This window comes from Peromyscus maniculatus, chromosome 5 (assembly GCF_049852395.1).
Source record: "Peromyscus maniculatus bairdii isolate BWxNUB_F1_BW_parent chromosome 5, HU_Pman_BW_mat_3.1, whole genome shotgun sequence".
Classification (NCBI taxonomy): domain Eukaryota; kingdom Metazoa; phylum Chordata; class Mammalia; order Rodentia; family Cricetidae; genus Peromyscus; species Peromyscus maniculatus.
In genome coordinates this window covers 4,820,171-4,892,259 of record NC_134856.1, presented here as the reverse complement: position 1 = coordinate 4,892,259, position 72,089 = coordinate 4,820,171, and the positions used below count along the sequence as shown (strand labels likewise).

General features: G+C 37.3%; 1 pseudogene; it reads right to left on the bottom strand.

Moving 5' to 3' along the window:
* Positions 1-32,676: 32,676 nt before the first annotated feature.
* LOC121829667 (TGF-beta receptor type-1 pseudogene) lies at positions 32,677-59,875 on the bottom strand (annotated as a pseudogene).
* Between the last annotated feature and the right edge of the window lie 12,214 nt (positions 59,876-72,089).

The following is a 72,089-nucleotide window of genomic DNA, read 5'->3' as shown; positions in this document are numbered from 1 at the left end:
CTGTTCTTAAGATTCCCTTAGCATGCTCAACACTTGTTTATTTATCTCACCTATGCTGCTTAGGTTTTCTTTTAACATACTGATATATTTGTTTAATTAATATAGTTTCATTTAAATCTTATGACAGTTGTATGAAGTGTCATCATTACTACTCTAATTTCACAGGTGAATAGCTGAGCAAAGAGAAGTTATTTTTCCACCCTGTTAAAGTATGGCAGAGATAAATTTTGAATCCAAAGAAATCATAACATGATTACCCTCTATAACATGTAAATTTGTGATAGTTCCATTGACTTCAATAATTGTTTGACTCATCTTAACCCCTTTAGTACACTTTTAGATTATTTTTCCTTTTTATTAACACTACTCATATATATATATATAACAAAATACAATACCTTTCTACAGCTTAAGTTTTTGATAGCTGCTCTTAATTCATATATAAATTCTGAACAATGTTGCACATTGTTCATGCATCTTCTTGATTTGACATGTGCCAATCTGACAGTTCAACCTTTGCAATTTCCTGTCTTTTTAAAATTTCCAAATTTTAGCAACAATAAATCACATGCAATTACCATGACACATCATGCTTTGACTAGTATTACCTGTTTCCTGGACTGGGTACAGCTGATCTCTCTTTAAAGAAACTGCACTGAAATGCTGGCCTACAGGTGAAGTCTTGAAATTACTTAGAATCTGAGTTCTTCATGTATCCAGACTATAATTGCCCCTCATATATGCTTTTCATGAATAATCACCAACCTTATGGTCTTCATAGGGAAATAGTTTAAATCCCACCTTAATTATGAGATCATAGAGGGTGAGAATTTGATATTAGAATTTTCAAATATTTTCAATTTATATCTATGTTTCAAGCATAATGGCTATTTCCTCAGGGCCCCTTCTGGTGGCATTATGGTTGTGAAATGGTTCAGTAACTAGGTACCTTTTGCTGCACATTGCCAACCATGCCCTCCATGATTGGAACAGAAAGCAACAGGATAAGGAAACAGTGTCAACATAGGAAGCCACCATTTAACATTATTAGTAATTTTAATGAATACTTATTATTTATAATTTATAAAATATTTATAATTAGCCAGACAGTGATGGCACACATAAGTAACCCCAGCACTTGGAAAGCAGAGGCAGACGAATCTCTGAGTTCCAGGCCATCCTGGTCTACAAAGCATATTCCAGGATAGCCAAACCCTGACTTGAAAAGACAAACAAACAACAAAAAAAATGAGTGTAGATTTGTAATTTATAAAAAAAAATTCCAAAGGGTCACATGTTCTCTTTAGGTTACATGATAAAGTAATTATTTGGCTTTCTAACTTCTACAATAAACATGAACTACAGAATTTTTTTTAGTGGAAACAGGAGCATGGGAAGCCAAGTTTCAATGTGTCAATGCAAAACAAAAACAAAAACAAAACAAAACATAGCTTTTATCTTAAAGGGAGTAAGAGGTCAGTCTGGAGCCATTTTACGTGACTCTGCCCTGGGAATACAAAATTAGGTTACTCCAAATTTCACGTTTCAATGTAGAAGTAGTTTCATATGCTTCTGCAGTTCTGTAGAACAAAGTCATAAACCAATGGGAAGTTAAAATACATTGGCAGTTACAGCAAAATGGGGGAAGCTATTCTATAGAGCTAAGATGCTGTAGGATGGTGTTCATAGCTTTTGGATTGGGGAAGCTAGTAATCAGCTAAGTTAATTGATCTCAATTTTGAAAAACAGTTGAATTATGCTTTGGCAGAGTCTTAGTAGTATGGATACTGCCTTGATTTCCTCACTTTAATAGAGACATGTTCCACGAAAACTATATGTTCAGAATGTAGCACCAAATTACTTAAGATAACTACTGATTTTTGTTTGTTTGTTTTGAATGGACATTTTAAATCACAATGACTATTTTTACTTAAGTATCTCACAAAACATAATGTAGACATTCAGTTTTAATCAAAACTCATTCAATTTTAGAGTATTTTATATAGGTAACTATACTATCAGAAAGTAAGTAAAATGAGCATTTCCATAAATTCTGTGGTATCCAGATTATCAAATTATAGAATATGTATTGCCATCATTTACATACAAATCATATGAATTATTTCTTAAATTACTCTAAAACATCATAGCATATGCCCTGGTTTATTATTTCTTTTGTTGAGTAACCCACTCACCTTTTGTCAACACTATCTCTGGCTTCCTGTCACTCATCTATCATTTCTCCCTCTTGTTAAAGTATCTGTGAAATATAGAATGCTATGAAATCCTATTCAGTCCATCAAATGTTTCACTTGCATAATTGGGATAAAAAAGATTCAGAGCTTATGATTAAAATAAATATTCTGAGTATTCTGTGAATTTTAAAAAGTTGAATTAATCATAGGACTTTCAAATGTGACAAAGATAATTTACTATAAATATCAAATTTTAAAACTGCATTTCCTATGAGATATTGCCTGTATTGAATAGGTTACAGATCTATAACTGAATCTTGACATTTATAGTTATGTCCACATCTTATGCTATTTCTTTTTAAAGATTATTAATGAGGCATTTCCCTGCATTGTAGCCAGGTTGAAATCACTATTTAAATTAATTATGACAGCCATATCAATTAGACATAAGAGATTTCTAAAGCTAATTAGAGTCTGAGAGTTTTTAATTTGACGTCTGTCTCTGTGTAATATGTGCTTTATGCATTAAATTAATGAAATTAAGCCTGCATCATTATAAATTTCCACTTTCATAGTTCCATAAGTTTCACAATTACATGCCATATTTGAATGATAATTAAATGAAACTAAGTAATTAAGTGCACATCAGTATTCGTAGAATTTTAAGAATATATTTTTGACTTCTCAGTCTCAAGTCTTTCCAAAGAAGAGTCAGCAGGATACAAGTATTTGATACAAAACCTTTTTCAAAATAAGGACCTTAAGAGCTGTGAAGGAGGTCAGGCACAGGCAGAAGAAACATACTGCTTTATTGTAAAAGAGAGTAAGACACCAATTCCAAAAGATACGTTAAACCTAGTTAATATACTGTATATGATTTTATAAACACTTCTGTTTAAAGGAGTTAAAATTAACCTAAAATGATTGCATGAGGTTATACTGAATAAAAACATAAAATAAGTTTTAATTTTTAAAATTTAAAGTTGATTATTTGGCTTTTCTGCAAATGTATGTACATCTATTTATTTATATTCTGGTTGTCTCATATAATGTTTTGAAATAAAGCTTTAATATATTCTGGGAAAAACATATTTAAAATGAAGAAAAGAATTAATTTGCATGCAAATTAGAATAAAGCATGATCTATGAAAGGACTGCAACCCTGCCTTTAAGATTTGCTTTTGACATTTGTGTTTTAACAGGCAATTAAAATTTAATTTGTCCTGTGATGAAAAGCAAATCCCTTTATCCTGTTTCAGCAGTCTGAAGAGGTACAGACTCTATTACAAAATGAGACTGTGGCTGAAGGTTTCTTGTGCCCCATGACCCTGTGGTGTAAAATTGACGATAATCCAATCAAGGAATTGACATGAAAATAAGTCTGCATATAAATGATTATGAGAACAAAGACAATATTTTGGACAAAGAGAGTCACTAGTCACATGCTAAGGACACATTTTGATTAAAGGTTATTATTTTTATTTTTATCTATTTATTTACTTATTGCAATGGACAAAGTATCATATTAGCTTAGCATTATTTGTTGATAAACCTAACCAGAGTTTCTGCCACAGTAAGATACATGCAGGAACTAAGATGGGATTCAATAAGCCATCACCATTGAGGTAAAAGATAAAGTGAAAAGGAGCACCGATAGACCAAGGAGTAGAAGTCAGGAGGATGGGAGCCCATGTCATAGCAGAGATGCAGGGTTTCTAAATAATATTTTGTTACCTGGAATTCATCTGCTGTCCATAGTTGTGTATACTGGTTTCTTTACACAGTGTATACAATTTTGTAGTATTTAAAGTTGATCCAAATAACCAATAAGGGATGAGCCATGCATCTAGTCTAAATGCATAGTTGATTAGTTTGGCCTCATGATTTCTCAAGAAACACCAAAGATTTGACTTAGACATGTGAATCAAGGCTAACTGCAAACTAAATTTATAGGACTTCAAATACGGAAGGTTAAATTTTAGAGTGGGTGTTCAAAAACATGTTAGTTTTTCTTTTTTTTTTTTTATGTGTAGTGATTGTCAGGAAGAGCTGTTTAAAATATTTATTTACATGTTCAACAAAACTTGGAAATGTCTTGCTGAACATTCATTTGAGGACTACATATCTGAGTTGTAAAATGAATTTGTTTTATATGTAAAGAAAATACTTTTGCGTGGGTTCATATAAGCCAAATTTCAGACCAGTTTCAAGAATCCTATATTCTTTCTGGAAGAAAGCAACCTGATAAGTTTTAGGCCTCCTGAAGGCCTCTCTGCCTTCGCAACAAACCTAATCAGACCAAATTGGAAAGCCCAGATTTAATGGGTAAAGTGCTCCTGGGCGATCCCCGCCCCCTGCAGAAAGGAGACCAGGACACAAGACTGGAAGAAACATGTGTCTGTTTTCCAGGATGCCGCTTATATACTCTGTGGAAGTGTGGGCGTGGTCTTGAACCTCTCTGAGGGAGGAGTTGTGTTTAGCGGGCTTTGAAGGGGCAGGTTTAAGGAAAGAGATAGGGGAGAGGAATTGAGGTGGATCTTCTACCAGACTTCTTCCAAATATTTTAAACTCTTTGGGTATAGGGATACCAAGGTGCCAAGGTGCCAGGGGTTGAGGTGGAGCTCCCACCCAAAAATAACCCAGAAGAGAATTCTGCTTCCTGGATCCTCATTATCTCTTACTCTTTCATGGATTATTATTATTATTATTATTATTACTATTATTATTATTATTATTATTTTGGTAAAGACTTATCTGAACATGAGTGGTGGCAACTGGACCCCTGTTATTATACCAGCCATGTAAGGATTTTGTCCTTAATTTCATCATCAGCCTGCGACGGCGTCCCAGCCTAAAAAGCAGGTGGGCCCTCTGTGTCCCTCCCTTTCCTTTCTGCTCCTTTCTTACATCTGGACTTCCTTCTTCTCTTCTCTCTCTCTCTCTCTCTCTCTCTCTCTCTCTCTCTCTCTCTCTCTCTCTCTCTCTCTCTCTCTCTCCTCTCTCTCTCTCCCTCTCTCTCTCTCTCTCTCCCTCTCTCCCTCTCTCTCTCCCCCCAATAAAGCTCTTAAAAGGTAACCATGGGGGGGGGGGGAAAGGTAACCATGGCTGTGATCCTTCCAACCCAGCACTCTCCTCCACCAGCATGGCCACTGCGGCCACAAGCAGTGCCATTTAACCAACATTGGTGCTGAAACGTGGGATGACCATGGAGGACCTGCTGACTACTGCCGCTTGCCACCTCCTCTCCCATCCAGCGAGACCGCGGTACCGCGAGGGGGCGCACATCCCTCGCCTCCCTTGGACCCCTACACAACTACTACTACTGCTACCGCCAAGATTCTTCCCCACAGTGAGTGAGTCCACCGTTCTCACAACTGTAGTCTGAGCTATATTCTTTGCGATGGAATCCCCGGGGGTTGTTCTCAGGCTGTGCTGGCAATGGGAGGCACATTTTTGCTCCTGAGGAGGGGTTCAATGCTGTCTAGGGTTCAATGGTGGACCAACTGCAGTGCAGCCACAGCCCTTCCCATCCCTTGAAGAAGAGGATGGCGAACTTGAGCTGATTCATAGCTTTCTCTCTACTCTTTGGGGATGCCCAAGATTATAGTCTGATCCCGGTTTGTTATTTTATTTTTTATTTTTCTCTTGGCTACAGCCATAAGACAAAGGGGCAGATACATTTACCACCTACATTAGTGGACAGGGGCAGGGGGAATAACAGCAGCGTAAACCTGGCCACATAACAGTGTCGCCCGGGAACTTCTGCCAGCAAACGGGCAAATAAGAGTTATTTTATCTCCAAGCTTTCTACTAAAGCTCTAAACCCTTCTCCCTCCCCACTTCTGCGTCTGCCACGTGCAACCTTTTCTGTCTGACTTCTGCCGGCAGTAGGCGGGCTCAAATGGGTGGGCTTGGGCAGTTTCTATGACTCGCCCTAACTCACCTTAACTCCACCCACTCATTTTCAAACTACCTGTGCTTCTCACGTGCATACAGACAGGGCCCTGATCTTTGCCTTGTCCCTAATTCCAAAAAAATAAAAATAAATTCTCATGCACCACAAGCTTTTCTCTTCCCAGTTCTCTGTTCTCACTGTTCAGCCAATGATACAGGACCACCAGAGAACCAGAGTCCAGAGATCATCAACTTTTTTCCGTGTCACCAGCATCCTGTCAAACAAAAAGTTCCCAGCCACAGCCAAGAGGGATACATGTCTCCAGAGCAAACGGATGACAGACAGCATTCCACAACGCCTGTCTACCTTGGAAAAATCCCCTTCTTTGTTTTCCCCAGAGCCAACCAACATCCAAAAGTCAGCTGGAAGCAGTTTTTGAGAGGAATGATGCCCCTATTTCCATCTACCTGCTATTTTTTATAATAAGCAAAAATCTGGGATGTAAGGATTCTGTCCTTAATTATGTCATCAGCCTGCGATGGCATCCCCCCCCTAAAAAGTGGGTGGGCCCTCTGTGCATTCCCCTCTTTCCTTTCTACTCCTTCCTTCCATCAGCCCCATCTCTCCCTCTCCCTCTCTTCCCCCCTCCCCCTCTCTCCCTCTCTCCTTCCTCCCAATAAAGCTCTAAAAAGGTAACCAAGGCTGTGATTCTTCCTCCAGCACTCTCCTCCACTGGCATGGCTACCACAGAATGAGGAGCAGCACCACATAACCAACAGAGCTCCCACCCAAACACAACCCAGGAGAGAATTCTGCTTCCTGGATCCTCATTATCTCACTTACTCTTTTATGGATTATTATTATGATGATTTTTTTTTTTTTTTGGTGAGACTTATCTGAACGTGAGTGGTGGCAACTGGACCCCTGTTGTTGTGCCAGCCAAGATGACTAACTCACCCAGGCCTTCTCTCAAGCTACTACAATGGCATCTGTAATATGCTCCTAAAACTGTCGTAAGATAGCTCAAAACAAGAATTTGAGAACCATGAACTGGCATGGGGTAGTTTGGGTGGGCAGATTTTTCCAGTGCCTTAGTTATTCAATCTAAGTTTGGCTAAAACAATTTATATACTTTGAAGCTGCCTCTTAGGAAAGTCTCAAGTAGTTCTGAAAACTCAAATGTTAGCTGAAATTTGAGTAAATGTAACAGACACTGTACAGGATTAGTCCTTGAGTTTGTCAGTCAAATAGATCCCCTACATGAGACACTTGCATCAGTATTTTCAAGGATGTGAAATCTGTAACTGCTCTTTATCTTTATCTGTTATTTACTGGAATTGACTCTGGGAGGTCCATAGGAGACTCATGTAAGAGATGTCTCTTCTCTTTTCATTTATCAAGGCCCAATGAAAGAGAGAAAAAGTTCTAGACATGTTTGTGATCTTGCAACATTCATTAGAGGAAAAAAAAGTGTGTGTTGGAGGAAGCAGGGGGAATGAGAACTCATATCAAAGTTCCTGGGTTACTGTGAAGGCAGGTACTGAACTGCAGGTACAGGCAGCTGTGAGCTGCCCCATGTGAACTCTGTGAACTACGCTTGGGTCCGCTGGACAAGCAGCAACTGTATTTTAACCACTGAGCTGTCTCTCCAGCTCCTATTTGAGGATACTTGATGTATTGATCATTGATGAACAAAGCAGACATCTAAGTTTCATTCATTGAAGGGGCTGAAATAAGCCTTTTCCATATGCACAGTAGTGGTACTAAAATTAATTCAATTGTAGAAGCCTTCTTTTGGGCTTTCATTTTGAGAACAACAATTTTGTTCACTGAAGTCTCCAGATTACACTTGATGTTTTCATCCTCTGATCCTTTGCATATCCAGTGAGCCTAAATGTGGCCTGTGACATTCTTTCTGAATCTCTTTTAAGGCTGTATAATGTCTAGGCTTTGCTTTCTGTTGAAGCTACAGCTTACATACATACCTGCTTGGTGTGCAGTTAACATCCAGGGGCACTCAAGGTTAATTAGAAATGGTAATAAGTTTAATCATGATGAACTCATTTGGTTTTGATGCGGATGTCACCTGTAATTCCATAAAAATTCCATTGTAATTTAACATTAATTAATGTCCACTTATCAAGAGTATTACAGCAAATTAGTACAGAAATGACAGGTTATGTGCTTAAGAAATGCTTAACAGAAAAGAAAAAAGCAGCATTCATTAGGTCATCTCAAAATACAACATAGGGAGACATCTTTATTATTTAAAATATGAGATTAAAATCAGGTAAAGTGGTAATAATTAGGCATGACGTTTGGTAACAATTTGTCTGAGAACTAATGGGGTTATAGCAAACATTAGAAGTATAGATTTGCTTGGATTACCATTTTTAACATAAATGACAGTAAAGAGATGGAGCTGTTCTTATCATTATCCTGTAATAAAAGAGCTGCTGAATTTTCAATAATGATCATCATGAAGCGATGGTCTCATTCATGTAAAATAAAAGTATTTTCTTCCTATGTAAAAAATGCTATTAGCCATATTCCAAGGCATTATGCTCAGATATCATTTTTCCATTTCTGTAAATGACAACCATTAAATGCAATCATAGCTACATGACAAGACTATTTTTATTACATCAAAAGGAAGAAAAGGATTAAAATGATTTTATTCCAAGGTGTGATTTGTCACTCTTTTTCCTCTTATCAAGGCACAGACAGGAGAGTTTCCAACCTAAACACTGAGATCTGACCTCATATTTGAATAAGTTATTGAGATCTGGGTTCTTGGAGAAGTACTAAAATCTCTCTTTTGTATCTCAAAATCCTAGAGGAATTTTTGGTTTTAGAAGGTCAGCTCAAAAATTTCATTTCTTTTCATCATTTTTCCTTTTATCATTTGGAAGTTTTTGACAGCTTAGAAGGTCTTCTGGGTGTCTGTGGTTTGCATGACAGTAGAGAGAAGGATTTATAGATTATTTCGTGTTACCTAGATATTTTAGACTCATACTGCAATTACTTGGAAAGCTTTCTTCTTAAAGATAGTCTCTGTAAATGGAAATTCAAGATGAATACTTTATGGAAAACAGAAAATCCTTACATTTTTTAGAACACTTCTTTAGTTTTCAGTTGTGAATATAAATCCATTAATTTACATATGTTACTTAGATGTTTAGAATCATCTTAAACCCAGAACAAAGACTCAGTTAAAACTTTCAGCTCACATGAACTATGAACCAATGGCTGAGGAGCCCCCAACTGGATCAGGCCCTCTGGATAAGTGAGACAGTTGATTAGCTTGATCTGTTTGGGAAGCATCCAAGCAGTGGGACCGGGACCTGTCCTCAGTGCATGTGCTGGCTGTTTGGACCCTGGAGCTTATACAGGGACACTTGGCTTAGCCTGGGAGGAGGGGACTGGACCTGGACCTGCCTGGACTGAATCTACCAAGTTGAACTCAATCCTCAGGGGAGTCTTTGCCATGGGGGGGAGATGGGAATGGGGACTGGGCTGGGGGAATGCAGGAGGGGGCGGTAGGGAGCAGGAGGGGGGAGAACAGGGGAATCTGCGGCTGATGTGTAGAATTAAATTAAATTATAAAATAAAATTAAAAAAAAAAACTTTCAGCTCATGCCGTTTGCATTTGTCCATCAACCAGTTTGCCCTTAACAAATTTATCCTTCTTGGTCTTTGAGATATATATATATATATTTTTTTTAATTATTTTTTTTTATTTTACAACACCATTCAGTTCCACATAATAGCCACAGATTCCCCTGCTCTCCCCTTCCCGCCCCCCTCCCCCTCCCCCCAGCCCACCCCCCATTCCCACCTCCTCCAGATCAAGGTCTCCCCCGAGGACTGGGATCGACCTAATAGACTCAGTCCAAGCAGGTCCAGTCCCCCCTCCCAGACCGAGCCAAGCGTCCCTGCATAAGTCCCAGGATTCAAACAGCCAACTCATGCAACGAGCCCAGGACCCTGCACCACTGCACAGCTGCCTCCCAAACAGATGAAGCCAAATGACTGTCTCACCCATTCAGAAGGCCTGATCCAGTTGGGGGCACCTCAGCCTTTGGTTTATATTTCATGTGCTTCCATTCATTTGGTTATTTGTCCCTGTGCTTTATCCAACCTTGGTTTCAACAATTCTCGCTCATATAAACCCTCCTCTTTCTCACTAATTAGACTCCCAGTGCTCCACCCGGGGCCCAGCCATGGATGTCTGCATCCAGATTCCTCAGTCCTTGGATGGGGTTTATAGCACAACTATCAGGGTGTTTGGCCATCCCATCACCAGAGTAGGTCAGTTCCGGCCGTCTCTCGACCATTGCCAGCAGTCTTTTGTGGGGGGTATCTTTGTGGATCTCCGTGGGCCTCCCTAGCTCTCCTCCACTGCTGGTAGGAATGCAAGCTTGTACAACCACTTTGGAAATCAATATGGCGCTTTCTTAGAAAATTGGGAATCAATCTCCCCCAAGATCCAGCTATACCACTCCTGGGCATATACCCAAGGAATGCTCAATCATACCACAAGAGCACTTGCTCAGCTATGTTCATATCAGCATTGTTTGTAATAGCCAAAACCTGGAAACAACCTATATGCCCTTCAACTGAAGAATGGATAAATAAATTGTGGCGCATATACACAATGGAATACTACTCAGCAGAGAAAAACAATGACATCATGAGGTTTGCAGGCAAATGGATGGATCTAGAAAAAATCATCCTGAGTGAGGTAACCCAGACTCAGAAAGACAAATATGGTATGTACTCACTCATAGGAAGATGCTAGATGTGGAACAAGGATGACTGGACTGCTACTCACATCACCAGTGAGGCTACCTGGAAAACGGGACCCCAAAAAAGACATGGAGAAATGGATGAGATCTACATGAACAGCCTGGTCATGAGTGGGAGCAAGGTAGGGCAACAGTTGAGGGAAAGAGAGCAGGAGATCCTAGCTGGATCAAGAAAAGAGAGGGAGAACAAGGAATAGGAGACCATGGTAAATGAAGACCACATGAGAAGGGGAGGAAGCAGAGATATATTTTCTGACAGAAATCTTCAACAATACTGGCTAATGTATACACAGAGAAATGAATTGTATTGGCAGAATAGTAAAATGATTCACAGTAGATACTGAGCTTTAATGGGTCATTTTTTTTCTGTGGGTATTTAAGAATGGCAGATGACAATAAACCATACTTAATTCTGTGGTAATAAAATATTAAGTTTTGACAGGATCCTGAGCAGCACATTTGGTGACTTGGAGGTTTCCCAGTTTACAGTGGCATGTCATCTCTGCTCACCTCTGAATTCTAAGCTCCTGTTCAAATGGTTGGCACCAATTAGTCAATTAGTTAAGAGAGTGCATAGATTGAATGAAGACCAGAAATGAGATATGCACCAAACGTGAAACATAACATTTAAGAATTGGATTTTCATAGTCTCTATTGTTTCTCAAGTCATCTTAATATCCCTGTGAAACCATTAGTTACCCTTTTGGTCCAATAACAATGTGTCAACATTATTTTTTCAGTATTTTGGAGGAATTTACAATTGGATAAATGAATCAGTCTCCCTAACAGCATAGTAAACTTGTTTTATAGATGAGGCATCACATAATATATGGAACTCATCTTATTCTGATAGCTTAACAAAGACTTGCATTCTTCTGCTCCTATAGACATTAAAAGCACAAGATCTAAACTACTTTCATCACACTATTTAGCTTCCTCTTTTCTCTACTCAATCAGACCCCCAAATTGTACCATCATTCTAATTATTATCATTATAGAATAATAATTAATATATATATATTTGAATTTTATGAATGAAAGTATGTATCTGATTTGATTCCTTCAGTGTTGTATTTGAGAGATTTTTTTGTGACATCATACAGAGTAGGGCAGGGCATTTTCCATCTGCATATAAATTCTATGTCATAAATAAAATGTTTCTTATCTTGCTCTGGATGATTGATTGATACATAAAACACTGATTGGCCAACAGCCAGGCAGGAAGTATAGGCGGCACTAGCAGAGAGGAGAATTGAGAGAACAGGAAGAGGGAGGGGAGGAGATGCCAGCCTGGCGTCCAGGTAGCAGCATGTAAAGGCAACAGGTAAAGCCATGGAACATATGGCGACTTATAGATTAACAGAAATGGGTTGAGTATAAGAGTAAGAGCTAGACAATGGAAGGCCTGAGCTAATGTCTGAGCAGTTTAAATAATATAAGCGTCTGTATGTTTATTTTATAAGTGGGCTTAGGGACTGCCAGGGCTTGGCAGGACCCAGAGAGAAAAACTAAAGCTACATTATCTATCTCATAATTTTTGCAGTTTAAAGTTGTTATACATAAATTTACTAAAATAAAGTTGGACATGTACAAAATGTGGCCATAAATATTGGTTTTTATGAAAAAAAAATCCCTGGTTTGTTTTAAATGTATAGGTGCATGTTTGTATCTTTGTGAGTATTGTGTTTATGTGTATAAAATTATATAAGTTTAAATTAGATATGTATATCTTTATCTATATAAATATCAATTTCTGTGCATCTGTCTATTTGCCTATCTACTTGCCTATCTATTGTAATTAGTGAATCTATAGACAGCTTCTCAAAATAATTTCAAGATTTCTATTTCCAATACTACCATTTAAGAATATTTTCCAATGTGCTGACTAATCTTTGTGCATGCACTCTTTCTAATTTTACTCAGGGTAGAGAAGGTGAATAGTACGCCATTGAAAATTGTACATATGCATGTAAGCATGAATCAATAAACATGTATTCTAAAGACTGGAAGTCTTGGCTATGTTTGAACACCACCATATATCTTTAACTAACATACTTTTTAAATTATTTTATTGTATGTAATTTTCTGGTATATTGGTATGTTTCTTTTTCAATTCTACTAGAATTTTTGTAGTTGAAATTGTACCTTTTAGCAGTTCCAAAAAGATTTAAGGTTCTCTTATTTCTTTCAGTTTGGCTTAGCTATTTTACCTCTCATATCACTTTGTACTTATATCTCCTGAGATGCTTAACACTCTGTTTTATAGTGGATTCTCTGTTTATCTTATTTCTCTACTTTAGTATCATACCTTTGTGAAGAACTGTATGTATGTTAGCCACATTTTCCATGAATGAAATTCCTAAAGGTTTTGAGTTGGGCATAGTCCCTGGTTCTTTCACCTTCTGATCCTGAACAAGGGAGATATACCTAAACTTTTGTGGTTTAATTAAATTTGCCTCAAATCATTGCAATCACAATGACTGGTAAGGTGGTCTGCAATATATCATTGAAAATAAAAGCAATCCAGAGTGAAAAAGACATATTGTGCTGACACATCCAGATAAGAGATATATATTCTGCTTTTTCAGAGGAAAGGGCACAGGTCTATGGTTTACACTTAAGTGAATATTTGTGCATCTCTATTTCTTACACAAAAAACAACCTTCTATAAAGTAAGCTTTGAATACATCTGCATCACTACTTTATTCTTTAGATACTTCAAAAGCACAATGTCACACATGGTATTTCAAGGGTAGTCTTGCTGAATATGATTGTTGAGTTTAAAAAAAATCACATAACTCAAAATCCTGACGAACAGGATTTAATGATTAGCTGGGTACCACCACTTTGAATATTCCATGGGATTAAACTGCACAGCCCACCTAAAATTTTATGTGCTCAATTTATTTAATTATTTCTACCTGAAAATTCGCACTAAGAATAAGTAATGCAAGAATCCATAAGGCCTAAGCACAGTAAATGTATAAGCTTGTCCATATGGTGTTCACCATGGTTTGGAAATAATTAAGAAAGAATTAGAGAACACAGTCAGAGTTAAGATTTTATAATTTGTGTATTTTGATAAATAATATAAATAGTAATAAAGATTTAAGTTTAAACGAAGAATACAGAGTTCATTTGGAGAAAAAAGAACTAAATGTGTTGTTAATTGTTATGCAAATTGCTTCTCATTGTACAGTCCTGTCTATTAAGTGCTTGGGGGCTCTAGAGCAGAAAACTAAGAAAAATAATGAAGTATAAAAAAGAGGTTTTCAAATAATCAGGAATGTCAAGGAGAAGAGGAAGAGAAAGAGGAAAGAAGGAAGAGAATGAGAATGAAGAAGACAGAAAGAAAGAAAAAGGAAGGAAGGAAGGAAGGAAGGAAGGAAGGAAGGAAGGAAGGAAGGAAGGAAGGAAGGAAGGAAGGAAGGAAGGAAGAAAAAGGAAGGAAGAAAGAAAAAGGAAGGAAGGAAGGAAGGAAGGAAGGAAGGAAGGAAGGAAGGAAGGAAAGGAAGGAAGGAGAAAGGAAGTCTCTGAGACAATTAGAAAACTTGGATGTCCCTACCATCATCACCTGAGTGTCAGGTGTGTTATCACTGGCTCCACACAGGATTTGTAACTGTATCTCAAACTGGTCCTTTTTTTTTTGTTCCTTGTGATCTATCAGGAACTCCTACTTGTTTTCCAATTCTTCAAAAGCCTTATTACACATTAGTTTTCCAGGTATGTTTCCTTGCTTGGCCGTATACTGTTTAGAGGGACTGTGGTAAGTATTTTATTTTTGTGCACATTTCAGTACAGGGAGAACATTAAGGACTGAAGAAATCATTGCTGAAATAATGTGAAAACAAATCAGCTCCCATTCCCAGTCTGGGTATCTGTTTGTGTTTATTATAAGGAGGGGGTAGTTTCTAAATATATCAACAATTTTTAGATTAAATATACCAATGCTCTTTAAGCAATTCTAAAAGGTATTTTCAAGGATAAAGTTACTTGCTTTGGTAAAGCATCAACATTGAAAGTGCTGTTTTCCATAGTATGTACTCACTCATAAGTGGATACAAGATGTGAGGAAAGGGATGGCCAGACTGCAACCCACAGCTCCAGAGAGGCTAGCTAACAGGGAAAGACCCTAGGAGGGACACATGGATGACCCAGGAAGGAGAAGTGGATGAGATCTACATGAGTGGACTGGGTAAGGGAGGTGGGGGTGGAGGGTGAGGAGTCGGGGATAAGAACATAGGGAAATGGGAGGGTCAAGCTGGAACAGGGACAGAGTGGGAGGGCAGGAATGGAGATACCATGATATATGAGGACATCATGGGAATAGGAAGAGGCAAAGTGCTAGGGAGGCTCTCAGGAATCCACAAGGATGACCCCACCTTGAACTGCTAGCAGTGGTCCAGAAGGTGCCTGGTCTGGTCTACTCTGGTGACTGGTCTAGCGAATACCCTAACTGTCATCCTAGAGCCCTTGACCAGGGACTGATGGAGGCAGATGCAGAGGTCCCTGGCCAGGCACCAGGCTGAGCTCCGGGAATCCAATTGATGAGAGAGAGGAGGGATTCTGAAGGCAGGGGATGAAGAGATCATGATGGGAAGACATGCAGAGATGACCGGCCACACTAGAGGAAGCCCATGAGCTGTAGACTAATGGCTGTGGGGCCCACATGGGACCGGACTAGGTCCTCTGGATATGGAAGACGGTTGTTTGGCTCGAACTGTTTTGGGGGCACACAGGCAGGGAGATCGGGAATTTTTCCCTGGTGCATGGGCAGGCTTGTGGAAATCCAGTGCCTGTGGTGTGACACCTTGCACAGCCTTGGTGCAGTGGGAAGAGGCTAGGACCTGCCTAGGCTCAGTGTGCCAGGCTCTGCTGACTCCCCATGGGAGACCTTGATCTGTAAGATGTAGGGATGTGGGGTGGCTTGGGAGAGAGGACTGGTGGTGGGAGGAGGTAGGTGGAAGGAGGTGGGATCTGTGGGTGGTATGTAGAGTGAGTAGAAAATTTCTTAATAAAGAAAAATGAAGAAAAAAAAAGAAAGAACAGTGAAAAAAGAAAGTATTTAAAATATATTGAAAACTAAGAATTGTACAAATTTATGGGCTACAGTGTAATATTTTAATACATATGTGCAGTGTATAATAATCAGGGTGGTTGGCTGTCATCTCAGTCATTATTTCCCTAAGTTGGAAACATTCCAAATGCATACTAGTTAATTTGAAATATTTAACTTATTTTTGTGAAGTTCATTTATCCTATAGTATTAGAGAATGCATCTTTGTGAAGTGTGAATTCTGTGGGGGGCATGTAACTGAATATGGGACCTGACTTGTTAGGGTGACTATTGTGATGGGACACCATGACCAAAAGTGACTTGGGGGATTTGCTGCCTAGTTTTATCTCAAATTGATAAAAGCTGGAGTCATCTGAGAAGAGGGAACCTCAGTTAGAAAAATGGCTCCAGAAGATTAGGCTGTAAGTAGCCAAGCTAGTAGGTGGGGAAGGGCCCAGTCCATTGTGGGTAGGTACACTTCTGGCCTGGTGGTCCTGGGCTTTATAAGAAAGCAGGATGAGCAGGCCATGGGGAGCAAGCCAGTAAGCCACACCCCTCCATGGCCTCTGTATGAGTTCCTGCTTCCATGTTCCTGCTCTGTTTGAGTTCCAGTCCTGTTTTCCTTTGATGATGAACTGTAGTGCAGAAGTGTCAGCTAAATAGGCCCCTCCCTCCCCAAGTTGTTTTTGGTCATAGTGTTTCATCACAGCAATAGTAACCCTAGCTAAGCTAGAAGTTGGCACCAGGGCAGTGGGGTGTCATTGTGACAGACATGACCATGTTGTTTCAGGGAGGATTATGGAAAGACTTTGCAACTTTGGACTAGAAAAGCTATTGAGTGTTGAAGCTTGGTGAACTGTTCTGTGGAAGCTTGGACGATATGAGTGTTGAGAGAAACACAGGTGATGATGAAGGCCTGGCTTGTGAAGTTCCAGAGGGAAGTATGAGAATCACTCAGAGACTCTATTGGGGCTGTTGAATATTCTAAGTTAAGAATCTGGGATGTAGTTGAAGACTAGATAGTTATAATTATGATTCCCCTGGTTATGATAAGAGATAAATTAGATATTAAACTTTAGACTCACAAATATAGGACAGATAGAATACTTGCTTTAATTTTGACAAATACAAATAGACTAGATATTGTAACTGTAATTATTGCTTGATAACTGTTCTACTATATGTAATTTTACTATGTTAAAGTTAAAAACCTTCTTTTTTGATTAGACAGAAAAGGGGAGGTGCTGTGGGATGTTCTGTATGCTGTGAATGTATTGCTCTGATTGGTTGAAAAATAAAAAGCTGATTGGCCACTAGTCAGGCATGAACTATAGGTGGAATAAACAGACAAGGAGAATTCTAAGAAGTGGAAGACCGAGTCAATAGACACCAGCGCACTGTCCAGGGAGCAGCATGTAATGGCACACAGGTAAAGGCATGGAACACATGGCAGCATATAGATTAACAGAAATGGGCTGAGTTTAAACATAAGAGATAGTCAGTGGAAAGCCTGAGCTAATGTCCAGTTTTAATTAAAAAAAAAGAAAAAGAAAGTACTGTTTTCAGTTTATGTGTTAACATCTTGTTGTTTGATATTTTGTATGTGTTCTGACAAATAAAGCTTGCCTGGAGATCAGAGGGCAGAGCTAGCCACTATTTAACCATAGAAGCTGGGCAGTGGTGGTTCATGCCTTTAATCTCAGCACTTGGGAGGCTAACACCTTTAATTCCAGTACTCAGAGGGCAGAGACAAGAAGTATTAAGGTGGGGTAGAAACAGGATCTCAGCCCTTTGGTCTGAGAATCCTGAAAGGTAAGATGTCACTGGTGGCTGCTCCTCTGCTTCTCTGGTCTTTCAGATTATTACCCTGATTTTTGACTCCTGGTTTTTGTTGATAAGACTAATTAGGTTTACACTTCAACATGTAAAACCTTAGTAGTTACAAATGAGAAATAAAGGGCTTCCTTTAAAGGAAGTATTGGTAACTGAATGGAAAATGCTGGAAAGTAGAAATTTAAATTTTAAATTTAAAAAGTTACTGATTTCAAAACAACAATTAATGAAAAATAAGCCATGCATTTGAAAAAGATAAAGTAGGAATACATAGGAATGCTTAGAGGGAGAAAAAGGAAGAGTGGGTTGATTTTTATTATATTATAATCCAAAAAATAAATAAAATAAATACTTTAAAAATGTCATTAATCAGGTTGGAGAGATGGCTCAGTGGTTAAGAGCACTGGCTGCTCTTCCAGAGGTCCTGAGTTCAATTCCCAGCAACCACATGGTGGCTCACAACCATCCATAATGAGATCTGGTGCCCTCTTCTGACCTGCAAACATATATGTAGGCAGAACACTGTATACATAATAAATAAATAAATCTTTTTTTAAAATGTCATTAATCTTGTACAATGGATAGTTTCATTTGAATAAAATGGCATCTTCAAATTCTGAGCATTTGATAGGGATTAGTGGAGCTAACATGGAAATAAAGGGAAGAGAACAGACATTTCCCAAGGCAGAATTGTTTCTTAACTGCAGGCGTCAGTCCCTGCATGAAAGTGAGAGTGTGTTCATGTGGTATAGAGATCTTGGATTTTATAGGATGGAAAAGGGAAAACTGGGGATGGAAGAGTCCATCTGTGGGTCGGTTCCCCTGAAATCTGCAGTGGTAGATGTCAGGGGTTGAGTGTGTGGATGTCCTTCCCAGAAGGTTCTACACATGTTACCTCTCTTTCACCTTCCCTGCCTACAGCTTCTTAGTCCACAAGAGGCTTTTACTTAATTAACTTTTCACTGAGCAGCAGAAGCAGCAACTTTACGAAGATATGGCGATTATTGAGATATTTGCTAATGTGCCATTTCCATGGTTTTCAAGGTTTTAAAAGAACAAAATATTTTGTAAAATTCTGCTTCCCTTGAATTATAATTATGCCATTGCAACAATTACTTTGGTTAACAGAATTACTTTGTCCAAATACATGGGTATTTTAAATTTTGGATCTTTGGATCATATTCCCAATAACTTAATAATTCCAACAAATGTTATGTCCCTGTGCAAACTATTTTAAAAATTATTAGCCTTTAACCAGATATATATATATATGTGTGTGTGTGTGTGTGTGTGTGTGTGTGTGTGTGTGTGTGTGTTAGTAATATATTTGTTATATATATATTAGTAATGTGAAACTAAAACCTTAAGTGACATAGCGAAATCAAGGACAGGTTTCTGTTGTGTATATCAAAGGATCTGACAAACCAAAGAATGATTCTTTCACAGTACTGCTTGATGAGCCAGTGCGTTTATTAGAGTTTCAAGTGCAATACCACTAAAAGGTCACACCTCTGTCAATTGTTTACTTCTTAAATAGTAGTAGCAATTGGAAATTTGGTGAGGAGGACTCATGATGATCTTGTAAAGGGATGGTAAGAGTAATGTAAGTTTCAAGAGTCACATTAGCCTTTTAATTCTTTACTTTCTTAACTTTTTTAAAATTCTTTGTGGCTTTTACATCATGTGTTTCAATCCCAATTCATCTCCCCATCCTTTTGGATACTTGTTCTGCCCTTTCAACCTCCCCCCAAAAGATTAAAATAAAATAAAATTGAGAGAAAAGAAAAAAGAGAGGGAAAAGAAAAATCTCATTGAAGAAACTGTCATGTGACACAGTGAGTCACACAGTATACCCTTTAGTCCACAGAAATCTTTGCTTGCATGTGTTCATTGCAAAGAGTCATTGGTCTAGTTCAAAGCCTCTGCTTTTTGCTAAACTATTATTGGTCCCTCACTGAGACTCCTCTTAGATATCCTGTTGTTGCCCTGTGTCATGGAGATCCTACAATGTTGGATCTACAGGACCAGCCCCTTCACATACTACAGCAGATCATAGATGGGGTAGATTTGAGGGTAGATCAATTCATCCCTGGTTATAGGCCTGGGTGGTTGCAGGGTTGGTCAGCCTGCCAGCTGTCCCCACCATCACCATCAGGGTGAGCTATTCAGCCCTGCCCCAGCTAGTTCACCTTATGCAGCAAGGAGCAAGTAAGTGGCAGGGCAGGTTCTCTTGCTTCCATGCCTCCAGGACTGGCTCACTCACACTAACACCACCAAGGCCAGTTCTACTATACCGCCCAGGAGAGCTGCAGAGCCTATGCTCCTGAGTGCTGCAGCTGGTGAGGGGCAGGTCCATCTCCTCCACTCTCATGACCAGGGGTCATCTCTCTCAACTGTTGTTGATGATGATGAGTGAGGGGGAAGGGAGGTAAGTATGTCTCCCTCACCAATGCCACTGCATGACAGACAAGTAGTAGGACAAGCTCTCCCATGCTCATGTCCTTGGGGTTGGCTCACCTGTGCCAAGGTCAGGTTTACTGCACTCCAGGAGAGGTGCAGGGCCCTTTTTCCTGAGTGCTAAAGCTGGTAAGGGGCTGGGTCAGTTCTACCCCTCTTGCTGCAGGTAGCAAGGGGCATGGAGGGTGGAGCATCTCTCCCTCACCCATTAAAACCACATGGCAGACCAGGGTGGTGAGATCAACTTTCCCAATCTCACACCCTCAAGACCATCTTGTCCAAGACCCTATGAATAGGTTCAGCTCTATTGTGTTGCATTGGGTGACTTGTGCTGCAGAGTGCTGCAGCTGGTGAGGGCAGGGCCAGTTCTCCTGTAGCTAGAGAGTTTCTCTCCAGCTCCAGCCAAACCCCAGCAGTCCCATAGCCCACTTATAAACATACAGACTCTTATCTTATTTAAAGTTTGGCCTAATGGCTCAGGCTTCTTGTTTTCTAGTTCTTATATCTTAAATTAACCCATATCTATTAATCTATACCTTGCCACATGGCTCATGGCTTACCAGTATCTTACATGTTGGTACTCATGGTGGCAGCTGGCAGCATCTCATGACTCAGCCTTTCTGTTCCCAGAATTATCTTCTCTTTTTGTCCCGCCTATATTTTCTGCCTGGCTACTGGCCAATCAACAATTTATTTTTTAACCAATCAGAACAACACATTCACAGCATAGAGAACATCCCACAGCATTTCTTTTTTTTATTTAAGGAAGGTTATAACTTTTACATAGTAATATTACATATAACAAAACAGTTATCAAGCAAGAACTACAGTTACAGTATCTAATCTATTTATAATCTCTAGTCTATTTGTATTTGACAAAATTAAAGAAGATAGCCTATCTATCCTATATATGTGAGTGTAAGGTTTTATATCTAACTTATCTTTTATCAGAACTGAGGAAATTATAACAATCTAGTCTTTAACTACATCAAAGACCCCAGAAGGATTTAATATTACCTGAGAAATGGGAGAAGGATGCAAGCAGCTTTTGGGAGTCTTGCAAAAGTAGACAGAGACAGCTGGCAGCCTGAACAGTTATCTAATTTTTTTTTTGTAAAGTTGAAGCATCTGTTTTTAGCCCACAGGCCTAGAGTCTCTCAGTCACTTTTCTCTGTATCCTGTAGAATGTCTGAAAATTTCCTCTGTGAAGCAGGAACCTGAAAGACCATTTTGCCAAGCAAAGTTTAGTGGTCACCTTCTAATGGGTCCTGCAAGTCCAGTCAATCAAGCAGTCCAGGCAAGTGGCTACTTTTGCCAAGAAGAAGATAAACTCTATATAGTGTCGTTGATGCCCGTCCTCCTCTCTGAAGTAAATCGGTGCTGCCAGGAGCAGATATGTCTCATTGTATAGAAAGTCTAAATTTAAAAAAAAAATTAAATGCCATATTCTGTAGGTCTTTGAAGTGTTTGAAGATTACCTATCTAATTGAATTATATCTATGTATACCTAGAAAATTTAACATGGATATAAGCTTGACTATCATAGAAGACTAATTGTTCCATTACAATTTAAATGAGTTGTCTAATCATAATACTTTAAACAAGAGTAAAAATACACATGCAGTATAACAAAATTAACTTTAAATTTGTATCAATAAACTAAAATCCATAGCAATGTAAAACATTTTAAGCAAGTTGTTCTTTAAAAGTAGGTTCAATAATCTACCCTTCCATCCTATCATATCTATATCATATCCCCTTTTTTTTCTTTAGAAAGATATTGTATTCATAATCAATATGTTTTAAACAAAAATATTGTTTTTTCTCTGTCCCATACCAGAGGGCTCTTTTGATATGGGACACAAGAATCTCTTAACCTTTTTTTTTAGTAATATGTCTGGGTTTAGAGGAGTGAGCCAATTTCATCTCCAAAGCCAGATTGGTATATTTTGGAATTTGGGCATAGCTTCTCTTACTACTTCCTGCTGGAAGTGGGCACTGTATCTTATGGGGACACAAAGAAAATTTTAGGATTATGGAGTAATTCCTGAGGGTGTATTGTTTGAGCCAGTTGCCTTGAAACCGTTCTGGATGTTGGGGGGTCTTGGTTAGTCAAACCTTACGTATCTTAATCTGGAACAAATCCATAGTCTCTTGCTTTCTATGGAAACAAAAGCAGAACCTCCTTTCTAAAGCAACATATCCTCAGATCCAAATTTTGAAATCAAGATACCTTTAAAATATACATATTGGCTTAATTCAACAGCTTTAACAATCAAATGTCTTTTTGTAGTTAAGAATATCAAAAACAACATAATCCAGACTCTCTCTGTGATATCCATCTTTACGTGGCTTATCTTTTATATTACTTTTGTTGTCTCTTAAAAGACTTTATTTTTTTAAACTGTCTAATTATATACAACTATATATATATATATATTCTCATTTAAGCCTATGTACATTTTTATACACATTTTAAACTATTTTAACTGAATCTGTCTTATTGTGAACCTATTGTTTTAAACTGTAGCATTTGTAAGATTGTAGTGGCCCACGTGGCAGTTGGCTCCACCTACCTTAGTTTTTCAACATGGTGGTGGTATGTTTACGGCCAACTCTGGAAACCAACTCTCAGAAACAGTGGGTCTATGGTTCTATCAAAGCAGCATATAACCCAGAAACCTCTTTTTTGTTGTTGTTTTGTGTTGTTGTTGTTTTTGTTTTTGTTTTTTGTACTAGCAAAGGCTAAATCCACCATGCAGCATAATGTGCTGCTTGCTGAAGCCTCATTCCCAACGCACACCCAGGAACCTGCCATAGAAGCTCAAACCACAGCCTGCCACTAACTTGAGAGAGACAAATAGGAAGCTGTTTTTAAGCTCTGTTTTAGAATCTTTTTTTCAGGTTTTAGGTAGAAACTCTTGCCTCATGTTGGGCACCATTTGTAGCTAGAGTTTCTCTCCAGCTCCAGCCAAGCCCCAGCAGTCTCATAGCCCACTTATAAAATAAACACACAGACTCTATATTATTTAAACTGTTTGGCCTAATGGCTCAGGCTTCTTGCTATCTAGTTCTTATATCCTAAATTAACTCATATCTATTAATCTATACCTTGCCACATAGCTCATGGCTTACCAGTATCTTACATGTTGGTACTCATGGTGGCAGCTGGCAGCATCTCCTGACTCAGCCTTCCTGTTCCCGGAATTCTCCTCTCTTTGTCCTGCCTATACTTCCTGCCTGGCTACTGGCCAATCAGCACTTTATTTATTAACCAATCAGAACAACACATTCACAGCATAGAGAACATCCCACAGCATTTTCCCTAGTGTTTCAGCCAGTGAGGGGCCAGGCCCAACTTTGTAGAGTCCCGTGCTCTTGACCTTTGGTGATTATAGGAGGCATGAACATCAATGCAGACTGGGTCTGCAACAGGGCCACAATTGCAGACATGGGCCTTGGCAATAGCCCAGGCACAGACAACACCATGGCTTTGGGTGGCAAGCAATCTACCACCTCAGCCTGTTCCTCATGGCCTTCAGCTCTCAGATCTGCCTCTCTCCACAGTATACAAACCAGCCTGTCTCTCTCTCTTTTCATATCTCACAGTATATTTGCTTACCATAATAGTGCCTGACAGCCTGGCACCTGGGCAGGCCCTCGTTTTCTCCTTGCCTACTGGGACAGACTGCCCCAGGCAGACATATGGGTCTCCTTCTCCTGCTCAGTGGTAATGGTCCTGGGCAGGGTCTTATTTTCTCCCAGCCTCCCATGGTAAGTCACCCTGGGGAAGAAATGTGCAGCCTTTTGATTCATAAGAACCTTCTCCCTCTCTCCATTCTCTCATGAGGGTTTACTGTGTTTTTGGCTGGCTGAGGACTGACAATTGCCATGGACTACTTGGAAAAATACCTACACTGTGTTCCATCTTTTTCTCTGACTCATTCCATTTTCCATGTTATTTCCAAGTCTTGGAGGGGCTGACCACTGAACCACACTTCTCTGTCTTGCAACTGTAGGGTATTGTATTTTCAGAAACAGCCATCTACCATGTAGTTCAGGAATGGAGTCTATTCCAATGGCAATGGACTAATCGTGTGTGAAGGCCACCGGAGCATGCTAGGATAAAAACTAGTTATGATGTAGCCTACTCTTGAGCAGAGATTTTCAACTAATGACCTTACTATTTCCACAAGTGACTTTCTCGAGGTTTCTTATATATTTAAACATGTTTATCAGCTGTTTTTATGATTCTTCCAGGTGCTTTTAAATCTGTAAGACATTCACAGCTTAGCATTATGTCACCTATGCAATGAAATTATTTTACAGAGAGTGGGCAAGGAAATAAAGCAAGATCCAGGGCCACTGTCTCATGATAAATTGGTATACTGTGAATGCAAAATTGGAAATGTATTCTCAAGTCCTTCTGTCCTATATTATAAGCAAAAGTCAATCTCTCCTGGAACTCAACAGCTAAGAATAACCAAGAAAAAAAATACTAGTAGGATGCAGTATTTTCTTCTTTAAGTCATACTACAGTATAGGGCATTCCTTTGTATCTTGTTCAGCTGTAACTAGCTTCTCATGGTGTCCACATATATTGTCAAGACATATCTGGATATGACATCTTTTTAATTGAAATTCATTTAAGAATAATGAAGTCAAATTATTTGGTTTGGACAACTATGGTGATATTTTATTTGTACTGAAATGTGATTTTAATTTTATGTTAATAAATAAAGTTGCCCTGGGGTCAGAGCTATTAGAGACATAGCAAGAGCATGGTGGTTAGAAGAGCTAGGTAGATTTCTGTGTGTTCAGGGATACAGCCAGTATTGGAGACATACGCCTTTAAGACCTGGAGGGCAGTACTTACAGGCAGTGATGAGGCAGTCATGTGGTTGGGTTTACAACCAATGAGAAGGCAGAACAGAAAGACTATTTAAAGACAGACAAACAGGAAGAAACTCTCTCTCGGGGAAGCTAGGAGCACTGCAGGAGGTAAGATTTTATCTCTGAGCTCTGACCTCTCGGCTTTCTCTTTTACATTGGCTCTGTGTTTCTTATTTTAATAAGACGATTGGTTACATCTACAGACAACAGGTGCAAATGCTCTTTTCAGAACTATGAAAAGCAGTCAGCACAGTTTGCTCATTTAATCACTGATTTGGACTTTATTGAACCTTCAGAACATAATACTCTCAATACACTATCTTGACAAATTTAGGCTACATCGTTGTCTTCCAAGGTTGGATATTGGGAGTACAAAGTCCCTCTTACAAGGTGGCTTTTACTTTGAAAGATGTTGAAACATCCCAGTGGATAGTGTATAATTTGTGACTTCCCCAAGTTTTTGTTTTTCACACTAGACCTACCAAGAACAGTGTATATTCTCATACTCTTCACATAGATTCCCTTTAACATTATACATACATGGGTTTTTCTATTTTAAAATAGGCAATGAAATATGTTGTTGAAATTGTAGCTCAGTTTTGCAAAGTGACTGGTCAGAGATATAAATTAAAGGTAAAATATTTCTGACATATTTAACATCTGTAACATAGTAATATATTAAAGAAACACTTATGTACCCAATACCATAATTAAATTTTAACTTGTAAAAGGTAATCAACTCCCTACAGGAACAGAACCTTTTCAGTTAAAAAGCTACTTATCATTTCTATAGCTATAATGTGTTGAATGTACTGTTTGATCTTTTAACAATTTCTTTTATAAATTATTCACAAAAGAGCAGTAATTAAATTACATCAGCACCATGGTAACTATTGCATTAAATATTCTTAGACTTTGCATTCTAGCATCGAGGAAGGAAAGGTATATTCTATTCTGTGACAATTACAAACTGGGTGTTTAGGTCAACCTTCACCAGCCTGGTCAAGGAGGCAGACATTTCTAATTATATTCAGATCATGCTGGCCAATGATGCTCAGGTAAAGAGGACTTCTCTAACTGAATAGAAGCCATGTTAGACTCAGTATCATAATGCACCTGCCACAGGAACTATCTCTGCCTTGGCCATTAAATTGCTGTGTGTTTTTGTTTGTTTATTTATTAATAAAATCGTTCATTTCTTTTTGTTGTGCGGTAAAAAGGTAAAACACACAACTTGGTGTTGGTGTCATCAACCCAATTCAGTTCTTTCCTATTGCGTGGACTACTTACAATTTAATGAAGACTACTGATTTTAAGATACACTTGTAAATATCTGAGTTATTTTCACAGAACTGCATAAAAACTATCACAAACTAAGTGGGTTAAAACAAAAAAAAAAATGTCCCATTTGATCTCTAGAGACAAGTTGTCTGAAATCAAGATGTTGGCTTCCGTTCATTCCTTGAACACTTACAGATGGCACTTTCCAGACTTTTCTAGCTGCTGGTCACCTCAGACAGTACTTAGCTTGTGGTATCATAACTTCAATCTGTCTTTCCCTTAAACAGCCACATTTCTCATTTGTTTGTGCCTTCTTTTTGCCCATGGAGTCTAATTGCTTTGGATTAAGGGCTCAACCTCCTGTAATATAGCATCTGAATTTATGTAATCATTTCTGCAATGAATGTTTCCTAGTAAGTAAATTTGGTATATAGAGGTGATGGCTTTGTTGGGGTAAATCGGTTTCTCTTGATACACCATGATTATTGGCATCATAAAGCATGTGCTGTTATAGTGACCTATAGAATTATTAGTGTGGTAATCTTCCCAATGAAATAAGCAGAACAAGTCTGTGTTAACAAGGTTTGTTATATGGAGATGGAGCTACTAATCCTCCCTATAGAGGAGAAGGGAAAGGATTACAGGGCCCTCACCTGGGATTCCTGCCTCCTCTCTCCCAGCTGCCAGTGATCTTGGAAGTGCTAGTCTGCAATTGAAATAACAAGATAACAGAAAGTGGGAATCAACTGGGTGGGAATTTTCAGAAAAATAGCTGTTTTTACATTACACATGCTCCTATAAGTAATATCCTAACATGCTCCTTTGAGGAAGCCTAAAACCTCAGTGGTTTTAGGCAGAATGGAAAGGCAGAGGAAAAATAAGGGAATATGTTGTAGAATGATGTCCTCTGTGCATGATATGGGTGATGCCCTCTTGAACTTCCAGTAGCTGTGACTACTGGAAGGAGATCTCTATAAGATCATATCAGACCTATTAACTTTCCCATGCTAAAGGAAGAGGCTCATGAGGCCAGTCCTTCATCTAGAATTTATATAGTTAAGAGTTACTTGCAGAAAGGGTTTATGAGACCCTTGAGATTCATAGGCAGTTAGTGGTTACCCATGGAGTGGCTCACCAGGCCCAACCCTCTCTTAGCATCTTGGTTGATGCAGAGTGCTTATAATGTCACCATCCTCAAAAAGATGTAGAATTAAAATTACTTCGGAAGAGAGAGAAATATTTTTTTTTCTTCATTGGTGTAGTCATTGGTAAGTTGCCCATGCCCCCTTAGTTTTCTGATTACTGATGCTTCTTCATATGATCTCAGTTAAACTTCTTGGCTCCTCAAACAATACTTGTTCAGTTTCATTGTTTCCTTCATTCATTCCTAGAGAATGGTTCACGTCTCTCATCAGGTGAGTGTCAAGTACTCCAACAGAGTTCACAACATTATTGTAAGATTGTATACATTAAGACATTTTCCTTTACACATACATATATTTTCAAATAAAATGTTAAACTAATAAGGAAGCATGATTGAGGCCTTCGAGTATATAAATCTTGAGTGTATCCTTACAGATTCGTCAGATGTAAACCTGTAACTTTCTGAGACTCAGAAACGAGATTATCAACTTTGCAATAAAAACATACTTCCCTAACTCCTCTGGCAATCGTTTTGACCTAAAACTATTAGCTCTCTTGGTTAAAGTGATGCTAAAATACTGTAATTCCACTTAATTCTGACTTGTACTAAAATACTTTTATGAGGTGAACTCAAGAATCCTGTCTTTACGGAGGCCAGGCTTTTGTAGGTGGCTCCTGTCCCACTGATGCTGGCAGGTTCCTCAAACTGAACTTGGGTGGGGTTATTATTTGGTATGTTGTTGGTTTCTTTTGTGAGCTAAATTCTTGTCTCATTAGAAAAAGTGTCAGAAGAGACTTCACACATTTTGGTAAGAGATAATTTGCTTGATAATAGATTTAGTTTGTGTAGTCTAAATAATAATGTATTTCTTTCTTCCAGGATCCAATCTAGTTACAAACTTCAAAATAAAACTACTGTATGATATTTTGAGCATTGTCTTGGTGGTTGCATTATATTGTAAAAGTGCAGCATGGGCAGCGTCTAACTGTAACACACAGGCTGTACTTTTCTAATTTTAAGCAGAGTTTATTCAGAAAGATTGTGACAGAATTATCCAGTGTTTTGAGACTATGAGGCATAGCTTTGTGATGCAGTGAGTGCTGATGTTTTGGCACACTTGGTCTTATCACATATGAAGTATCTATCTGTAAAGTCTTACCTGCTCTCCCTGTACCATATGTGGCATAGGTTCTCATCTCTGCTTATCTTTCTATAGTTGTAGATGTTAGTAATGCTTATGATCAAGCCAACCATAGGGAAGTTAATATCTGCATTGTAGCTCTCCAGGTGAGCCAATAGATTCATAAACGTAAGCTTTGTATGCTCTGATTAGTCGACTAAAGCTAACAACCTTTCACAAAGCATCTATTGGTTTATATTTTCTTATCTTCCTCCATATTCCTGTCTATTTCTTATGCTTTATTCTCTTTTGTTTAATGGGATCACCTCCAAAACAGACTATTCTGTATTTGAATGTCTATCTTCTCTCAGGTCTCCTCTATGAAAATTCAAGTCAAGAGGATGAAACAAGTAGGAAGACAGTATATGCATACATTCTGAGTTGAGATGAAAAAAAAAATTGAAGGACATTAGCAATCAAGCATGACTGCATTATTTGAGATGCTCTTGCAGGAGATCAATTCTGAAGCAGTGAGCACACAAGTAAGGTAATGGCAAATGAGCCAGGGTTAGGGTGACAGGGAACAAGCATACCAAGCAGTTTTATATTTGGTAGAGACAACTCATTGCCTAGTTTTCCAGAAGAGAAGGGAGAATGCAAGAATAGTGTATGCTTTCTTTGTTTTGCTTTATTTTCTTCCTTTCATTTTTTGTTGTTGTTGTGGGTTTTTTGTTTTTGTTGCTGTTGTTGTTTTGTTTTGTTTGTTTGTTTGTTTTTGTTTTTCAAGACAGGGCTTTTCTGTGTAAAAGCCCTGACTGTCCTGGAACTCAACTTGGGAATAGATCCACGCACCTCTGCCTCCCTAGTGCTGGGACTAAAGGTACATGCCACCACTGCCCAGCTGTGTATGTTTTCCTAAGGGCAAAACCGGATAAATATTCATGACAAATTCAATCACAAGGGTGAGAGGTTGTTTACTTATTTAATCTGCATATTAAAAAGCAAATTGATTTTAATGGATATATTAAAACTTAAAATGTGAATGTATTAGTAGAGTAGCTTTTTAAAATATATTTATATACTGTATTATGGCTAGGCAAAGTTAAAATCTAACTATCTTCTCCAAAATTGATCACTCACTTGAGGTAAACCTCTTTAAAATAATTTTCTCCAGCTTTTTGCAATGTATGCTGCATTATTATTATCAGTGAGTCACCCTAACAAGAAACATAAAGTAGGACTTTCTTTTCTATCCAAATGTAATTTAGCACTCATCAACAAATCTTTCTCTAACTCTCACAACTCCTAAACTCACCAACCTCTTATAATCACCTTTATAATCTCAATTTATTTTGCTTTTTTTTCTTTATTTTTTAAACTTATTTCACATCCTGATGTAACACAGGTTGATAAATGGTCTTATTAATAAAAAAATAATAATAATAAATCCCGAGCCAGATATTGGAGTAAAAGCTGAAAGATCAGAGAAACCAAACAAGCCACAGCCAAGCTCACCTTGCCAACTCCTCAGCTGATCTTGTTTCCATGAATCTTCAGACTGAAAGCCTCTGAGTACTCACCCCTGAGGGTCTTAGTTGAACTGCTGCTTAGTTCCTGTCTCCTTGTGCCTTATATATTGTTCTCTACACGGCCACATCACTTCTTGGGATTAAAGGCGTGTGTTCTTCTCAAGCAAAGATATGAGATCTCAAGTGCTGGGATTAAAGGTGTGTACGACATATCTGGCTCTGTTCCCAGTGTGGCCTTGAATTCACAGAGATCCAGAGGGATCTCTGACTCCTGAGCAATAGGATTAAAGGTGTGTGCCAACACAGTTTGGCATCTATGAAAAATCTAGTGGTTGGTTCTGCCCTCTGATCCCCAGATAAGTTTATTAGGGTACCTAATATATTGGGGTACACAATATATCATCACATTCCCCTTTTTTGTCTAAAATAATAAAAGAAGGTTATAACTAATATAAGAAAAACTATATATAATAAGTAGAATAAGTATAGACAATATATTCAGTCAAGAATTACATTAACAATGTCTAGTCCATTAACATTTGACAGATTCAGAGAAAAAAATTCCATTATTCATCTTACTTTGGTGAGTCCAAAATGTTGTACCAAATTCATTTTGTATCCTAACTTGTATCACCAACACAAGACAACTTTTGATATCTTTCAAACTTATACACTTTACACCTCTTAGTGAGCTTCTTTTCTGAATTTGTTAACAAGGAAAATTATAACTATCTAATCTTCAACTCCCTCAGAGACCCAAGAAGGAAATAATATTAACTGAGTAAGCAGGAAGCGTAAACAAGTGACTTGCAAAAAATATGAGAAATGACAAAAATACCTGACTGCCTGGACAGTCCCCCAAGATTTCTTTACAATGTTGAGGCATTCATCTTTAGCCTGCAAGTCTAGTATATCTGACAGTCTCATCTGTGAAGCAAGATTTTCTAAAGAGCCTTCCTATCTTGTCTTGGCAAGGATCAGCAGTCCTTTTCTTTATGTTCTGCTTATCTATTTTGGACAGCATAGTGTCTGTAGTTCAGGCAAGGGCACTTTCTTACCCAGTGGCTAACTTTTGCTACAATGGAAGAAAACTCCATAAGAAGTTTCTTCAATGCCCATCATCTTCTCTAAAGTAGATTCTAGGTACTGCCAGAAGTAGACACATCTCATAGTCATAAAAAAGAATCTATATTATTAAAACATCTTAAATGCCATATTCTATAGATCTCTGAAGTATTTGAAGATGACCTATCTATCTAAAATATATTTCTGTTTAACCTTGAAAACATATCTAATAAGAGTACAAGTTTGATTGTAATGACTATTAACTTGCACTTCTTATATCCTAATTAGTTGGTAATAATAACTTTCAAGGACTAGCAATTTGCATTACATTGTCAAATGAACTGTATAGGTACAATACTTTGAACAAGATTAGAAATATATGCACAGTATCTTCTAACAAAATCAATCTCAAATTTGTATCAATATATATATATAACTATATAATATACAAAAATCCAATCCAATGTAAATCCAATTTAAAACTAGTAGTTGCCTTTTAAAACTAGATTCAATAACCTACTTTTTATTTTTTCATATCCATATTCTATTTTTCTTCCTTTTAGAGTAGATTCAACAATCTATTCTTTTCCTATTATTTCTACATCTTTTTAAAGAATAGATTCAATAACTCCCTCTTATGTATATCCTTTTTTCTTTTTCTTTTTTTTTGAAACAAGAACCCTGAATCTAATCTCCTTGTTTAGCTTTTTTTCTAACCAATATCAATTAACAACTATTCTATCATTTCTATATCTTTTTAAAAAATAGATTCAATAATCTACCTTTTACCTTATATCTATAACCTCTTTTTTTCTCTTCAGAGTAGATTCAATAATCAACCTCTTATCTATATCTTCTTTTTTCTTTCTTTTCTTTTTTTCAAGAACCCCAATTCTAATTTCCTTTGCTTAGCATTTTTCCTGACCATTAACAATTAACAACTTGTAACAAACCATCTTAAACAATGACAATTATCCATAACCCATTGAATTACCAAAAAACCACCTGCCCCACCTCTTGGGAATGTGAGCATCATGTTCTTAAAATTACTTCCTGCTGTCTGGGGGGTGAAGGCATCTTTAGGGGATACTGAAAAGAAAAATTTTGGGCTAATTGTCAAGTCCTGGGAGAGGTAGCTATATCATTTGTTGTCTAGTCTCTGCATAATTTGAAAGTACAGGGCTTGTCTCAAGTGCTTGCTTGAGTAGTCTGTGAGGCTGCATCATCTCAGCTAGCCATCTCGAAATTGTTTTGAACAGTTTGTAGCCCAAATCTGATCTTTGGGTGGTCATTGTGAGCTTAGTGGTATTATAATCATCCTGATGGAATTGTCAGTTGTCGTTGCGGGATTGCATCATCTTTTTGGAGACTTCAAAGTCACTGTTAGGTGTGGCCATAGATCACTGAAGAAAATTTTTATTGTCTGCTCTGTGGTTTGGAGCAGTATCAATAGTTTCTGTGTCAGAATCATGTCTCACAGCCAGTCCCAAGCTTGCAATACAACAGGTTCCATTCTTCTTCACCAAGATACTCTTTGATTTCAAATCTCTGTGAGCAATAACTGGCTTTCCTTGAGTATCAACAATCTCCATGTGAAGATGGGCAAGACTGCTGGCTGTGGACAGAGTGTGTTTGAGCCCTTCCTCTGTAACAGTGTATCTATTCAAGTAATCAGAAAGGGATTCATGCTCATGGTAATCTGTCACCAGCCATAGCTGAGTTCATGTGCCCTTGTCTTTCTTGTCTGCTGCTATAATCATAGGATGTTTTCATGGCGTAACAACACAGTCTGATAAATCTCTGCCTCTCGGAACCATGAACATTCTTTCCTAGAAGAGAATATCTTCACAGCAATTTCTTTTCCCTGCCACTTGCCTCACCAAACTTCTCCAAACCGACATTTGCCAAAGTTTTCTTGTAACACAACAATCCTGGCAATTGTTCTCTGAACAAGCAGCTGTAAATCCTACCTCCCTGATAGTAGTGATCCTGCTGCCACCAACATAATGAGAAGCAGCTAGCAACCAGTAGCATCTCCATGGTCCCACTGCCACCGTTGGTGGACTGGGCTAGACCTGACCACAGCTTCTGCTCAGCAAGCCTCCCAGGCTGGCCTCGAACTTGGGATCCTCCTGCCTCTGCCTCCTTCAGCAAATCCTACCTGCATGCCACATGCAGCTCAGACATGGGCTAGGGACTCCAAGGCCACAGGCAGGGGCTTTTACGTGAATTCATGCCACAAACATTGGGTTTCCAGATGTAGCACCAACCTTAAAAGGTTTTATAATTAAAAAAAAAAACCTGAAGCCAGATATTGGGGTGAAAGTTGAAAGATCGGAGAAGCAGAACAAGCCACAGCCAATTTCACCTTGCCAACTCCTTAGCTTATCCTGTTTCCATGAATCTTCAGACTTAAAGCCTCAGTCCTCACCCTGAGGGTCTCGGTTTGAACTGCTGCTAAGGTCCTGTCTCCTCAAGCCTTATATACCATTCTCCACCCAGCCATGTCACTTCCTGGGATTAAAAGCATGTGTGCTTTCCCAGAAAAGGCATGAGATCTCAAGTGCTGGGATTAAAGGCATGTGCTGCCACTGTCTGGCCTCTGTCTAATCTAGTGGCTGGCTTTGTCCTCTGATCCCCAGATAAGTTTATTAGGATACACAATATATCACCATACCCTGAGCACAGTTTCCCCTCCCTCCTCTTCCCCAATATCCCTTATCTCCCCTTTACATACACCGCCATCTACTCCTCTGTTTCCGTTCTTAAAGGGGCAGGCTTCCCATGGGTATCAGCAAGGCATGGCATATCAAGTTGCTGTAAGACTAAGCACTGCCTCCTCCTGTATTAAGGCTGAGCAAGGCAATCCAGTATGGGGAATAGGTTCCCAAGGGCCAGGCAAACTGTTATGGACAGCCCCTGCTCCCATTGTGAGGATTCCCACAAGTAGATAAAGCTATATAACTGTCACATATATGTAGAGGGCCTAGGTTGGTCCCATGCTGGCTCCCTGGTTCTTATGAGCCTGGTTAGTTGTTTCTGTGGGTTTTCTTGTGGTGTTTTTTACTCCTCTGGCTCTTACAATCCCTCCTTCCTCTCTTCAGCAGGATTCCCTGAGTTCAGCCTACTGTTTTGCTATGGGTCTCTGCATCTGTTTCCATCAGTGACTGGATGGAGACTCTCTGATCACAACTGGGATAGTCACTAATCTGATCATAGGAGATGGCTAGTTCAGGTTATGTATCCACTATTGCTAGGAGTCTTAGCTGGGGTAATCACTCTAGATTCCTGGGATTTTCCCATGCACAGGTTTCTACCTGACCCTCAAAAGTCTCCCCTTTCCAGTCATCTCTTTCAGTACCCTCCCCTTCCAGCCACACCTCAACTTGATCCCTGAAGGTCCCATTCCCACCTGGCACTAGTCTACCCAAGAGATCCCTGTAGATGAAATTCTGTACAGTCTTATTAAATAAGAAACACAGAGCCAAATGCTTACCACGGCTTATGTGTCTGTTTTCTTTTAGAATCAGGACCACAAACCCAGGACTGGCACCAAACATAATTAGCAGTCCTCCTCCCCATAATTAATTGATAAAGTCAATTCATATGGAGAATTTTCTCAACTGAAGCTCCATCTTCTATAATGACTAGAATTTTGTTAAGTTAATATAAATCTAGCCAGTATACCACCCATTTTTAAATGATATCATTTGGTTTACCTTGGAGAATATTTAATTATTGATATATTCTATCTATCAACCCTGTCCAATATGCAATTTATAAATATTTTCATCCATTCTGTCGGATTAGTTGCTTTGTTTCATGATTTCTTTTTTTCTGTACAGAGATTTTTTTACTTTACTATGTTATCACTTGTGTATATTTACTTGTGTTTCCTGTTTTTTAGCATCTTCTTCCATAAGATTCCTTGCTCATATCTCTGTCTAGAATCTTTTCCTTGATGGTTTTTTTTTTTTGTCTAGAAATTTTGTATTTTCATGTATTGCATTTAAGTCTTTCCAACATTTTGTAACTGGTGAGAGACAGGTATCCTGTTTTATTTTTCTGCATTAGATATACAAATTTTAGAGTAAAAATTGAACGAATAATTTACATGAGTAAGGGGTCTTTAAAGTTATAAAACAGATATAATGCATGTATACATATATTAAGATATGATTTATTAGACTGGCTTATATAATATGATCTAGAGGGTTGAAAAGTGGCTCTTTTCACATAGACATGGCTGAGAATCTGAGAGCTGCTCAGTTCCTGAGGCTGGGTGCCTCAGCATCTGAAGCTCAAAGAAGGTGGATTCTGATGTTAGGAAAAGATACAGTAGCACCAGTGTAGATGAATTTTGCAGCAAGTCACACACACACACACACACACACACACACACACACACACACACACACACACAAACCTTAGATTTTTTTTTCTTCAAGTTTCTTTTTATCTGGGCTGTCACTGGGAGCTTCTTCCCACATTTATAATGGTCTTCCCATTTTTTAAGTAACCTGACCAAGAAAATCCTTCATGGGTCTGTCAGCCAGCTTATCATTAGTTAATTCCAGATTCACTCAAGTTGACAAACAAGATGAGCATGATATTATGCTTTCTCCATGGCCTGCTGTTGTTGAAATCATTTGGCTGATACAGGAGTTTACTTCTAATCTTTCTACTTGCTCCTATTTTTCTGTGTATCTGTTTTACATCAATCATAAATTGTTCGCATTGTGTAGCTTTGTGCTCCATTTTGAAGTCAATGCAATTTGTCTTTCTTTATCATGTTACTCAAGGTAGCAAGTAGTTTAATATGTTTTTCTGTGTATATATACATTTAGAATCTCACTTTCTACTTTTGTAAAGAATGCCATTGGTAGTGTAGTAGTGAATATTTTAAATGATATACTACGGAAGTGGCTAACACTTTGCCTTCTGTGTAGATGGTACTCCAAATTATTGATCCTTCATAAGAACCCATACTTTAAAATTTGCTTAGAATACCAGGCTTAATTTTAAATTGAATTCTGCAGCTTGTTAAGGATTTCTATTTGTCTTATTTTGTAACTCAAATTGCTGAAAGGTCTTTTAATTAAAAAAAAAAAAAAAAAAAAAACAGGAACCTGATGTTGTGGTAACTGCTGAAAGATGAGAGAGACAAAGGAAAAAGCCACTGCCACATCTCACCTCTCCAACTCCATGAATCCTCTGACTGAATGAATGCGTCTGAGTCCTCAGCTGAAAGCTCTTTAGCCATAAAAGCCTTAAGTTCCTGTCTCCTCATGTCTTATATACCTTTCCCTGCCCAGCCATATCACTTCCTTCTTAATGCTGGAATTAAAGGCATGTGACTTCCCAAACAAAGGCATGTGATTCCCAATTAACTGGGATTAACAGTGTGTTCCACCACTGCCTGGCTCTATTTCTTTCCTAGACTCACAGAGAGCCAGATGGATCTCTGCCTCCCAAGTGCTAGGATTAAAGGTGTGTGCCACCACTGCCTGGTATCTATGTTTAATCTAGTGGTTTGTTCTGTTCTCTGATCTTTAGGCAAATTTTATTAGGGTACACAATATATCACCACAGATTTTATTAAATTTAAAAGGTAGTACTTACTGTCTGTGAAATAAGGGTCTTCGGCCCATGCTGCGTGTCTATATGTGACCAACAAACATAGATAGTACTCATTAGTGACAAAATGCATTCTTCAAAGTAGTAAAAGTGTGGTTTATGGGATGAAATCACACCATTATCTGATTGTGCTTCATCAAATAGGGACAGGACAGGTACAAATAGATACATGGAATATGGTCCTCATATACTTAATTATATTCCTGCGACCATCTTCAAATAATCAAGGAATTCAGAATTGCTTAAGGCTTGGAGACTGATTCTTTTCAGATAACTCTAATAATAGGGCATCTATGTATGTTTTGGGAGGGTAAGATTCTATTACTTTGTTTCTCAGCCTTGGATATTTATTTTCCATTCTATTAAATACAAGACATGGAACTGTTGAACATGATCAAAAGACTAAGTAGAAGGTTTGCAAAACATGCATGAACTAGTAGGAGCTTTATTACTTATATTAAGTAAGCAGGATAATAATTATTTGTGTAGCATTTCAATGTTTACAAACCATTCATTTTACTAAGTTTCTGTGAACAAGTTAGAACTTACATTCTTATTTGTGTTCAATTAACTAGGAATCCAAGGCTCAGAACAGCTAAATTAGTGCTACAAAATCCTTCAGCATCTCATTCATCTTTTCATTCCAACCTCTTACTACATGCTGCTTGCTCTATTTACAATTTGCTTTTTCTCTGATCTTTTACCTCTTTGTATTGTTACTTCCTTCTTAGCTCTCATTTTTCCTTCTTAAATGTTATAGCTTTGGGAAAGTGTAACTTCCTACATACCACTATGATTTTATATATGCCATTTTTACACATGCATGTATTACCTTTCATTCAAAGTATAATTTACTCCTAATTTCATCATTGTTATTTGAACATGTGCTCTCCTTTCAATTATAAGTTCCCCAAGTTTAAGAATTCTATGCCTTGGTATTCACTGTAGCTTGGTTCCAAGTTAGTACTCCATATATAACCAAGACTTGTAATTATTTATATCATAAATGAAGGCAACTGAAAACATTGAATGCTAGTCTTTTGATATAAGGTGAATTAGTAGAATTTAATAGAATTCCAAATTTAGATTTACAGTTAGTTATCATTCATAAAGTGTATTCTTTTCCTGTTCATCATTTATGAATATAAACATACCCCTTATTTTCAGAAGCAATTAATTGTTTTCATTAATTATCTCACTTTAAACTGAAAACGTCTTCCTATAAACCAGCTCCCAGGTCATATGAACAGGAATGTCAGGTTTGTCTCAGCAATGGAACCATTTTTCAGTAACAATTTTCTGTATTAGTTACCCTTTTCATTAGGTTAGCAGATTATGGCATAAAGCAGGTGGAGAGAGATTTATATTGGCTCATGTGGGATAGAGTCCATCCCACTTGGGAATACATGGCAGGTTTCACAGTGGTTGAAATGTGATGCTAAGTCTTGTCACATGGCACCCACCAGGAAGTAAAAAGAGCTGGTGCCCAAACCATGGCCAGAAAAAAAAAAAAAAAGCATACATAGTCCTTTTTCTATATATTCATTTCGCCCAGGAGTTTGGATTTCCTAATGGTTCCACAAACTCACATATTAGTGCTACCAGTGTGGGACCATGTGCTTAAATATCTGAGTCTAATGTTACCATTATATATCCAAAAAATGAGAAAAGAAGAGGTGTGTGTTAGGGGTAGGTGGTGGCAAATGAGACTGTTTGAGTCACTCTCTGGTCTATGGTCCAGAGAATGCTGGTGAAGGTTCTTAAACTTATGATCATATGGCATCATCTTTAATTTTGTACCTTTACTTACTTTCTCAATAATAATATAGAAATATATTAACCATGTAAAATAAAAATGTTTAGTATATTATACATGTTGATACAAGTAAAGAAACATGAAATTTAAGTGTTATATTCATGATCAAAAAAGGCACTTCAAAGTTTTTGTACTTTCCCTTTCTTTTTTAAATTTAGGAGGCTGGAGCTTGGGCAAACATTTGGAAGGATTGGGTAAGAAATTATATGATATGTACTAAAGAGACAATCACTAAAAATATTTGAATGATACAAAAAATGTGGCATATTGATAATGTAGAATACCTGAGAAGAACAAAGGTCATCTGAATTGTCATTATTGTTCCATCCAGACACTTGTTTTCTTACACACCTACAAGTGGGTCCTTAGAACACCATGGTAGAAGAGACATACCCTATAGTCAAAGGTCAAAAATATCTGAGCAAGGGATATTGAGACCATGACTGGAAAAAGCACAGGAACAAATAGCCAAACTAGTGGAAATGCATGAACTGTGAACCAATGGCTGAGGAGCCCCCATGGAACTGGACTGGGCCCTCTGGATAAGTGAGACAGTTGATTAGCTTGAACTATTTAGGAGGCCCCCAGGCAATGGAGCTGGGACCTGTGTTGGTGCATGGGCTGGCTTTTTGGAGCCTGGCGCCTATGATGGGACACTTTGTTCAGCCTTGGTGTAGGGAGGTGGGGACTGGACCTGCCTAGGCTGAGTCTACCAGGCTGGGCTGACTCCCCAGGGGAGCCCAACCTTGCCTTGGAGGAGGTGGGAAATGGAGGGGTGGTTTGGAGGGACGGTTGGGAGGTTGGAGGAGGAAGGACAGGGGAATTTGTGACTGATATGTAAAATTAAGTTAATTATAAAATAAAAATACTATTTAAAAAAAGAACACACACACATACAAATATATCTGAACAAACAAAATTTACCAAGTTACTCCCAGTTTGTTGTGATTAGGTTATTTCATCTTTGTGACCAATCATTTTTCTAAATGGTTGTCCAAGGCTGTCTAATTTGTATGAATCTATGGGTCTTGATTTTGGAAGTTCCTAGTACCACACAAAATTTTATATAAATAAATTTCTAAAATTTTCCCATGCTAATATGTTTGTTACAGATGTATTCGTCTTGAACCTTACTAACCTTGCTAAAACAGACAAAAACATAATATATACATGCACACACATAATGTGTGTGTGTGTGTGTGTGTGTGTGTGTGTGTGTGTGTGTGTGTGTACACAAAGTTCTGTGGTGTCATAGTTGGAGATAGATTTGTATCAGGTGGTGCCTTTAATTCACTCCAAACTAAATTCTAAAGAAACTATCTGTTGGAAGTAACCTGTGGCCTTAAATTAGAAACCTGCCTCATTTATACCTAAATGATTTTAATGAGATTGTAAAAATATTAATTTGACTATGATATTTAGTGCAGTGGCATCATTCATCCCAAAGACATATATTTTCATTCAGTTTTGAAGCATAGAGATTCTATATTTATGTTTTTTCCTAGCAGCTGACATAAGAGTTAATTGTTATTTATATTGATAACAGTCCAAAAATCAATTGGAGCCACTGCCTCTCTGCTCCTGAGTGGCTAAAGAGACTGTGACACACAGGAAAAGTCTAGTGTAAGAAAGGCACCTGTCAGGATATCGAACGCCTTGCCCTAAGGCTATAAACAGCCCTGGAGAATTTGTCTCCTGATGTAGTATGTCTAACTTGTCTCATTCACTGACTATGTTGACATGAATTGCATGACAGAAGAATGGAAAGGGAAGGAGTTGCAAGAATTTTTATGTCCTATTGACAATATACTCATTGCTGTATGAAACTAGGAAAAAAGATCCTTTCAACTGTGATTTATAAATGTGAACAATCACAAATAGAAGAAAAAAATCAAGTTAGACCTTTATGCATATTTTCAATAGATCCTCTGAAGATGTGCATATGATACACTTCTTATGGAAATAAATTCCAGGCAACCTTTCCTATCAGGAGAATGGCTCCTCCTATGGCAGAGGCTCACCAGACAGCTTTGTTTTAGTGATCAACCATCTTCTTTTCTCTATTGTCCATATATCAGAAAATCAAACAATAGAAAATGAGTGGAATTAGCTCTGTGTTGCTACAAGTGATGGTAATCCACTAAAACATGTGAGAGAAGTATTTGGAAACAATCTAAATCAAAGACTTTATAGTGATTACATTGTTCCTCTAGGGGCGTTAGTGGTTCCTCTGGAATGGATTTTATTGAGACCCTGCTTTGCATACTGGAGTTTTTGGCTCTTACTGCATGTATTCTTTTTAACAGTAATTATATTTTAAATCCTTAGTAGGATAGGCAAAAAACAAATGAGAAGAAACAAATTCTCATTTTTTTTTTCCCTAACACATAGAATATATTATTCCTCTATGCTAAATTGACTGATAAACTCTTACCACATTAATCTTATGACCTTGAATTTGGTCAGCAGTCCTACCTTTCTAATATGGCTCTTTGTTACAACCTTAACCTTAATTCTCTCTCTCTCTCTCTCTCTCTCTCTCTCTCTCTCTCTCTCTCTCTCTCATATATAATATATACATATGTAATATAATATATGTATGTATGCATGTATAATATATTTTTTTCAATTCTGTGGTTTGAATATAGAGATCAGAGGATCACTGTATGAGTTAGTTCTCATCTTGCTGGTTAATAGAACTCTGCTTGCCAAGCTTGCCAGTATGTTCCTTTACCACTGATTCATCTTAGTGTTCATAAGACTATTTTTCTTTTACATTGGTTTTTGTCCTTGTGGTTTCCCAATGGCTTGAATTTCAAGATTGCATTTTCAGTTTAGGAACATGCTGTGGATATCCTATAATTACAATTAGCAGTGTCTGGAAATATAACTGGAAGGTACTTTTAAAACTCTGGGCATTCATATGATAGAAGTCAGCCATTATTACTCAATCTCAGTTTCAGGTTGCAGCTGGTATGTGCTCTCTTCCCCCATCATCTACCATGGATCAAAATTCTGTGATAAAGTTAGCAACAGTAGTGATAATTGTTATGGAATAATCTAGGACTGACAATGTCTAAGTAAAACTAGCAATTTATATAGTCTTCTAATAGATAAAAAATAAAGATTAAATTATACAACAAGGTCTCTATAAATAGCTTACATCAACTTTCGGGGGGGGGGGAAGTAAAGAGATGAAGCCATTCAATTAGAGAGAAGCTCATTTGTCCATAATCCAAGTGAACTATTAAAGGTAAGAAATGAAAGTCTGGAAGCAATATGAATTTAAAAAAAGTCAAGCTACACTTTTATCAGAGAGAACCCCCTCTGTAGTTCCTAATCTATAGGAGCCAATGCAAGAGTGTAGATATGGAACCATTCAACATTCTTAGTGATGAAGTAAATTATTTTATGACATGTAGGGCATAAGGTAAAGGAGCTATAATTGAGTTCTGACAGAAAATATTGCCAATTGCCCTTTGAAGAGTTTCTATATTCACTGGTAATACTAAGGACAGTGCTAGTCAAACTGTGGTAATCAAATAAAGTTATAAAAGTGTGATATGTTATAGAAGCCAATAAGCTCACAAGAAGAGGTCATTTAAACACATTATTAGCAAGACTATTTTGCATCACATTTTTATTAGCCTATATGCCTCAAAAGTTGATCACTATCTTTATGATTAATCTAAATGGGTGTCAGGGAAAGCAATATTATTGAGAATCAGCAAAACTTTGAATGAAATCAAGTTGCACTGGGATATATAAGTATTTCTTAGTTAGGTTTTAGCTGTTTTGCCAAAATACCATGAACAAAACCACCTTGGGAGGAAAGGGTTTAGTGACTTGACCTCCCCAATCAGTCCATCATTGAGTAAAGTCAGGACATGAAGTCAAGCAGAAGTAATAGCAGGAGCAGGCAGTAACATTTCTTCCTAGCCTGCTGAACATGGCTCACTCACCCTGATTTCTTATACAGTCCAGGACCCCCTTCCCAATGGGAGCACCACCCACAGTTGGCTGGACCTGTTATATCTGTCATTAAGAAAATGTCCCACAGACATTGCTCACAGTCTCACACATAGAGATTCTACTTACAATACTCAAAATCCAATATGGTTGAGCCAATTACATAAATGATGTTTTGTCTTCCCAGATAAATCTAGTTTATGTCAAGTTGAAAAACTTACCAGCAAAAGATATATCCCTGTAGCTGGAGTTTTTTCCAGTCCCATGAGGGCCCACAGCCACCCAGACCCAAGTAAATACACAGAGACTTATATTACTTATAAACTGTATGTCCGTGGCAGGCTTCTTGCTATCTAGTTCTTATATCTTAAATTAACCCATTTCTATAAATCTATACCTTGCCACATGACTCATGGCTTAGCCCATATCTCTACATCTTACTTCTCATGGAGGAAGTGACAGCTGGCAGCATCTCCTGACTCAGCCTTCCACTTTCTAGAATTCTCTTATCTGCTCATCCCACTTATACCTTCCTGCCTGGCTACTGGCCAATCAGCATTTTATTTATCAATCAGAGCAGCATGTTCACAGCATACAGAAAGACATCCCCAGCATGTTACATTTAAGATAAAATGTTTAGATTACACATATAAAACAAAAGAAGGAGATAATTAAGAATATATTTATGGATATGAGAAGGAAGTGACAATGTCAACAGGAATAAGGGTGAAATGAAGAGGAGGATTTCATTTTGCATGAGGTGAGAAAAGGCTCCTGGCACCTAACTCTATAATGGCTCAATGAATCAATTGGCATCTCTATGCAGTTTTCAGGAATGTATATATATTAGTGGTGTTTGATCAATAGGATTCTAAAAATAGTTCTACAAATGTCCTTCTTTTGGCTTTACACAGATTGATCTCAAAGAAATTTCAAACTAACAAAAATGTTATTCTTCTTTAATCAGACAAATCTGATATCATAAATGAAAACCAAAAGAGAACAGTGATTACATAAATTACTGTCTTTGTTCCCATCATTTAAAAACAGACTGTGTTGATATTTAAGTGAGGCAAAAAGAAGAAATGCTATAAATATTCAACAATATCCCAGTAACAAAAGAATATTGATTTAATTATCTGTACCATGTAAATTTTATCTGTCTTAAAGATATTTGGTTATGTCTCTAAAAATAGTTACATGTCTATTTAAGAGATGTAGCATTGAAAGAATTGAATTAAAATCCAGTATTATTAATTTATCAATTAGTATTTATCATATAATAAAATTTAATAAATTCAATTCCTCAATGCTAAATATGTTCAATGTATGCACATACATGTATGCACAGTGCTCACAATCAAATACCTTGTCCTTTATACTCCTATTTCAAGCATGGACAGAGACTCCCACATTTCAGTACTTGAAGTAACAGGAGATTTCTCCCTCAGTGTCAGAGTGGATACTACTGATCTACCATGAACTTCACAATTTAGAAAGTGATCTAATTGAGTATAGGGCTAATGAAGAAAAGAGGCACACAGAGACACTGAACAGGCAGTACACTCCAATAGAGACACACCACCTGCAGCTGAGAAATGTAGTGTGTTTATTTTTATAGATCTGATTAAGGAGATGGGTTTGTTGTATATAGCTGATCAAGGAGGCAGATTGAGCTAATCTCAATAGGAGAGTGCTGTAAGGGTGCAGTTTCAGAATACATTCACAGAGAGGGAGCTTTGGTGGACAATTTTTGTTCCTACTGTCCATAGCTACACATGGACCAGGGGAAGGCTTTGTTATTTTTGTGGATTCAAGGCATTGGAGTACTTGACATGGTCTCTTCATATGAAAAATATATATATTCACTCAGGACTTCATTTGTTCTTATATATTCACTCAGGACTTCAGCAGCTCCACACATGGTGGTGGTTTTGCTTTTCTTTTTCTTTTCAATAGCTGATGCTTGGTTCAAATATTCTGACATTGCACACTTAAGTCAGCTTCTAGGATCTTAAATCCAATCTGTGTTTCCTAGAACAAGAAAGAATGGAGGCAAAACATCTCCTTTATTGATGCAGACTGTCATTTCATAGAATTGAATATCATGGAATGCAGTTCTTTGTTCGATTGCTTCCAATCTGGATAATACTTACAGTGTCAGCTTAGATGTAGTAGATGTATCTAATTTAAATATAAAACCTCTACTGTTTTCAATGCAGAGGAAGAGGAAGGTATTTAAATGTGTAAGCATGCCTTCTCTTGTATTCATCATTATAAGGAATTCCTAATACGCAAGGTGTGAACACTCAAACAACAAGGAGGCAGCATTACTAAAATAAATGTAAACAACCATAGTCAGCTCAAAAGATCTCTAAATTGCTATGGAAGCCACCTTGCAGAGCTTAAGCACAAAAACTAGATAGGGTAAAAGAATGAGAAAATTCATCACATGGGGAGTAGTGAACTATAAATCACGTTAGCCTTTTCCAAAAATCACAATCATTTATCAAAAGTGAATTCCTTTATAATCTGTTCATAGATAGTGCTCCCTAGAAATAAAAGGATATGTTTAGCCATTCAATGATAGAAGTGAATTAAAATTTGTAAGATCCCTCCGAGTATTCTGAACACTATACTTTACTTACCTGTTTTGAAAAAGAATTGGAATCATTGACAGAATTTCATTATATTTATCCAACCGGCATAAAAAATTTGGCTTCCTGAGCATGTTCCACCTTAAGATAGTACTTATTCCAACTGCTTCTGAGTCTTCATCTCTATTTGGCTTATATTTAGAAAGAATTTGATATTATCAATGAAACTACAGCACAAATAGTACGTGTCAACTCTCATAGTTCTAGGATTTAACAGACTAAGATGAATGACTTCATCATTGAATAAATCATTACTAATCACAATATGTGCATGTGCATGGACTGTGCAATTGAGACTAGAGGCACTGCAGCCTGCCCAAAACTAATTGCTAAGAATGTGCCAGATGTTGTAAAAATCTGGACACATTTGTGATAAAGTCGAATGGTACAAATTTGGTATGAAGCTAGAAGTGCATGATTTAAGAGTGCAATCTATATTTCCGACATTATAGGTCAAAGATATATAGTAAGTATAGAGAGTCTTTATTAATATTGTAAAAGGTTATTTCCCTCTGCACTAAAAACCATTTTTTTTCCTTTTTATGTCTAGATCCTAATAGATACAGTCTTGGCGATAAATTTCTACACTCATGCAATGGGCATCAGTTGTTCGAAAAATGAAAAACTAGGGTTTAAATTAGAATATCATTCTCCTTATCTCAGATATTAAGAGAAACACCTGTCTTTTTGTAATCAAAATGTATAATAAAATGGAATTTTTTCTTAAATTCTAAGATTTTTAGGACAGAAGCAATATGTTAAAAGGAGAAAAAAATATGCCTTGGCACTTTCTGATTCATTTAAAATTAAGCTGCACATCTCCACATTAAATAATAAGCAAACATTACTTAGAGGTTATGGGTATCAATATTTCCATTTTCTATGCATTGTTATGGTAATAAAGCCTTTTAGTCAAGGAAAATATGAAGCCATAAACCTTAATGCTCTATTTGAGGAGCAATTACAGCAAATTATAAGCAACTGGGTTGTACAAAATTGCAATGAATAAAATTTTAAAGTATAATAATATACAGTAAGCATTTATATGACTGATACTATCCATTTATTTTAAGCGTCAGCCTTTCTAAAGATAATTACAAAAAAAGCTGGATTCTTGAAATAATTATCATGTTGATTACTTAGAGAGATAGGGTTCAGATAAATTTGAGAATAAGAATTTTAATAGAGCTCTTGAATAGAACACTATATTTTCTGTTCCATCTCATTTAATGAATTGGGAATTGTGGCATGCTTTAAAAAGTAACTCTGTATATGTATTCATTTAATACATTTGGTGAAATAATTGCATATTTATTGCCATCTCTTTCCTACTAAATATTACAGAACCATTATAAAACTTGAAGCCTTATATTTATATCTTCCTTATGAAAATCAATTTTGTTTTAATGTATAAACTCTTTAATTTCTGTATATAGGTAAAGTATGGTATACAAAATTTAAAAGGAGTCATTCCTCATGTGTGCTTTTCTTAAGTCATAAAAGATCCAGTAGAATATGTATATATTTGCATTACAAATTTTCTTCAGTTTTTTGCAACAAATAATACTGTTATCATCTATTTACTAAAGACATTTTCTAGGTTTGCTCAGTATGTTTGGTAATTTAATAATACATGGAATTGTCATTTAATCATAATCGTGCTATTTTTAGGAGACTAATAAGATAATTACATGAATGTCATTGGAAATTTTAATTGCACTTTATAGGGTTTTGCTCTGCTTTGGTATGTAACATGCTCATTTACTTACACATCTTCTTAAAAAGATATTTCTATTCCCCTACAGCACTGGGGATGATTTGCAACCAATAATGATGTGTCTTTGTATGTTATTTGTTTATTGAATAACCTTTAAGAAAAGTTAAGCATAGTTATAAGAACAGTATAAATTAAGATGTAGTTGAATAAAAACACAATATGTGACTTCTAAATATCCAGAACATTCTATGTGGCTTTTGGTAATTTGAATACATATACATTGATTGCATAACAGTATAAATGCAGTGCAATAACATATACAACACTAAGCACATGTTTCATCTGTATTGTGCATTTTTTTTTGAGACAGGGTTTCTCTGGATAGCTTTGGAGCCTTTCCTGGAATTCCCTCTGTAGCCCAGGCTGGCCTCAAACTCACAGAGATCTGCCTGCCTCTGCCTCCCAAGTGCTGGGCTGTATCATGCATTCTTAAAACACTACTGTGCCTATAAGATTTGCCAACATATTAGACCTGTTCACTTACATTTTTATAACTTGAACTACTGACAAGCACTGACTAATTCAGAAGGAATCACCTGTGTATCTCATTAATTAATTGATTTTTCACTTGGAAATTAAAATAAAAGAATAAAGTTGTGTATTTAGATAGTACTACTGGTGAGTAGAATTGTCTACATGGATAAGATAAAGCTCAAAAAATAAGAATGTAAAACCATATGGGGTCAGAAAAAAAAGAGTATGGGCAAGCAGATTAAACTTTATCATGAAAGTAGACATACACAGAAAGTAAGTTCACACAGCCATATACCTAGAAAAAAAAGGGAGATCACAATGTATTATGAAAATACTATAAGATTCACTATCTGGAAGTGATGCTTTTCTTTCTTTTGTTTGAGAATGGTATCTATTGAATTGAATTTTACCTCAATTACTATTCACTATAAGTAGTTTTAACATATTTTCCCCTCTCACAATCAGAAACTCTTACATTTATGAGAATGTCTTAGTTTGATTTTTATTTTTGAAATAAAACATTGAGCAAAATCAACTTGTGCAGGAAAGGGCTCATTTGGACTACAGTTTATAGTTTGTTATCAAGGAAGCCAAGGGAGGAACTTGTAGCATGAATTGGGAGGCAGGAATTGAAGCAGACACCATGGAAGGGTGCTGTTTACTCTTTATCCAGTGTGCTTTCTTATACAGACCAGAGCTATCTACCAGGGGTGGCATTGCCCACAGTGTGCTGGATCCTTCCACTTCAACCAATACAATACCTACAGTCCTTTCTAATGGAGGCAATGTTCCCTTTTCCCAGATGACCCCAGTTTGTGTTAAGCTGACAGAAACCAAACCATCAAAGAGAAGAAAACAAAAAGATGTAAAAATTAGGAAGAAATAAAGCTATAGTATTCATAGACAGTTTTAGTATGTTTTCATTTTAAGTGTGGGTTTTCAAAGAACTGCACAGTCAAAGCTACAGGTGAAGAGAACAGTAACTGGGTCCTGATGAGCTTGGTAACACGTCCATGGTGCTGGTTCCTGAAAGCAATTAAGATCCCTTATTTCACACATATGATGAGCCATGGGCAGGCTTTTAACAGCTATTTTCATTCTTTATAGATTTTTATTTCCGTAAATGAGTCCTTTTTGTATTCAGGACCCACAGGATTGATGAACTGCTATGGAAAAACTTCATAATCTCACAGTTAATAAAAAAAATATTTGCAGAATCTGAAAAGAGAAAAGTGTAGAAGGGAATAAAAATATTCCCAAAGAGTAGCCCAAACCTAAAAAGAGAGTGAGGAAGACCAGAAGATTAAACATTTATTTACATATACTGTTGTGGGATACTTGTACATTATGTGAAGTTGTATTGCTGTGATTGGTGTAATAAAAAGCTGAGTGGCCAATAGCTAGGTAAGATGTATAGGCAAGACTTCCAGGTAGAGTGAACACTGGGAAGAAGGCAGAGTTGACAGCAAGACATGGAGGAAGCAGGCTGGGAAGTAGGGACATGCCCACATTGCAGAAAATAGAGCAGTATTAATGGATTAATTTAAGTTATATGAGTTAGTGGGACAAGCCTCAGCTATGGCTAAGGTTTCATAATTAATAAGAAGTCTCTGTGTCATTATGTGTGAGCTGTCAGCCCAGAGAAAAATCCATCTACAGTATATGACTGTTTGTTTAAATGTATTTTATGTTATAGCTGTGTGTAGGGTGCCTGAAAAATCAACAAAAGGACTTCAGATTCCCTGGGACTAGAGTTATGGATGGCTGCGAACCACCATCTGTGTAGTGGAAACCAAACCTGGGTGCCCTACAAAAGCAACAAGGACTTTTACCTATTGAGACAGCCTAGCCCAGACAGAGATTTTGATCACCAGGTTATAATAGCAGACTTTTCTTAAACTATTTCTTTCACAATCTGAAGTATTGTTGGTACAGTATAAAATCAGTTCTACAGCATCTGGCTCATGTAGATGTAACCATCTCATTAAATAAGAAACACAGAGCCAATGCAAAGATGAAAGCCCAAGAGGTCAGAGCGATAGCTAAGAGCTAAAATACTTACCCTTCACTGTCACTGCTATCTTCCTCAGCAAGAGACCTACTTCCTGTCTGTCTTTTTTATAGACTTTCTATTCTGCCTTCTCATTGGTTGTAAACCCACCCACATGACCTCCTTGTCACTGTCTGTCTGTACAGACCTCCAGGTCTTCTATGGTTGGTATTGAGATTAAAGGCGTGTGTCTCCATGTTGGCTGTATCCTTGAACACACAGAGATCCGCCTAGCTCTGCCTCCCAAGAGCTGGGATTAAAGGCACCACCACCTCCCAGTTTCTGCTATGGCTTGCTATTAGCTCTGACCCCCAGGCAACTTTATTTATTAACATACAAATAAAATCACATTTCAGTACAATTAAAATATCACCAGTGGCTCATGTTCATCTGTCCATCCAGAACCTTTGTCCGCAAGATCTCAGTATTGCTCTCTCTCTCACTGAAAAAAAAAATTCCAATAAGGAAAAACAGAAACAAAACAAATAAACAAAAAATAACATATCTCAGGTTGTTCCTCTTATTCCCTGGAGAATGTCTTTTGTTGACCGGATTTTTCATCTTTTCTTTTAAGAATAACCCTTTTACCAGCCAACATTCCTTGTGCAAATTCTCTTGCTTCTTTCCAAAAAAGCAGATGGCCATGGTTATTAAAAAATAAATAAGCATACTACATTTTAATGGTTTTCAATTAGTGTTTTTGAATGTCTTTTATATTGCTATTAAATGCCTTAGTGCAGGATCAGGGTCCCAGAATCAGGTCCTTATCTGCCTTTGTTGGCTTGGGTTTCTATTTTGAATACTACTTTAGAAGAGCTGTATTTTGGGATTATTCCTCGAATACTTGGAGTAGAGTTTACTGGGTTTTTTTTTTGTTTGTTTGTTTGTTTGTTTGTTTGTTTTTTAATTACAGACTGGTACAGCTGTAAAGGAAAGCCCTTTAATAAATGTAATAATACATTTTAATACTTTTTAATAAAAGGGTATGCTAGTGCCCCTTGCTGGGGCCATCAACTCTGTCAGCACATACCTATTTTCTTAGGCAAGTATTCTGGCCTTCCTTTTTGGAGTCTAGATGCAATAGCCTCTTCATTCCTGCTCTAAGGACAGAGACCAGAAAAACAGAATCTGCCTCTGGACCCAAGGCACAGTGGCTCAGTGCTCCTTAGGTCAAATGCATAGTTGGAGTTGCCTGTGTGTATGTATCTTTTGACAAATGTAATATTAATTGACTATGTAATCAATAGGGGTCGCTCATTATATATATATATATATATATATATATATATATATATATATATATATATGTATATATATACATATATATGTGTGTGTGTGTGTAAAATTTATTATATATTATAAATAATTATTATTACTAGTAGAAACATTCACCCTCAACCCTTCGATATCCACAGCAGGTGACAGAGCTGGCCCTGGGATCCAGAGAGGTGGAAAACTATCCCTATTCCCCACCAACTGCGGCACACGGGATAACATGCCCTGCGTCCCACCTGGGCAGTACACTAGAGCTGATTCTGTTGAAGGTTATGTAGACAAGCCAACCCTGAGGGCACGAGAGTAGGAGAGCTGACCCCGTGCCCCCTCATCTGCCTTATGGTGGCATGGGTGAGGGAAAGATGCCCCCCCACCGCTTGCTTTCTGTGGTAGGTGAAAGAGCTGGCCCCATGATCACTAGAGTGCAATACTCACTAGAGTCCCTCATCAGCTGCAGCACACGGCACACAGAACTGGCCCTGCAACCCACTCAGGCACCACACTAGCACTAACTCTGTTGTCACAGGTCCAGGTGAGCCAGACCTCCTGAGGGTGTGAGAATAGAACACACACACACACACACACACACACACACACACACACACACACAGCCATAGTACTCCTGCTACAGCAATTGGGAGAGAGGGTTCTGTACCTTGCCTGGGCAAAACAGTGGGACTGGCCTTGGTGATGTGAGCATGGGTGAGATGGACCAATGGCCTAAGAACAGGAGAACAGATTAGATGGGAAGTCCAAGGCAGTGCTGGAGAACTTTCAGTGTGTGTTTGGGGAGGTGGTTTGAGACCTGGCAGGCTGACCAATCCGGCTGATACCCAGGCCCAAGACTGGTGCTGTGAGTTGACCCACCCCAACATCCACCTCATCTATGGACTGTGAGAGCAGGGAAAGGGGATGAACCTACAGATCCAAAACTGCAGGATCTCCATGACACAGAACAATAGCTGGAAGTCCAGAGGTCTCAAAACAGACTGATGACTCATGGCAAAAAAACACTTGCAAATGAAGATGAAAGGAATAAAGGGTGAAATGTCTGACTCACTGAGCTACACCACAGCTTCCACAAAGAGGTTCTTTCCTTCCTTCCTTCCTTCCTTCCTTCCTTCCTTCCTTCCTTCCTTCCTTCCTTCCTTCCTTCCTTCCTTCCTTTCCTCCTTCCTTCCTTTCTTTCTTCCTTCCTTCCTTTCTTCTTTCCTTCCTTCCTTCCTTCTTTCTTTCCTTCCTTCCTTCTTTCCTTTCTTCCTTCTTTCCTTCCTTCCTTCCTTCCTTCCTTCCTTCCTTCCTTCCTTCTTTCTTTCTTGTTCTGTTTTGTTTGTTTGTTTGTTTGTTTGTTTGAAATGGCTTTTGGATTTTCTTTTAAAAGTTGTTTTGCTTTGGAGACAAGGTTGCAAGGGCAGAAAGTGGTTACGGTGGGGGACATGGGGAAAGAGACAGGATCAGGATGCATGATGTGAAAACCAGAAATAATCAATAAAAATTAATTAAAATTAAGTTAATTAAAAAAACTTTCACATGAGATATCTCAAAGAATTGTTATCATGGGGAGTACACAACAACTAATTTCACTGTTTTGAACAGAAAAACCAAGTAAGAGAACAAAGTTCCTTTCAAGTGTTCTACCTCAACTGAAAAAGGAATCCCTCTGAACTCCTGTTTATCTGTCTCAGATCTTATAATCTTCCTGTGCAGATGTTCTTCATCTTCCTCAGGCAACTGCATATACTCCTTACAGGGAGGATGCCAACCAGTACACTCCTGTGAACCAGTGCGCAGAACAGACCAGTGTTCTTACACATTGGTCATACTATTCTCCCTTTTTTCCCCAGGTAGGATTATACAAGTAAATAATGCCTTTCATTCTTGTTTTTTTCTTTTCTTTTTTGAGACAGACCTTTACTTTTTACTTAAGTGTTTTACTGTTTGTGTGTGTAGATGCCTGAGGAGTCAAAGAAAGGGGAACATAGGATCTCCTAAAACTGGAGTTATAGCCAATTCTGAGCTTCAAGATACAGATTCTAGGAACAGAATCCCAGTCTTCTGCAACAGCAATATATACTTCTGATTGCTGAGCCAACATTCCAATTCCAAGAAATACATTTTTTTTCACATGAGAAAACATGAAGCCAAATTGGACATTTCAGTCTCAACAACATCCATGAGAATCAAAAAAATCAATTACTGTTGCAGGAATCCTAAATTGTCTTATAATAAAAACCTGGAGCCAGATATTGGGGTAAATGCTGAAAGATCAGAAGAAACAAGCCACAATCACTTCTCACCTCTCCAACTCCTCAGCCAAAAAGAGAAGATCCTATCTCCACAAATCCTGACTGAATTCCTCTGAGTCCTCAGCCAAAAAGGCCTAATTCCTATCTCCTCTAGCCTTATGTTTATTTCTCTGCCCGACCATATCACTTCCTGTCTCAACCTTCCTAGTGTTGGAATAAAAGACATGTGACTCTCAAGTACTGGAATTACAGCTGTGTGATCTCAAGTGCTGAAATTAAAGGTGTGTGCCCACCAATGCCTGGGTTTCTCTTTTAAACTGTATTAATCTTGTGATTAATCTAATTAATTAATCAAATGGTGGCTTTGAACTTGCAGAGATTCAGACAGATCTCTTCCTCCATAGTGCTAGGATTAAAGGTATGTGCCACACTGCCTGACCTCTGTGGCTAACTCTGTGTCTGGCTCTGTCCTCTGATCTTCATGAAAGCTGTATTTCTTAGATTACAAATATCACCACAAATTTTGCCTAGTAGGATACTATGTAGACAACAGAAGCAAATACTTACTACTTCCCATCTACAAGTAAATATACTGTGGTATTTATTTATTCAGTAAAGTTTCAAGTAATGATAGCTTTGTCATCTGAATACTGTGCTGTGTTGTCTTTCAACATAATTTTTGAGTCAACAAGCACAAATATGATAAAAATAAATGATTCTACTTAGCTTGACTTATCTGAGTCACTGCTATTGTATATCTTACTTCTTCCAGATAATTTCAATTACTGATCAATAATTTGCATTCTTAAATCATCTTCATGACCATAGATTTCATATTTTAGATGTTGGTGACAGCATGGATTAATCTTTGCCTATACATGATATTGCTTCTGAATGCTACCCAATGCCTGCCATTTTATTATGTCTTAACCATTGAGTCTAGACATTTTAAATTCTTCCTTAGGCAGCCTAGTGGAACAGATGCTACAAGAAGTTTGCAAAAGTTCTCTATTAGCTACCTGTGGACTTCTCAGATATTGAAGGGGCTTTTTCTTTCAAGTAATTATTTAATTTTCAACTTGCCTATACATAGAATTGTTGAAGAGAAATAACTATAGAAACCTGAGATGTGCTAGGATCTCTGAGGATGCCACTCACAGGAAGGCCAGTTCTCTATCAAAACATCATTTTGACATTCTAGCACATTTTGCTTTGAAACCTAAAGAGACAAATTTTAATCTTCATGATCACAATGAGGAATGTACACTGTTTTGAAGTCATTACTTATTTTTTTCATATCTGGCCCTCCTTTTGATTTTCATTTATAATGGGACTAGATTGAAATGCCTAAGGTTAATGAGACAATTAACTTTATACATGATACCAATCACAAAGATTGTTTTACTGTAATTAACCATGGTGACTTCTAGCAGAATTTTTATACTCATAAATGCATTTTTTCAGTAGTACTAAAGGCTTAAGGGAATTATTTTAAAAGTTTAAAAGCACACAATACAGTCAAATGTAGGAATGTTTAATTAGCTTTTGTTACAGAAGATGAAACAATGTGAAATGCAGGTTTGCATTCGTCAGCAGTCTATCAGTTTCTAAACAGACACAAGCATTCACCGGAGAGTTTTCAGCCTGCTTTGAGAACCTCCTATTTGACCTTTTCTTAAGTCTATTTCTCAAATGTGCTTGTATTCTGAATGATGTATTCAAAATGCTCCTTTTCTGTTGACAGTACCCGATTTTGTTTTTTTTTTTTTTTTTTTTTTTTTTTTTTTTTTTTTAATGTGGAACATTTGGATAAATGTGCAAAGATGCAGCCCATAGCTTGTGCACAATACCGGATTTCAGAAATGGAAGAGCTGTAATGTGCTTTCTTCTCACAGTGAAGCTTGTCAGCACTTCATGCAAATGAATTTATAATGGGAAGACTTAGACCTTTGAAGATAAAACCACTGTCAAGATTTCACTGGCTTTGCCCTCTTACACAGGCCTGGAACTATAGCCATGCCAGGAGGGGGGCATTCCTATAGCCCTAAGTCTTTCAGATGGTGAGATAGGAAGTCAACCTCAGTCTAAGAGTTTGAGACAAGCCAGAGCAGCAAAATGCACAGAGAAGCACACACACACACACACACACACACACACACACACACACACACACGCACGCACACGCACACACACGCACACACACACACATATATATGCTTATAGATGTCATTTTAAGTGACTTCGTTTGGTGAGTTAGAGAGAATAAGAAGTCACTTTGCTAAAGGATTAATCATGCAGTGAATCCTAGCTGGAAAACAAGGTTTCTCTTTTAAAAAAATCTTAACTGATACATAAAATTATAATTATTTATGGGTATTTCTAAAACTTTAAACACATCTCTAGAGGTTTTATTTTTGAGCTCTCTGCCAGTGTTGAGTGAGGCAGTAATTAATTTGCTTCCCTGGTATTGTACGAAATTCTTTTTCATGTAATGTTTTTGAGTATATCAATGTTTACTTCTTCCTTTTTCTAGAATGACACAATGACATATCTCTGTACACTGGTGTCCTAATTAGTTTATCTTCTGACATAATTTTAATTAGCTTTATGATATTGCTTGCTGACTTTTCCTCATTGACAATTGCTACTGAGCTTTGAAGAAAATGGTGACATTTTTTGTGTTGTAACCTCATTTACTTTTTGAAATCCCTCCACATCTAGAAAAAAAAAAGAAATGTTTTCAGTTTTACTAATAGGAAGCTGAGGTTCACCAAAAAAAAAAAAAAAAGTGGATTTTCCCCCATGATCTTCTCTTTTTGACATCTAGGCTTTGGTTAGAGTTTTAAAGTATCTGCACAGGGCTCATCATTCTGCAAAGTGGCTTCATTGAACTCACTATATAAGAACATGGAATTCCCAGCCACGTCTGCAGACTGAATCAATGACCTAGAGGGAGCTGAGCTTGGTGTTTCGCTGTTTTTTGTTTTGTGTTGTTTTGCCTGATGTCAGTAGATAGCTCTGTGAAAATTTTCTTATATTATCTTACACTATTTATTTACAGTAGTTTTTCTGTTCTTCTAAATTGGAAACATACTTCTCATTTTGTTCAGCAATTATTGAGTATCCCTCGTGGTTTAGCATATAAGGATTGCTTATAAGATGTTGCACATTTAATATATACACAGCCTCCTTCCCAAATTACCTGAAAGATGTAAAGTAGTATTTAGGGATTTAATATTTGTTGTAGAATACACATTTCTACTTTTTTGTTGTTGTTGTTCCCCCAGAGTTCTAAATTATAATTTGAATCAGTTATGGAAACCAGCATGTGATCTCCAACTCCCTCACCTGCTTTTAAGTTCAGAGAGATTGCAGAGAAAATATTGGAATCAGGAATGCTGTGTCTGTAACTGGAATAGCCATATGCACTTTGAAAAATGTAACTAATATACTTATAGATGGAAGAAGAAACATGCCAAAATTTTAAACATATTTTCTGCTTTTGAAATAAAGATTTCAAATGTGACTAGAGCCAAATGAAGGAACAGATTACAATATGTGACAAGAATTATCAAACTCCAATGAATTAAACTAAAACTTCACATGTCATAAAGAAAGTATGCCAAATGGATAGAACTAGAAAAAATCCTCGAGACCCTAAAAGATATAGTATGTATCCACTTATATGAAGATATTAACCATTAAAGAAATGATAACCAAGCGACAATATAGAAGAAAGGACTATTAGAGACACATGGATCTCCCAGTGTCTGTGTATAGTAATAGTACAGATTTTAATAGGTGGAGTGGGGCCAGGAGAATGGGGACGAGAGGGTCGCATGGGGAGGGAAATGTTGCTGAGGTAGAGAATGTGGTAAGAAACAGAATTGAGGGGCATTTGAGGGGTTGTATGGAAACCTATTACAGGGGAAATTTCCTATAATATATGATGGCAGTCCTAATGAAGTCTCTAAATAATGAGAGAGACAGCTTCCAAGATAGAAATCTCTTGTCACCAAATAAAGCTTCCAGTACTGGGACTGGATTAACATTAATTGAGTTATTGGCCAATGGGGTACTATGGAAATCCCCAAACAACCCAGGCAGTTACCAAGACAATAGGTTGCCCTCCACAAACTGAGAGCAAGGCCCTAACTGCTGAAGACAACACCCACATAAAACTCATTAAACTCAGATAGTTAGAGCTGGTGCCTACATTGAGTCTTCAACCCTATATTTTAGTGTCTTTGGCATAGGAAAGCACCCTACAGGCTTTCAAAAGAGAAACATAAATAACAACACAGTCACAAAACCTCTGATCTACAATCTTTCTTGGCTGAAAATAGGGCAATGGGGGCACAAACTTGTGGGGGTAACCAACCAATGTCTGATTTCACGTAAAGCCTACTCCACAAGACAGAACCCATAGCTAACACTGCTTGAAGGACCAAGAACTAGAGAACAGATAACCAAGAGACCTAATATAAAACCAAATGCTACTGATCTAAAGAAGGGGAAAGTAGTGATAAAATGACTCCTAATGATATACTGCTATACTCATAGATCAGTGTCTTAATTCAACCATTATCAGAGAAGCTTCCTCCTGAAGCAGATGAGAACAAATACAGAGACACACAACTAGACAATACGCGCGTGTGCACGCACACTCATGAGAGAGAGAGAGAGAGAGAGAGAGAGAGAGAGAGAGAGAGAGAGAGAGAGAGAGAGAGAGAGAGACCTTGGAGCACATAGCTCTAAATGAGATGTCTCCATCTAATCCTTCACTCAGAGATCAGGCAACTCCACAGAGGAGAAGACAGAAACAGTATCAGAGCCAGAGGGCATGGAAAACACCAGGGGAACTACAGTCTCTATATCAGCTGAGCAAAGTTCATATAAACTTACAAAAACTAAAGCAGCAAGCACAGGGTTATATACCAGGTCCTCTGATCATATGTTATAGCTTTCAGTTTAGTATTTTTATGGGACTCCTGAATTGTGTGAATGAGTGAGTTTCTGATTCTTGTGTCTTCTCTTCAGAATCTTTCCCTTCTGTTGGTTTGCCTTGTCTAATTTCAATGTGATGGTTTTGTTTTATCTTATTATATTTTATTTTGTCATGTTTGGTTGTTATCTTTTAGAAGCCTGTGCCTTTCTATTAAGAGACAGTAATGGAGTATATCCAGGTGGAAGGGGAGGTAGGAAGAACTGGGAAGAGTAGAGGGAAGAAAAATTGTAATCAGGATATATTGTATGAAAAAAATGAATCTATTTTTCAATAAAAAAGAAAAATTTAAAGTATGCCATAGTTGTAAAAGAATGATAGCATTCTGTTTAACTAAAAATATTATATTAGGTCTATTTATTTATAAATATAATTCTATATAAGTGTAAATATATGTTTATAAATATTAGTGAATACATTAAATACAGAATATTAAATATTTTGAATTGGGTAACTGTATTCATTACTTTTACTCTGGATCTAATACAATATTTGGAAAATGTATTTAAGGAAAGATGAGTTTATTTCACCTGACAATTTGATGGTGAATGTGCTCTGTGAGTAGAAAGCTTGAGGCATCTGGTCAAATTGCATCCTTAGCCAGGTTGCTTTTTTGTCTAATCTAGGACTCCAGTCCATGAAATCCTACTGATCAGTCTCAAGAGTAATATTCCTGCCTAATTTAATATAACCTAGATAATCCCTGACAGACATATTCAGAAGCATCTCCCCTGGTGATAATCTATCTTTACCACCACAGGAACTAAGATTATATCTTTGCAAAGAGTTTCTAAATAAAATATCTTTTAAATAACATTTGTTCTGAAAACTGGATTTTGAATCATAAAGATAGACCTTATGACATCTGTCCTAATTGTACTTGACTACCTGTGGCCATGAGAAAAGTAAATAGTCCCAAGTCTTGCCATTTGCCCAGTAGGTGTGCCACCGATCTCAGTCTCAATGACCTCATGTAAATAGTGGTAATGATAATCTACCTTTCACGCTTAAAGTTTGCCAAAGTTTCTAAGGAGCACAATGTAGTTAGCAGAATATCTTCACAAACGGATCCTTCAAAAAAATTCTGTTGCTGCATTCACATCGGCATTAGAGCATGCAGATTTGAGCAAAAGTGGATTAGGAAGAGGTTTTGATTAACATAACATATCATTTTTTTATGAAATCTACTCTGTCCATGTTCTTATGAAGGGTTACTTTTTGACTTTTGTTGGAGTGGGGACTTTTAAAACGTTTCTTGATTACTTTGATTGATTCAAGACCATGACACTAAAGAGTTCCTATAATTGTAACACTGAACAATGCCAGTCAATCAGTCAGTCTCTCATAACATCTTAAATCTTAAAAGAGAAAACGTGAACTGTTTCTTTCAGGGTTCAGTGAAATTCACTTGACATCTGAAAAGCTCACAAAATGTATCTCTTATCCCACCATTTCAAACATAAAATTAATGACTTTGCAGCCACACTGATGAGAGCAGCACTTTTAATGTCTCTGATGGAATGAAAGGCGCAGTAGCAATTGTGGATGGCCCCTTGTGACGAGGCCCCAAGGCAGTGGAGTTCTTCATACACAGATTTACCTTGTCAAGAACTTCAAACCTCCTACCGGAGTCCAGAGACGCCTCCAGGAACTTCTCACTTGTTCTTTCAGAATCAAAAGCGCCGGGCGCCATCACGATTGAGCATGAGATTGGCACCTAGGAATGGCACTGAGAAAATGTCCTCCGACATCTGATTGTTCCAGCAGCCAAGTTCTCGCAGTCCTGGATAATGATGTGAATATCCCCAATGCTGAAGGCATATTCCCTGCCAAGGTCACTCAGCAGCATATCCTGCTTCTCATGTGTTTATAATTTACTATTGCTTTTAAGCAGAGGCCAATTAAGCTTTTTGAAGAGCCAGCCTCCTCCCAAGGTTCCAAAAGGTGTTAAAAAGTGATGAGTGAACACACATCTTCTGAAGGGAAGCATCTATTTAATTTAGAGTTGATGTTTTGTTGTTGTAGTTTTTTTTTCTACTAGTAATTTGTGGGAAAGTATGAATTGTCACCCTTTTCCCTTTTTCAAAGCTCCTCTCAGTCTTTGTTGAAATTGTTACTGTGATTAAAGGAGAGATTATAGAATGACACCCAGCTTACAAAATACAAATATTAAATGCATAGATTGAAAAAAGCTAAAATCAAATATGTTCACTGCTATCTATTAATTCTAGTTTAAAAAATATTTATTATTATTATTGTATGTATGTGTGTGTGTTTGTGTGTGTGTGTGTGTATAGGTATGAGGTATGTAAGGATGCCCCCTCTCACAATGCACAGGTGTAGGTTTGAGAATACCTTTCGTGAGTCTATTCTTTTCATTACCTTTAGGTGTGTCCTAGGATTTATCTGGCTTGTTGAGCAAAACTTCAAGAAATGAGACGTCTTGCCTGCCCTCCATTAATTCTTAATATAGAGATTTTCTTCATTATACATTATTTTTCTGCTTTTTCTCTTTCTTCCTCAATATTAGTTTGTTTATGTAATTAATTTTATAACTACATAAATAATACCTTCTTGGATGACAATTTCATCATATACTATAGAACATCTGCATACATGAAATAAGCTTCAATTCTCAGGCCATTTGTAGACGAAATTCTAAACAGTCTTATTAAATAAGAATTACAAAGCCAAATACAGAGTTAAAAGCCCAAGAGATCTGAGCACTAGCCTTTAGCTTACCACTCGCTGCTGTTCTTCTCCTAAGGGAGAGACCTTCACCTGTGTAACCTGTCTTTTTATTTCCTTTCTGTTCTACCTTCTCATTGACTCTAAACCCAACCACATGATTTCCTCATCACTGCCTGTCTATACAGACCTCCAGGTCTCTATGGTTCATACTGTGATTAAAGGTTAGGGCCACAGCTTGGCTGTGTCCCCTTGACTATGCAGAGACTCTGAGTGCCATGTGATCAGATTAAGGGTGTGTGCCACCACTGCCGGACTTCTGCTAAATGGCTTGCTTTTAGCTCTGATCCCCAGGCTATTTTATTTATTAACATACAAATAAAATCACATTTCAGCACAAATAAAATATCACCATGGCCATTGACAAATTAAGTCTCCCAGAATACAAATATCTCATTTATATAGGAATCTTTTGCCTGTCTCAAACCTATCCTTGGCTTAGCATGTAACATTGTATAAATAGAAAATAACATATATCAGGATATGAAAATTTGGATTAGAATTTTAGTCACCTTGGCTCTTACCAGTTACATAATTTTAAATGTTCAACATTGGATTTTGTTTTCTTCATAATTTCATTTAAATATATTTATTTTGTTTCTATGTGTACATATTTAAGATAACTTCACAAGGCTAAATAGATGGTATTGAGAGTTTCCATTTGAAAAAAAAACTATCCAGTAAAATCATTTATATGACACATGAATCCTTGCTAACCTGATGCAAAATCTTGAGGACAAAAGAATAAAATCATTTTAGAGATTTGTTTTTGTGAGTGTAGATATTGATATATACATAAGTGTCCTTGTGTCTTGATATAATCTATACACCTTCACTTCTGTATTCAGGGAAAACTACAAAAGATATTGTCTGTTGTGGTAGAAAATAATCTGGAATTAACATTTGCAGTTTTAAGTAAAATTTATGGGACGTTTGTGCTTAATATTTTTGCACAAGAGATGATGGTTGCTTAACTTCTTATAATTATTCCTGTACTGTTCTAATGAAGCCAAACTTATATTGGATTAGTTTTCTATTAAACCAATGAAAATGCATGATAGATACACGTAGGCTGGTATTTGATGGGATCAATGGAGATGCTATGCAATAATGCACCTGTAAATTACTAAAAGTATGAAGGAAGTCAGCATGTAATAGACACAGTTGCCTGAATGGAGACTGGTCATCTGGGAGGTTAGGTATAGCGGGTGTATATTACAATGATTCAACTCTAAATATATAATGCATCACATGACTTTTTCATATTCTGTCAGAAAAAAAAAAGCATCACATTCCATCTCAATCCAAAAGTAGATTGCTACACTTCTTCCTACTGAGCAAAGCACCCAGAAAGCACCACCAACTGGAATCCACTATGCCTGTGAATAGCCCTATCTAGCACCATTATTCTCTGGAATGTAACCTTTCTACAAGTCACTATATTGCAAAAGGAACAAATGGTATGCATAATGTGTTTGTAGATAGGTTATCTGAGGTTTACATTTCAACTGTCAAACTTGGACAATATATTTTCCCATTAAAAATAATTAGAAAGTTCAGATAATCTAAAATATGTGGCTGATGATTGACTTCCCAACACAAGAATATTCACCTGGGACATTGCAACCCACCTCACTTAATTCCAAATCTAAATTTGAGGTAAAACTCCTCATGTTTTACCTCAAACTCTGCATTTTAGAAGACAATAAAGTACTCCAAAGAAGAATGGAAGAATGTTCTAAGTCAAGTACTTCACAATTGCTGATAAATGTCAAGATGATTGGGTGGTGATCTGGGCAGTGTGAAGAGTGAAATAAATTTTAATGACTATTTGTACCAATGTTCTCCTGAAAGAAGTCCACTTTTAACCCAGTAAACTTTTTAAAATACCGAACCTGAATGGAAATAACTGAGTGCTCCTTTGAACTCCCTGCCTTCCCTTGCATAATTCAAACCCCATCACTGCTTCAGGGAAGTGGTTGGACATTCAGAGATGAAAGACAGAATTTCACAGGTAAAATTAGTCCCATGAAAGCTGCATCAATACCACTGTAAGAGCCTGGTCGGGTATCTGTTCTACCTTCTATGTACTTGGCTAGAAACCAGATCATGAAGTTGAAACATCTGAATGAAAGGCAGATTATTTTAAATGACTCCCCCTTTATTTAGTACCATGAAATGTTGAATTAAAACAAGTGCAAACCAGGTCTTGTCTCAGAGTCTTAAATCATAGCTCTCATTCTAAGACTGACAGTTGCTTACCCCTGAGAAAAGTACTTCATCCCTTAAGTCTCAGTTTATTACCTATAAACAAACTGTTGCCTTGTTATTTTAAGATTGCTGTTAAAGATGTTTTGTAAATCTCTGTAGTGCCAATCACAGTCCCTAGAATGAATGGCTATTGAACAAATATCCAAACTCTGTTTCTTTCTGATAGCCAATTCTGTGAGATTGAAGTCAAATGAAATATTTACAAAAATAACAATATGAAAATACTGTATAAGACAATATCAGAATGCTTTTGGAGTCTGTTTCTACTGTCATGGCTATTAGACACATTTGTTTCTCACATTAGACATGCAGCATGGCTTACATAGCATTTTCCCTTGCATATGAAAAGACCATGGAAATATTCAGGAGCAAGTATACTCATGAGAAGTCAAAGACTTGAGCACACCCTCTACAGAAAACACAAGTTTGACTTTTTCAGAACTTGGGTTGAAGAAAGTTGCATGAAGCTGAAATTTAGATCAATTGCCTGGAAATCTTGTCACCTTTGTCCATGGCAATATTTATCTTTATCATATTGGTAAATATAATTTTTCTCACAGTCAGGTTTAACAGTCTTCTAGCGATGTGGTTCATCTTTAGATGGATAGTTTGCTATTACACCAGAACTCACTTTTTCAGAATTATCTTCATTTTTCAGATTTTTGCCTCGGGCGCTTCCAGAACTATATTCTTGCATTATGATGTCGGTTGCTGTGTACTTGTCTGTAACTACTCCAAACTGTGTTCTGCAGTCCCATAACATTGTCCTTTCTTCTACTCAGATCTCTCTGGTGAGAGCTTCTTAGAGTCTTCAAGTACTTATGGCTTGAAAATCAATTGGATACACCATGCAGACTGTGACTTTCCCAAAGATATGTTCTCTTCACTTCCCAAAATTTAACCCTACTTATATACCTTCATCAAGTCAAAGAGAAAAAAGGAATTGGGGAAGGGGGTTATTCCACATCTATCTTCATCATTTACATGATTGTGTATGCTATGTTACCATTTTCAATGTCATTCATCATAAACTTTCATTGAAATTAACCTGACTATCCTTGCTACTATACCTTCCTTTTGACTTTGCCAAAAAGTGGTATTAAATTTATAGAACCCATAATGTCTATGAATTATAAATTATGACAACCTGATTATAAATACATGCTCCTGCTTCACAGAGAACATGAGTATATTGTTCAGTAAGTGAATAAAATGATGGTATATTAGGGTCTTTATCTCCATAAATGTAGTGGATAGTAATTCAATAATATTTTTTTCTATGCATCCATAGAAAAACCCCAGACTTTATTAAGTTCTCTTCCTAATTATTAAGTATTTCCTAGGCCCACATCACCAATACCTAAGGTTTAAACTCTTCAATCTGACAATCCTAGCATTTACAAATTTTTTGAAACCTATTAAATAGGCCTTCCCAACAATATCTAACCACAAAACAATTTTTCAAACTTTAAAGAATTTGCTAAGGGTTTGAAACACGGTATGAATTTTTATGCCTTCATGTTTACCACAATTTAATTTCTTTGTCCTCAAATGCATTGCAATATTTTTTTCTCCCCAGTCAATTCTTATTTGTTGAGACCACATCAATTTCTATTATCCCTTATTTGGAACTCTTTAGTTCTTTTCATTTCTCATTAATTATTAGCTTCTTGTGGCAAGATTTTTCAGCAGGATTTCTTGCTAGACCTGACATTCACCTGCACTACTTCTTAATACAACAGTGTCTTCTACCATGATGTAATGATTTAAAGCTCCGAGAGTGTGTGATATATCTCCTACAATTTTTCTTACACTAGCTCTATGTTGGAAACAGAAGAGATATTCAGCTAATGTTTGTTGAGTGAATCATGAATGGATGAATGCATGCCCAATGTCTTCTTAATCTCAACGTGATTTGACAGAAATTCTATGACTGAGATATGTAAATGTGTCTTTAAACCTGGATTTGCTACAATATTTGTATTAATTTGTTATTCACAGGGACACTTTTCAATGTGTCTAAGCTCATTAGATACACAGCAGTTTGCATATCTCTCTACTTGCTCTGGATTTTCACAATCCAAAGCTAGCAATCTGACTGAAAGAGCCCACACAGCCCTGTGTCAAGTCAAACAGAAGTTGCTTTTCTTTGTGTGGTTCTCAGTGAGGTCTTGATTGTTACTGTAAAACCAATTTGCACATTCAAATAAAAAATAGCAGTAAAATAATATGACAGAACACAATAAAAACCTGGAAGTTCATGTGGAGGGCTGAATTGCACCGTATGGTTTCCAGCTCTGTACCTAGACCCAACAGAGTACATTAAGCAGTGCCCTGTTGTGACCAGTTATAGAAGGGCATATGGTATATTATCCCACATTGGGATAATTATGAATTTCCTTGTGTTGAACCTTGTCTCTCTCAATGCTTTGGGTTTTGGCATAGGGAAACATATGCAGGAATTTCTTGTAGGGGAGTTTCTTTCTTTCTTTCTTTCTTTCTTTCTTTCTTTCTTTCTTTCTTTCTTTCTTTCTTTCTCTCTCCCTCTCTCTCTCTCTCTCTCTCTCTCTCTCTCTCTCCCTCTCTCTCTCTCTCTTTCTTTCTTTCTTTCTTGTATTCACATTTCTATAGGTTAAGTTGGGGTTGTTAACTCCATTGTTCCTTACAACAACTATAATTTCAAAAAGAAAAATAATTAGTGATACTTGAGGATTCAGAGATTTGTAGTTAAGAGATGAGCAATTCTGACAAGAATTGAATTTCTGTCATGCTATTATGGAGAAAATATGGCAAATGGAAAGAAATTCAGAACTGATAGGCTTGACATGATCTAATCCCACGAGCATTATGATTTCCTTGTACTAGCTGCTGTGGTAGGCATGTGGCATGATTAACTTAATTGCATCTGTATAATAGGTTGCATTAGTATAATTTTTCACTTTATTTGTACTCTTCAAATAGGTAAATAATTTATTTACCTATGTATTTATTATTTATGTCATTTCTTCTACTTGTATGTAAACTCCATAAACAAAGGTGTTTTGACTGAATTCTATTCTAGAACATAGTTACTGAATTAAAAAATTAATATAACATAATGTAGATTCAGTAAGTATTTTTTAAAATTATTAAGTTATATATCCTTTACCAAATATCAACATTGAAGAAGAGAAATGTTAAATACTTACATCCATTTCAGAGCAATTCATACATGAGATGAAGATTGTAATCTTTTTTATTGAAAATTAAGACCTATCCTTTTTTCAGTAAGATGTCTCATGTGTCCCAAATGGAAATTATGTGGATTTGAGCATGAGATAAATGCTTTACTAGCACATATCTTTGAGTGATGTGTTCTTTTTACACCCATAAAGCTGATAAAAACATACAAAGACTTTATTGTAAAAATATAGATTACATATAGATACAGATATTACTTCATGTGCAAACTCTAATACATATGATTTTACTTATTTGTAACAACTGTAAAATATTTGTATATTAGATATAATCATGTATACTTATATATACATCTATGTGTCTCTATATGACTCTAATAATGAATCAAAATATGAGTTAATTAGTAAATTATTTTCAGATTAATTGCCATGCACTCAAAAATTCCATATATTTATTGAATGCAATCCTGAAATGTGGGACATGTGTTCAGACCTCTAGTCTGTATGGATTCAATTCTATAACTCTGACACATATTAAATGTATATTAATACTATGTGTTATATGTCAAGGTCAAGGCTGTCTTCTTCTAATAGGGAGTATAGAGTGTTCTTTATAGGACTGACAAGCCTCTCAAAGGAAAAAAAGTAAATAAATTCATCCATGAATATACAGTACTTAGTCTACTTATTTTGTTATTGACTTGATTGTCATTTATTTTTATTTGTTGTTTTATTCACTCTTCTGTTCACACTTATAGGTGTGTGGTATAGGTGCATGTATGTATATGTGTTCATGTGTGTGTGTGTGTGTCCAAGTCTGTCCAATTGTACATCCCCATGGATGGATTGACAGGTGAAAGTCTGAAGTTGATGTCAAGAATCTTCCTCAGTCTTTGAAATCAGGCCTTTAGTCAAACTCAGAACATGCAATGTCTCTATTCTCCATAGATACCTTGCTGCATGAAGTTATCTTTGAATTCAGAGACTAAGGTAGAAATGGAGTGACAAGACCACACTGCATTTATATGGTTTCTGGCAATCTCACCTTTCATCTTCTTGTTTGCAGAGCAAACACATTAACCACTGAACCAACTCCCAAGTTTTCCTTTTTCATTCTTTTTAATGATGTAACTATTGCATCAAAATCAATATACTTGATTATATCCATGTAGTTATTCATCTAATTCTACATTTGAACTCCATTCATTTCTAGTTTCATAGTTTTGAAGTTAGTGTATGGGCCACACAGAATATCCTTATTTTGACCAATTATAATTTTTTATGTACTTTTAAATTTTATTAGAAATTTAGGCAATAAAAAATGTTGTATCACTTTACTTTTTGTTGCTGGCAAAATATCCAGACCAATACAACTTAAAGGATAAAGGGTTTATTTGACAGGCAATTCCAGAGTTACTGCAGTCCATCATAGTAGGGATGTCATGGTCAACTGCCTATCATATTTCAACAGCAGATAGGAAACAGAGGGAAAGAACAGGAATTTGTTCAAAAGAGTCCAAAGTTTCCTTCTGAGAATCAAAGCAATCTCTTAACTGTGACAGCCCACTCTTTGGTGAAGAATTTAAAATAAAGACATATTTTAAACATTCAATAACTCTAAAAACAGTAAAGGTTCCCTTTCTCAAAGAAAAGAATTAAAGACAGGACCAAAACAAGACTAAGAACACTTACTCAAGTATGTTCCTAGCAGCATTATTCATAATAGCCAGAACCTGGAAACAAACTAGACATCTCTCAACAGAAGATTGGATAAATAAAATGTGTTACATATATACAATGGAGTACTACTCAGAGGTAAAAGAAAATCAGTGACATCATGAAATTTGTAGGCAAATGGATGGAACTAGAAAATATCATCCTGAGTGAGGTAACTCAGACTCAGAAAAACAAACATGGTATGTACTCACTCATAAGTGAATATGAGATGTAAAGCAAAGGATAATCAGAATGCAACCCACAGTTTCAGAGAAGCTAGCTAACAAGTATGACTAAGAGGGACACATGGATTACCCTGGGAAAGTGAATTAGATGAGATCTCCATGAGTAAACTAGGGATGAAGCAGGGGGCAGTAGAGGGTAAGGGATGGGGGTTGAGAATATAAGAGAATGAGATGGTTGAGCTGGAACAAGAACAGAGTGGGAGAGCAATGAAAGAGATACCTTGATAGAGGGAGATATCATGGGGATAGGGAGAAATCAGGTGCTAGGGAAGCTCCCAGTAATCCACAAGGATGACGCCAGTTTAAACTACTAGCAATAGTGGAGAGGGTTCCTGAGCTGGTTTACCCTGGTAATCAGATCGGTGAATACTATAACTGTCATCATTGAGCCTTTATCCAGTAACTGATGGAAGCAGATGCAGACATCTACAGCCAAGCACCAGGCTGAGCTCCAGGAGTCCAGTCGAAGAGAGGGAAGAGGGATTCTATGAGCAAGGCAATCAAGATTATTATGGAGAAACTTATAGAGATAACCAAACCAAATAAGTGAGAACTCATTAACTTTAGACCAACAGCTGTGGAACCTCCATGGGATTGGACTAGGCCCTCTGCATAGACGAGACAGGTGTGTAGCTTGATCTGCTGAAGAAGACCCCTGGCAATAGGATCAGGATCCATCCCTGCTGCATGAACTGGCTCTTTGGAGCCCATTACTTATAGGGGGACACCTTGCACAACCTTGATGCAGGGCTAGGGTCTTGGACCTGCCTCATCTAAATGTACCAGGCTCTTCTGACTCCCCATGGGAGGCCTTACTTTTTTGAAGGAGGAACTTGAGTGAGGGAGGGAAGACTCGGGGGTCAGGAGGAGGAAGAGAGGGAGATCTGTGATTGGCATATGAAATGATTAAAAAAATTCTTAATAATAATATAAAAACCCTCACTGGCAAAACACCAAATCCTGTAGAACTATGTCTGGCATCTGAGGCTCTTGATGAATCTGCATTAGTTGTAAGTAGCTCTGCTTTTCCAGCTTCACTGCCTGCAATACAAATCACTCTTGAGATGGTTCCAGTCCTACAGGCCACCTTTCTTAGCAGACATAGTCCTTGTATCCCCAAAACTTGTTGTCTTCACCACAATCCAGGATTTACCTTCATATCCTCATGCAGTGATCCCTCAAGGTGACCCTACAATATAATCCTGGCCTCAGAAACTCTCCAAACCATGGATGAAGAATGTATAACTCCTTAATTGTGTATCTTTCATATCTCTAAATTTAGTACCACACAGATGACAATGCCACATTCTGCTACAGCTTGGTATGTAGTGTGATCTGTGGAACATAGTTGTTAAAATTTCTCTACTTTCTTAGGTTTTTGTTTTTCTGGAGCTGAAAACACATTAGGCTCTCTTCTTTAAATAGGTGAAGTCTTTGATAAATGGGGTTTGTACTCAAGATACTATTTCTTTCTTTCTAGTACAGAACAAAAGATTTCTATTTAAAAGTGTAAACATTTTTACCAATTACAGCCTCCTTTCAGTATATACCTTGTCTGCAAACTTAAGTGTCCTACTGTCCTTTTCAACTCCCAACTGTACATGTTTTACTTCTGTTTGCCCCACTTATCCTTTTTTTCATTGTAAATATGCATAATACTAGTTGATGTGGATACACTCTATATAAATAAAACACTGATGGCCAGTGACCAGGCAGGAAGTATAGGCTGGACAAAGAGAGAGGAGAATTGGGGAAACAGGAAGAAGGAGGAGAGACACTGCAACCACCGCCAGGACAAGCAGCATGTGAAGACGCTGGTAAGCCACCAGCCACGTGGCAAGGTATAGATTTATAAAAATTGGTTAATTTAAGATAAAAGAACAGTTAACAAGAAGCCTGCCACGGCCATACAGTTTATAAGTGATATAAGCGTCTGAGTGATTATTTTATAAGTGGATTGTGGGACTGCGGGGCTTGGGGAACCTGGAGAGAAGCTCTCCAGCAACAACTAGTCAGTAGAAACAATGTCCCAGATTCATTGTCTTGTTGTCTTGGAATTTCTTGTGTCAAATAAATTAATCAATTAACTATTTAGCCACCATGCACCTTCTCAGAATATAGGGTGGATGTAGCCAGACTCTATGCCACAATGTTACCCAGTGACCTCTAACCTAGCCTCCTATAGAGTCTTTGTTCCCATCTGAAACCTCCTAAACCAAGCCTCTGATTTCTTAATTTTGTTCAGGCTGCTGTTCTCCTAAACTCCCATCAAAAAGATCTAAGCTTTGCTTGGATCATTCCATGGCTTTTACAGTCATGACTTCTAAACTCTTCCTCACTGGCCCTACAAACAAGTTTCCAATTTATGAACCTATGTCAAGTTTACCATAGCAATGACGCCCTCTTCCAGCACCAATTTCATTTCACCTAGTTTCATTTCTGTGGCTGTGATAAAATAGGCAGACAAACATAACTTAAGGGAGAAAGGACTTACTTTGACATATAGTTCCAGAGGGAATACAGGCCATCCTGTAAGGGAAAGCATGGATACAGAGGCATGAGCCTGTCTGCCACTTTTCATCACATGCATCAGAAGCAAAGAGAGGGAAGAGTTAGTGGGATCAGGGAGTATGCCCAGTGATATACTTCCTACCAAAAGACTCTGTCTTCTAAATTCTCATGTGTAACCTTCTCAAAGAGCAATAGTAGCTGAGATCAAAGTATTCAATACCATGTGTCAATGGGGACATTTCACATATAAACCATAAGACATATATACTTGTTAAATTTTCAATCACTGAAATAAACTCCTATAGTCTTGCTGAAATAATACTCAGAAAAAAAGTGACAAATAATGACAGAGATGCTTACTTTTCAGATACCAGGCGATCAGCCATAGATTTGAATGGAAATTATTGTTCACACATGCTTTTCTTTGTATTAAAGGATTTCCTTTATTGCTTTCATTAACTGTCTAGTAATGTGGTGTATGTAAATATTGAAATTAGTTTTATATGAAAAGTGTTTTTATGTTCCTCAGCGTAACAGAAGAAATGGCCAGCTCCAAGAAAAAAAAATTGCCTTGTTAAGGCAGGAAAAAGCGCTGAGCGTGATGAAATGCAGACAATACAGTTTTCTATTTTAGCCTGAAAAAAGTAAATTGTAACAAAAAACTACATAAGCCTAAATATCTTTCCAAAGTAAAGTTCTTGGAAGATCTTAAGTGTGCTAAAAATGGCCTCTTGGTGACATTTTTGCCCCACTTGTCAATTTCCTCTTTGTATGGTTTCAGCGGTTTGAAAGTTGAGATACTGCTGCCAGGCACTTTTCAGCAAGTTTGAAGATTTAAACTTCTCTGCCCTTCTGTTGTTTTTCATCATCAAGATTTCTAAAAGCAGGGGAGGTGACAATGTACTCTAACCGTGTTTGAATATGGCAACACATTTAGAGGACTTGGGGCCAGAAAAGATACTTCCATTACTATCGACAGATGATGTTGACAAAACAGCCACAGTGTATTAATATTTATCAAACTATTAAATAGGCATTTGTGTATGAGAAAGGTTAATATCTTATAAATGGAAATTGAGTTTATGTGGCGTTCTGACCCATTATCTGAAAGCACCCTTTATCACTGAGAGAAGAGAACAAATGTTGACTTCTCTATGGGTGAAACTGTGGCAATTAGTTATATCTCCAAATTCACAATTACAGGTGCAGCCCAGCTGGTTAGGCAACAATTTGTTAA